The sequence below is a fragment of the Lolium perenne genome, chromosome 4 (assembly GCF_019359855.2).
Source record: "Lolium perenne isolate Kyuss_39 chromosome 4, Kyuss_2.0, whole genome shotgun sequence".
Classification (NCBI taxonomy): Eukaryota; Viridiplantae; Streptophyta; class Magnoliopsida; order Poales; family Poaceae; genus Lolium; species Lolium perenne.
In genome coordinates, this window is record NC_067247.2 from 311,690,517 (window position 1) to 311,761,420 (window position 70,904).

The 70,904-nt window shown below is 46.8% G+C and overlaps 5 protein-coding genes across 5 annotated transcripts; all 5 read left to right on the forward strand.

Annotated features, from left to right (window-relative positions):
• Positions 1-9,691: 9,691 nt before the first annotated feature.
• LOC127296121 (uncharacterized) lies at positions 9,692-13,446 on the forward strand. Its single transcript, XM_051326149.2, has 5 exons — positions 9,692-10,058; positions 10,605-10,651; positions 11,451-11,651; positions 12,495-12,596; positions 13,097-13,446. Exons 1-5 carry the CDS (start codon positions 9,842-9,844, stop codon positions 13,214-13,216), a joined length of 687 nt encoding a protein of 228 aa, XP_051182109.1. The 5' UTR covers positions 9,692-9,841; the 3' UTR covers positions 13,217-13,446.
• A 3,964-nt stretch (positions 13,447-17,410) lies between these two features.
• Positions 17,411-20,230, forward strand: LOC127296122 (uncharacterized). The gene is made up of 5 exons (XM_051326150.2): positions 17,411-17,513; positions 17,597-17,642; positions 19,522-19,625; positions 19,730-19,895; positions 19,982-20,230. The coding sequence occupies exons 2-5, from the start codon at positions 17,624-17,626 to the stop codon at positions 20,014-20,016; spliced, it is 324 nt and encodes a 107-aa protein (XP_051182110.1). The 5' UTR covers positions 17,411-17,513; positions 17,597-17,623; the 3' UTR covers positions 20,017-20,230.
• A 1,825-nt stretch (positions 20,231-22,055) lies between these two features.
• On the forward strand, positions 22,056-25,990 carry LOC127296123 (probable BOI-related E3 ubiquitin-protein ligase 3). Its single transcript, XM_051326151.2, has 4 exons — positions 22,056-22,237; positions 22,343-22,440; positions 22,527-22,822; positions 25,276-25,990. Exons 1-4 carry the CDS (start codon positions 22,146-22,148, stop codon positions 25,804-25,806), a joined length of 1,017 nt encoding a protein of 338 aa, XP_051182111.1. The 5' UTR covers positions 22,056-22,145; the 3' UTR covers positions 25,807-25,990.
• Positions 25,991-28,948: 2,958 nt separating this feature from the next.
• LOC127296124 (uncharacterized TPR repeat-containing protein At1g05150-like) lies at positions 28,949-31,899 on the forward strand. Its single transcript, XM_051326152.2, has one exon. The coding sequence runs from the start codon at positions 29,120-29,122 to the stop codon at positions 31,646-31,648; it is 2,529 nt and encodes an 842-aa protein (XP_051182112.1). The 5' UTR covers positions 28,949-29,119; the 3' UTR covers positions 31,649-31,899.
• A 2,699-nt stretch (positions 31,900-34,598) lies between these two features.
• Positions 34,599-37,322, forward strand: LOC127349033 (polygalacturonase QRT2-like). The gene has a single exon (XM_051374849.2). The coding sequence runs from the start codon at positions 35,788-35,790 to the stop codon at positions 37,144-37,146; it is 1,359 nt and encodes a 452-aa protein (XP_051230809.1). The 5' UTR covers positions 34,599-35,787; the 3' UTR covers positions 37,147-37,322.
• The last annotated feature ends 33,582 nt before the right edge of the window (positions 37,323-70,904 follow it).

Here is a 70,904-nt window from a genome sequence, read left to right on the forward strand (position 1 = left end):
TTTTATCATTGAACATTAAAAAGTAAAATGAAGAACAAGTGTTCATATGAAAAAGCGGAGCGTGTCTCTCTCCCACACAAGGATTGCTAGGATCCGAATTTATTCAAACAAAAACAAAATAAAAACACACAAACGCTCCAAGTAAAGCACATATGATGTGACCGAATAAAAATATAGTTTCAATAGAAGTGACCTGATAAGTTGATGAAGAAGGGGATGCCTTGGGCATCCCCAAGCTTAGACGCTTGAGTCTTCTTGAAATATGCAGGGATGAACCACGGGGGCATCCCCAAGCTTAGACTTTTCACTCTTCTTGATCATATATCATCCTCCTCTCTTGACCCTTGAAAACTTCCTTCACACCAAACTTCTCATAAACTTCATTAGAGGGGTTAGTACTCAAAAAAACTTTAATTCACCTTAGCCCTGTAGTGACACATTGCAAGAACTCAATAAAACATTAGCTATAGCTCTCCATGTCTACAAAGCCTTGCTTAAAGTCCACAAGAGACAATGCAAAAAACAGAGACAGAATCTGCCAAAACAGAACAGCCAGTAAAGACGAATTTTAAAGAGGTACTTCCGTTGCTCAAATCAGAAAACTCAAAACTAATGAAAGTTGCGTACATATCTGAGGAACACGCACGTAAATTGGTAGATTTTTCTGAGTTACCTACAGAGAATCTGACCCAAATTCGTGACAGATAGAAATCTGTTTCTGCGCAGAAATCCAAATCTAGTATCAACCTTCTATTAGAGGCTTCACTTGGCACAACATTGCAATAAAATACAGATAAGGAGAGGTTGCTACAGTAGTAACAACTTCCAAAACACAACAAAACAGTAGCAAAATAAACACATGGGTTATCTCCCAAGAAGTTCTTTCTTTATAGCCATTAAGATGGGCTCAGCAGTTTTAATGATGCACTCGCAAGAAATAAGAGTTGAAGCAAAAGAGAGCATCAAAAAGCAAATTCAAAACACATTTAAGCCTAACCCACTTCCTATGCATAGGAATCTTGTACACAAATAAATTCATGAAGAACTAAGTGACAAGCATAAGAAGATAAAACAAGAGTAACTTCAAAATTTTAAGCATATAGAGAGGTGTTTTAGTACTATGAAAATTTCTACAACCATATTTTCCTCTCTCATAATAATTTTCAGTAGCTTCATGAACAAACTCAACAATATAACTATCACATAAAGTATGTTTCTCATGATCCATAAACATATAATTTTTACCAAGCTCAAAAATAGTGGGATTAAAACTTTCAAACCCACTTTTATCAATAATATAACATGATGATTGATCAATCTCAAGAGATATGGGACTCATACATGAAGTCAAGAACTCTCCAATCCCATTTTTATTAGTAGTACAATTAATATTATCAAGTAACATAGGACCATCATCTAGAGCTTTGTCATAAACATTTGCCAAGCAAAATTCTTTAGTACCATGCACTTCGACATCAGGCACAAACAAAGCATTATCACAAGATTTATCAAAATAGCATGGATTATCATAGATAACAGTAGCATAATTATTCTCACAAGTTTTACTCATAGGTAATATTTCAAAAGAATCCACAGGAACATAACATTCAACCTCCTTTGGTAAGCATGGAGGACAATCAAATAGTGTAAGAGATAAAGAGTTACTCTCATTAGAAGGTTGGCATGGGTAGCTAATCCATTCTTCGTCCTTTTGTTCATCACTCTCCTCTTCTTTTTCATCCAATGAGCTTTCAGGTTCATCAATTTCCTCCTCTTTTTCATCCAATGAGCTTTCAGGTTCATCAATTTCTTCTTCCACAGGTTCCTGCAAATAGTGAGTGCATTCTTGTGCATTAATGAGTCTCTCTTTATAATCAATGATATAAGGATTATCACTGTAACTTTCATTGCAAAAATTAAGGATAGAAGAGACATAATCTTTAAGGTCCTTACAAACAACACAAGTTTCATAATTTTTAACCATGAAGGATTCTATCTCAGAGGATCCCATAAATAAGACAAATTGTTCTACCTCTTCGAACCCAAGATGAATATAGTTATTCCAATTATAGTTCTTAATTAAAACTTCTTCACTAAAGCCACATTGAAATTTCAGATGTTTAGGGTGTGTTTGTTAGCCCAACAGCATACAACACAGCCTTAAAATACCTACTTATTACTTCAATAGATATTCTAAAAATCGGTTGAAGAGCTCGAAACCTTGTGTTGTGGCCAACTAGCATGAGAAACATGGCTACTTGTTCCTCAATGGAAGTATGAATACTATCTTTCAATAATTCTCTCTCTCTAAACAAATTGCACAAGCGAAAAAAGGGGGCTCTTTTCATTCTAAGCTGATTTGAGCAATTTATGTCGGTAGAATGATAGATATATCTCAAGTTTGATTCCCTAGCTATATCCATATCAATCCTACGACCTAATAACATTGGAGTTTGGTTTCTAGCTCTCCTTGAGATAAAAATCATATAAGCTCCCAATGCAGCTGCAAGGCCGGCTGCTTGCACGATTAGTTGACATCGTTTTTTGCCAAATCATCCATCTAAAGAAACAAAAACAACTCATTTTCACATACTAGAATGAAACAAACAGCACATAGCATGTATTCATCATCATACAATTGCATACAACCTTACCCCTACTGTCCACAACATTAAAATCTGAACATATCAATGTAACCCACAGTTTTTTTTGCAAAGAAACAGAGGGAGAGAACTACCTCAGATGCCTCGGTTGGAGAAGGGGACGGGGTGGTGCCGGCGGTAGAAGAGAACGGCGTGGTGGCCGTGCAGATCGGGTCCTGGCGGTGCAGCGTTGCCGGCGTGGTGGCGGGCCGAACGACGCGGAGGATGGCTTGCTGCCGGCGGGACGGGCGGTGGTCGATCTGGTCCGGTGGGGCGGCTGGCCGTCGGCGGCGTCAACGAGGAGCGGCGGGGCTGCTGGCCGTCGGCGGCGTCAACGAGGAGCGGCGGGCGGCGGGGCTGCTGGCCGTCGGCGGCGTCAACGAGGAGCGGCGGGGCTGCTGGCCGTCGGCGGCGTCAACGAGGAGCGGCGGGCGGCGGGGCTGCTGGCCGGCGGGGCGTCGAACGAGGAGCGGCGGGGCGGCGGGGCTGCTGGCCGGCGGGGCGTCGAACGAGGAGCAGAGAGGCGGCTGCTGCTCACGGCCACGCCCTGGCCCCCATGCTTGCCGGCGGTTGGATTGCGGAAAGGAGGAGTGGCGGCTCGGGAATCGCAGGTGGGAGGAAAGGGGAGGAAAAGAACCAGGCGTGGGAGTTGCCCTAACGCGGGGCCGAGCAGGAGGTCTTTCGCGGACGCGCGCGACGCAATTTTTCGGGTCAACTCGGCCAGGCTCACATGCGAAGCTCGTTTTCTACTTCTCAACCAGGCCAGGCCCGGAGCCATTTTCCGTATGAAGTGGGCTTAGCGCTGTGAGTTCATCCGACCTAACAAACACGGTCTGTGGTGAGAAAAGTGGGACGAGGACAGATTTTCTGAGTTGGCTCAGGCTAACAAACACACCCTTAGTATCCTCTTTAGAGCAACAATTTATATCATGGCATTTAAGCAAAATTTTAGCAATTGTATTCAATTTTTCTATCATAGCACTCATTACTTTACCAGTTCTTGATTCTCTATAATTATTATAATATTCTATAAGCTCCAAGTAGGTTATGGATTCTCCCATAACAGCAGTTTTTAATTTTTAGGTTTTTCAAATTTTTATGGATTTTTGGGTATATGAGAAAAGTAAAACAAGACAAAAACAAACTAGACAAAAGTAAACTAAGCAAAATAATACTAAACAGAAATAAACTAAGCACAAATAAACTAGACAAAAGTAAACTAAGCAAAACAAAATAAAATAAAACAGAGAGAGAGGTAGAGTGTACTCCCCAGGTGAACTTATGAGTAGAGCTATGCCTCCCCGGCAACGGCGCCAGAAAGCGGTCTTGATAATCCACAAGTATAGGGGATCGCAACAGTCTTCGAGGGAAGTAAAACCCAAATTTATTGATTCGACAAAGGGGAGGTAAAGAATACTTATAAGCCTTAACAACTGAGTTGTCAATTCAGCTGCACCTGGAAAAGCACTAGTAACAAGGGTGATGTGAAAGTAGCAGTAATATGAGAGCAATAGTAATAGTAACACAGCAGCACCAACAGTAACACAGAGGCAATGGCACCAGAAAATAGTTGATAGTACTTCCAATGACATATAGAACGAGTATATGATGATGAGAGATGGACCGGGGTTCCCAGCGATCTACACTAGTGGTAACTCTCCAATAACAAGTGACAAGTGTTGGGTGAACAAATTACAGTTAGGCAATTGATAGGATTGAAATAGCATTAAGACAGAACATCAAGATTATTAATCATGTAGGCATGTTTTCCATATATAGTCGTACGTGCTCGCAATGAGAAACTTGCACAACATCTTTTGTCCTACCAGCCGGTGGCAGCCGGGCCTCAAGGGAATCTACTGGATATTAAGGTACTCCTTTTAATAGAGTACCGGAGCAAAGTATTAACACTCCGTGAAAACATGTGATCCTCACATCACTGCCATCCCCTCCGGTTGTCCCGATTTCTGTCACTTCGGGGCCTTTGGTTCCGGACAGCGACATGTGCATACAACTTGTAGATACAATCTAAGCAATAAGTATAGAGCTTAAATCTAAGATCATGCCACTCGGGCCCTAGTGACAAGCATTAAGCATAACAAGATTGCAGCAACAATAACTTCACAACCTTTATAGATAGACTAATCATAATGTATCATCCATCGGATCCCAACAAACACAACACCGATTACATCAGATGGATCTCAATCATGTAAGGCAGCTCATGAGATCATTGTATTGAAGTACATGGGATAGAGAATACCAACTAGCTACTGCTAGAACCCGTAGTCCATGGGGGAACTACTCACGAAGCATGATGGAGGCGGTGGCGTCGATGGAGATGGCTTCCGGGGGCACTTCCCCGTCCCGGCAGGGTGCCGGAACAGAGACTTCTGTCCCCCCGAATTGGAGTTTCGCGATGGCGGCGGCGCCCCTGGAGTCTTTCTGGAGTTTCGTCAATTGGTATCGAGGTTTTAGGTCGCGAGGGGTTAAATAGGCGAAGAGGCGGCGCAAAAGGGTTTCTGGGGGGGCACACAGTAGGGGGGCGCGCGCCCCCTTGGCCGCGCCGCCCTGTGGGGTGGGGCCCCCTGGCTCCCCTCCGACTCTCCTTCGCTGTTCTGGATGCTTCCGGGAAAAATAAGATGTTTGGCGTGATTTCGTCCAATTCCGAGAATATTGCCCGAACAGCCTTTCTGGAACCAAAAACAGCAGAAAACAGGAACTGGCACTGTGGCATCTTGTTAATAGGTTAGTTCCGGAAAATGCATGAAATCATTATAAAGTGCAAGCAAAACATGTAAGTATTGTCATAAAACAAGCACGGAACATCAGAAATTATGGATACGTTGGAGACGTATCAATGGGCTTAACAAATGCGGAATAAAACTAGCGTTTACTTTGTCAAGCCAAAGCCTATATACTATGGTTCACCTATGTGCACCAAAAACTTATGCTAAGCAATACAAGCAACTATGTGATAGCAAGATATATAACTTCAAGCACGATGGCTATCACAAAGTGAAGTGCATAAGTAAAGAGCTCGGGTATAGAGATAACCGAGGCACGCGGGAGACGATGATTTAACCCGAAGTTCACACTCTTGCGTGTGCTAATCTCCGTTGGAGAGGTGCGATGGCTTAGCTCTCCCGAACGGCACAAATGGCCTCACCTTGAGGTGTGGTTTCTCGATGCACACCAACACCTCAAAGGCCTTACCCCAAGATTCGGGAGTCACACCACACACCGAGCGCCACGAAGGCGCCTGACCTTATTCTCCGGTGACCCTCGCCACAAAGGCCTAGGTCACGGTTCCACTAAGGGATTTCCTTCGAGGCGGAAACCGGGCCTTACACAAAGCTTGGGGCACGCATCCACAACTTAATTGGAGACTCCCAAGAGATCGCCACAAAGGCCTAGAATCCGTCTAGGGTTCCAAGAACCCAAGAGTAACAACCTTCTTGCTTTCACTTCCACGAATCACCGTGGAGAAATCAAACCGATGCACCAAATACAATGGCAAGAACACCACAAAGATGCTCAAGTCCTTCTCTCTCAAATTTCAACAAAGCTACAAAAGCTATTGGGGGAATAAGAGAGGAAGAACAAAGGAATTCACAAAGAACACCAAGATAAAGATCTAGAGAGTTCTACTCACAAAGAGATGGATTTGATTGGTAGAAATGTAGATCTAGATTCCTCTTCCTTTTCCCTCAAAAGGATTCAAGAATCATTGGAGGAGTAGAGGGATATGGCAAGCTCTCAAGGTCAACAATGGTGGAGAGAAAAAGGAGGAAGAAGAAGTGGGGAGAAAGAGGAGGAAGAAGGCCTTAAATAGGGGTCTAAGATTTCTTCCCGTTGGGGCCAAAATCGCGACAGGCCGGCAGTGCCGGCCTTCTGCCACCGGCAGTGCCGGGGTGCTCCCGGCGGCAGTTCCGGCCCCCTATTTTTACCCAAACACCGATACGAAAACCTTAAGAACTTTTGCATCCGGACTCCGATTTCGATGATCTTAGGCTTGTTGAAATCACAACAATGAGCTCTACAAGAATATGCATAGAAACATCATAGGCCAGCAAAGTAGGATAGAAACAAATGAATAAAGGTTTTACCTATCTATAAAAGACAAACCGGTAAAACCTCCAATATGGAAAATGCAACAACTTGAGATAGGAGACTTGGATTTAAGTGAAACCAATTTTGTTGTAAAGAGGATGACAAGAGCTACCCCACAAAGAGTGAACAACTTAAGAACAAGTGGGGTAGGTTTTTCTATGTATTTTAGAGGGAAACCTCTCAATATGAGAAACCGAGAAAAACTCCAATATCAAAAATGTAACAAGTGATTCATGCGGAATCCGTTTTCGATGAACTAAATCTTGCTATGGAAATAACCACAAGCTCTAAATCACAAAATGGATAAGATTCAAATAACAACCAAGAAACATGATGCAAGGATGAAAAGGTTTGAGCTCTCCGAAGGATACGATCGAGTTACTCACTCGAGAGCCCTTTTGATAGTACGAAAACTAAACTATAAACCAGTCTCCAACTACACCATGAGACCGGTGAGAAAGAAACCCTATCAAGAGCAAACCTTAACCTTGCGCATTCGACTTGAGCTTGATGATGAAGGTCTTGACCGTACCAAGATGGAACGTCTTTCTTGATTGTGCTTGCTTGATGAAGTCATGCGAAATGCTCCCCCATACTCCACTATGGGAGAGCTTCTTCTTTGGCGCATCTTCACATATCCATGATCACATATGGATGGCAAGCTTCAAGCATATGATCTCTTCGAGTTGACTCATCTTGAACTTGAACTTGCACTTCATTTCTTCATTCTTCATCATGTTGATATCGTGAAGTAACTTGAGGGCTCACTTCATCTTTATCTTCAAGACATACTTGACACTTGTTATCCTTCATCAATTTCTTCTTATTGCAACCTTGAAGCCAACATATGGTTCAAGCATTGCCTATGGACAACTCCTACAAATATAACTCAATGCAAACATTAGTCCATAGGGAATATCATTAATTACCAAAATCACACATGGGGGCTCCATGCACTTTCAGATGTGACTTCACCACACGATTTTTATCTCGATAAAAAGAATTTTTATTAACTCAATAGTTTCTATCAAGATGATACAACTAGCAACATTACACACAGCCTACATAACAAACATGTACACAGCCCAAACAAAAGTTCGATACGGACTCTTAGCATGCGACACAATGAATAAGGCAATCTAAGACGACAGAGGACCAATACGTAGATTAAGCCGCCATCTGGGTTTGTTAAACACCTCTTTAGCTGCTCTCGCTTCATTTGAGAACATGTTGACAATACCGGGAGAGAAAATTTTGAAACATATATACTGCAAGGGAGTCCCACACAACCCTTTATTGAATGAATAAAGAAGCTATGTATGCAAAGAGAATTATAAAAATATCTATCCATGAAGATGAATATGTTGTAACTGAGGTCTTCACTCTATGCTTAAGCTAGCATGATTAGATAAAAAACAATGAAACTGCCTTCCAACTTTTCTTAATGCTAATATGCTAAAAGAGCACCAGAGATGTAGTTTAAAAAACATCGCCTGCTAATCGTAACAAAATATGGGCTTCCCCTGTAGATAGAGCCCTAGTTTTCTTTTGATTTGGGCAGAGCTCTCACAGAGATATTTCCACTTGAAATTTAATTGTTCCAAAAGTAAGCAAAAAACGTTTGAGTCCTCCACCTTTCCATATATTTTCATCCCGCTTTTCTTAATTTTTCTTACTTTCCGTTAGCAACTTTCCGATGTACTATGTTTGTGAATATGATGTTTTAGCTCATAGATCTAGATGCACCTATTGCAAAAAAATGCATTTCAAATATTAAAAAACCTAAAAATCCTAGCTATGGAAAAGACAAAAGAAATCTCGTGAAATTTTAGTACACCAAAATTTATCTTTTGCACGCATCACAAAAATATTATTTTTCTGTGAACTTTGTGTGCCGAATATACAATGTGCAGACGTATCTCTAATTTATTTTTAAAACTTTAGACATGTGATGAAATACATGAAACCTTTTCTAAGGGCATCTCTAGCACATGCTCCATCTAGCTGAACCGCATAACGCGGATGCAGTTAACTGCTTTGGGATTTTTCCTGCACAACATATCCCGAATATTAGTATGTTCCTTTTTAGGGTTTTCTGTATGTCGTATCCGTTCTGCCGAATAGACTCGGTACCGCAAAATAGGATTTGCTAGTTTATGTATATCTCAGACTTACATTAAATAAAATGTCAATACAATAATACAAATCAAATTTATTGTTGTTCTAACATCACGGTACAACGACATCCAATACAGAAGAGATGTCCCTAATAGGAACGTCGTAAAGTAGTCCCGCATTTCGATCCTATCGCTCGGTTGCATGGGATGCAAATGCGTCCGACGGTTGATCCTCGCCTCTTCCTCTTCCGGTTCTCTTCGTTGTGGAGGCTCTGCACCGCAATCAATAGCATGTTTTCAATCTTATCATCATTAGGTCCCCAATCAAAATTATCCGACGAAGACGAATCAAAATACGCATCCACATACGCTTCGGGCCAAACTGCACGGTTCGCTCCACGAACTCCAGAGTTCCGAGCTGCAGCACACAATTGAGTTTCGGCGATGAAGATAAGACTACTCATAGTAGGGTAACATAGGTGGTAACATCATATATCCCAAGATATTTTGGTGACATGGCATGACAATAAATAAATAAAAGTAAGATGATAACTAGCTATATTACCGTAACATCACACATCTCAAAGCAATATGAGTCTACAACAAAATTAATGACACATTACATGAAACTACATCTAAATTACTAGTACTGTAACTTAAACTAGTAGCAGAGAACGCTTGAATTTTAGCTACGGATCCGCCAGCCTATAGAGGGCGATGAGGATTTATTACAAAAAAAACTTCGAGGTTAAGTTTATTTTTGAACCGTATGTGCGCGAAGCTTCTTTTCGACGCGGTACCATTACGACGGTTAATTTCCGGTTTCGGCCTAGCTTTGTTTACCGACAAACAGAGGAGCGTCCTCTGTTATTCCCAACCAAATTGCGTGATCCGCATCTCAATTTCAAAAGATAAAAAGTTGTGTGTGATCCGACGGATTGATTGGCTGACGACTCCACCCCGGCGTCGATGGAGTACGAATTCTCCAGTCGTTCGGGCTCCGGATCCTACGTCTCCGGTGGCGCCGGCGGCGGTGGCTCGTCCCTCTACCCGCGCGTCAGCCAGCTCTCCCACGGCGCCGCTGCCGCACCGCAGCGGGCCGCGCCCTACCACCACGTCGCAGCATCTCCCTCATCGCCCGCCTCCCCGGCCCCCGCTCCCTCCTCCTCCTCGTCCTCCGCACCGTGTAATCCCCTCTTCCCTCACTCGGTACTGGTTGCTTGGTCGGTAGCAAGGAAACGCGTGCTTCGTTTTAGATCGAGTAGGCCACGCTACATCGTTTATTCCATCAATTCAGAGTGGTTTCATGCGTGTTAGGTCGGCAGATCTGTTGTTTGAGTCAACTATTAAGGAATAAGGAGGTCGTGATTGAGAGTGGAACTGAGCAATATAGACCTAAAACTGAGGTGGTTACACCTGACTTTTTCATTAGACTTTAACCCTATCATTGCTCATATAGCCCTCTCTGTGTGTGTGCTTAGATTTGCTTAGCTATTAGTTTTTCCGATTTGAATATTTACATGTGAACTTCCACACAAATGAGGTCCTGCCGAAAACTGAAAGTAATTGGGCAAAATCGGTTGGACTTTACACACGAGAAGCGAATGCCTGCTTATATTTATTTCTCTGTTGCCACCATGCCAGACTAACAAACTGTTCAATTTTGCGCCCTTTAGTACCTGTTGTTACGAACAGGTCATGATTACTAACAGTATTCATTGTTTTGCTGCAGTGGGCATAAAAGCTGCTATAAAGCCAGAATACCGGATAACCCCTCCTGTAAGTTATATGATCTACAGTATTACGCAATCACTACTCTCCTGTCTCTTACGCAAGAGCTGTACATCTCCTTTGGTGCCCAAAAAATTATATATTTACTGCAACACCATTTGAGTTCAATTTTCTTTCTGGATTGGTAATAGTGTTACTCCAACATAGTGAATACTACTGTAGGTTTTAGAAAAAAACTATTGTGTTATATGTAAGTGGTTGCCTTGAAGGCTTTAACTTCTGTGCATTGGCTGGACATAACCATAACATAATGAGTGACTAGTTTTCTATTGCCGGTCATTCTCCTTGGGATTGTGAAGAAGGAACGAAGAAAGTATGTTGCATCTCAGCAAGAGATGTTGGTTGATCAATCTTCATGTCTTTGTGTGCTCAATGAGAGCATGACAATAAATTTTAGAAATGATACTGTTTGCATCATTCCAGGAGTCACACTTAGCTGTCCAATTTGCACCATTCATGATCTTCTTAAGCATGGATAATAATTTTTTTTTTGAGGTTGAACAGTGGGTTTCCCCACTGCATATGAATAATAAATATTAACGATTTATCCCTTTGACCTGACCGACATGTCGTAGGCAGAAGCCAAGTTTTGTTAACTTTTGGGGGCATCTCAGGTCAGGTTTTCCTGACGTGCCATTGCTTAGATACATCTAGCCATCCTGTAAATTTTTATGGTTTATGCAATGGATCCATTCTTTACCTAAAAGGCATGCGCTGTTCTGTTAGTTACGCTTCCCACTTAGTGTTTGGAGAACTTTCCATCCTTTAACCAGTGCTATCTTTTCAGCCTCGGTTGGCACCACAGATGGTAGAAGTTCCCCGCAGCACCTTTAATTTCGATTTTGAGTACGAAAGAATGATTCTTGCCGAGGCAGAGAAGGAGAACCCCAACTGGGGCAAGTTTGTGGCTGAAAGGCAGACACCAGCAACACAACAACAACCACAGCCACCAGGAGGGCCAAGACACACAACTTCCACTACTTCTATGGTAAACAATATTTCCCACTTCTTCTCCCCCTCACCCTCCCTCCTCCTTTCTGCCTAAGGAGCCATACATTAATATGATGAATCATGTATTGTAACTAAAATGATCTTTGCAGTTTGTTCAAAGCTAGCAGCACCTTCCATTGGTTCTTTTAACGCCTTTTCCTGTCTAACAGTCTGTATTAGTCATGCAAATTTAGTAATTTACTTATAAGTTGCGTTGTGCTCGGAGTTTCCATCAGATCAGACTTGAAGCCCATTCGTCCTGTGCATCTAAAATACATTTTGCTTGAAGTTTCTATTAGCTCAGACTCCAAACCAGTCTTATCTATAAATTTTCTGTGAGGCATGCTATTATTAAGCCCAAAACCTTAAGTTATGTAGTCAAGTGCAGGCCATCCATTGCCAGTTAAATTTGACTGTTGCACTGACAATTGGTACCATGATTCTACAGCCATTTTTTTTTTGAAAGATTGGTTTATCTACTTGTTATAGTTCAGTTCAAGTGAAAGCCTTTCATGTGCAGTTACCTCTGATGAATTTGGATAGTATGTTTGGGTCTTTTAGATGTTCAAAACCCAGGGGAGAGACAGAGCAGCCATCACTTGTGTTTATTGTTACAAGTTCTCTTTCATCTGTCTTTCCTCTCGTATTTTATGTTTTACCCATTTGTATCTTCAGTAAAATCCTGCAGATGCAGGCATTTTATGATTCCGTTATAGGATCCTTGCCTCCTTTGCATCCTTCCACATGATAAATACTTGCCAGATGTTTATAGCAGATGCGTACCTATGAACAATAGAATATCTCTGAATGCTTATTTTCCTTCTGTTTTGCCCTTATGCAGGCTGCATCCGTAGATCCAGTTGTGGAGAAGTATATCTCCATGGGGCTTGGACGTCAAGCTGTGTCATTTGCCGTGTTAAATTATGGAGATAATCCAACAAAGGCATGCTCCTTTCCCCTTGTTCATCTTGTGCTTTAGCAAAACTATCTCTCATCAGCAGTAGTTACTGAAACCAATGCTCTGCTAGCTTAAAATGTTTGTCCAAGATCAATTGAATAGGTACATACAGCTGACTGCTCTTATGATTTGTAGTCAATTTGATGCACTTCTCCGTACCATGTACTATTCAATGGTAAAGCTATATGCACTTGCTGTTCTGTTGGCCTAACTTGTTGAAATAGTTGTCTCTGTGGGAAAGAAACTCCTTGTCTATTTAGAAAATATTGATTGTAGTCGGCCATTTTTTTAGAGTAAATTGTTGTCCATTCTGGGTAAAGCTGTAAACCACAAAGTTTAACATGTAAATAGTTCTACAGTAGTCGAATCCCTCAGGAGACTTTGTGTTATGCCGATTAATTCAGTAGTTGGACTTTTTCTCATGCCTTTCAATTTTCAGCAAAACTTGCAAGTAGTATAAACCTGGTACCTTGTGTCCTGTTCAGGTGAAGGAGTTTGTGAAATCCTACAACGCACTCCACGAGATGGGCTTCACCTCCCCGAAAGTCCCTGAGTTGCTGGCGATCCACGACAATGACCTCTACAAAGTTATCCAGCAATTGTAATTTGTAAAGCACATCATAGTCCACCACGAGTGGATACCTTTTGTCCCATTCCCATCCTATGCTGCTCAGAACCGTACCGCGTAGATGCAATATTTGCCATCGTTTGCCTTGGCTTGAGGTACTGACCAGTCCTGAATGGAGTTAAATCGTATACTTACGCGGTTACACTAGCAACCTGTTGTGCAATGTGAACTCTGAAGGCATGTACTCATGCAAGGTGCTTAGAGATATGCTTAGAAAATCAAATTGGTTTTTTTCCCAAGCAATAGAAAGATGCTTAACTTGGCACCTCTTATATGTAGAAAATGTTTAAGAAAAAAGTGGTTTATTTTTTATAAGCACCTCCCTAAGCACTCCCCATTGTATACGGCCTAATGGGCTTTTCTGTCTGCTTCGTATTCTTTAAAAAAAATTCAAGACACCTCCAAAATGAGTCGGGTTCATCAAAAGATAAAAGAGCTCTGTGTGCCGGAACACCAAAATACAAAGAAACATCATACAAAAACGGGACTTAGAGATGATGACAAAGGTGTCTTAGGAGCTACCAAAACGACATATGAGTTCGATGAGTGCAGCCGTAGACATACCAATTCATTGTTTTTACTCTGTTACTCATATTGTTGAGAAAAAGCAATCACCATTAGTTTTTTTCATGTGATGCGAAAGACCAACTTGCAAATTTCACCCTGAGAATATCATAACCCGATTCCCTACTATTTCCCCTTTTTAAGTAATACTAATTCGTCACAAGCTGCATCTAAAAAAAAAATCATCACAAGATGGGGACATATGTATATTTCTTCTAGCTGGAAAGGAAATAAGAAAGTTCTATTTTGAAATGCTTCCCGAGGCGTTCGATTGATGATACGAGGCTGAAGATGGCATCAGAAATCACGCCGGTCTTCTTACCTTCCATATTTCTCCTTGACGAAGGTGTTGAGTATTGTTTATATGTTTGCTGTAAGGTAAAATGTGCCATGCAGTTATGAACATAAATAAATTCTGAAATGTCATGTTCATAAATAGTGAGAGTGTGATGTATACCAAAATGGTGTAGGGGAACAACTATAGCTGAACCAGTTCACAATATTGCTGAATGGGATCACAATATTGCCAACAAGAAGGCCCTCCTCCATTGAGCTTGCTCAGTGGGCATCGAGCCCAAGTTAGGCGCAACATTGTGGAGAATAGGTCCAGGTCACTCGATTCGGCTTTGGTAATACTCCTGCGAGCTAGACTTGTGGTCCGTGAGCCTGAATTGGCGAAGACTGATGCGTCCAGCGTTGGGGTAAGAGGCTAGAGAACTAAGTTTTTTTTTATAATTTCGTTAAGGAAGTTTAGACATGCTGCGAGTGTGTATGGTTTTTGTTGTATGCACATGAGTGGCATGTAGCAACTGTGGCATCTGCTGAGAAAGGTTGAGTTTTATATTGGTAATATGCTTTCGCATTGTTATCGGCATGTTTTTGTATGTTCATGCATTTTGATTTTCATGTTGCATGTGTTGTGATGTGCTTTTGAATGTGCAACTGCACGAAGGATTTTTGACAAGATCATGAAAAGAATGTGGCAACCATGATGCATTTTTTTGTGCAAATGGTAATTGGTTGTCGCAATCAGAGATCCTAAGAATGTGTGATAGGTTGTGCTGATTTCCTTATACGTTTGCATAGGATCATGCATCAAACAATATGTATATACATATAAGAGAGGGTCATGGTTTTATACTCTACCTGAAAAAGACCCACTGCATAGTAGGTTTCATTAGTTTGAAGAGGAGGAACATGTTTGCCTGATCCATCAATTAGATAAAAATATATAGCAAATATTTGGTCTACTTGTAGCAATGCACGTGTATTTAGCTAGTAGATTAGAAGGCCGGGAGAGAACCGATCAAGTGAAACTATCGCCATGCATAAGATATTTTCCCCTTAGTTAACATACAACGAACTCCTTGAAAAATGCATCTCATTTTTCTACGGTGCAATCAATATGTGCTAAACATTAATGCATTTGAAATTCTTATATGACTATAACGTTTTTGTTTTAAAAATCCACCAAATGGACTCCAAAGGTTTGTCAAAGTGCACTGAGCATTGTTTTATGTGAGATTTATACATCTATACTACTAGTACAAATGCCCGTGCGTTGCCACGGGTCTCAAATTTCATTTCTCAATGCACATATATAATTCAAAACTCACTGTAAAAATTTAAAGCAAATCAAGGATATCATAATGTACTACATCATGATGATACCGAATGCAATAACAAGACAACATTGTTGTGCATCTGCATGGTTTCAAGTTCTAGGTCTTCTTGTTACTCTTCCACGGTAAGTTTCACATTTGTGTTCTAGGCCGTCATAACGCCAACTCAACAACCTCTCCTTTTGGATGCATTATTGTCTCACAAAACATGCATGGGTGCTTCAAACACAGATACAACTAAAGAAATAATTCTTTTCTGATTATTCTAAACAACACTTTGATATTCATAATTATCCGGAAACAAACTCTAGATCGTAGCCTTCTGTATCAAACATACAAAAGGGGTTTAGCAAATCTTCAATAATGGCTGAGATAAAAATAACTCTATCGATAAACCTATGGTGCGGATGCTAATTATTTTAGGCAGCAATTCCTCCTTGACCGGTTCCAGAAGAGGATGACCATGGAAACCAAGAAAAAAAAAGTGTGAATGGAGAAAATGGTCTTTCACCTTAACTCTACCGGTTAGAATTAACAATGGAACGCTCTTTTCATGCAGGTTATTATTTTTTATGTTCAACAGTAATTTATCATTTGATATGTTTTTAACAAAGATTAGCATCTGGTAATATGTTTCATCATGTAGCCAAGTGCAAATCAATTATTTATGTAGTTCATTATTTCACGAGTACTTGCCTGTCTTACTTTACCATTAATCTAGACATGCACAAAAAACTTGTTTGTGCCTTCTCCACGTATACACTTTTTTTTCAAGCATGGACTCTGAGGTGGGTGATGATACAGCAATGCACTCTGAAGTTAATGTAGCCTTCCATCATTTTTTTAATTCTTTTATTTCCTTGCATCCCTTAGGATCATGTGAACTTTATTTTATCCACCAAGTTATCTACACAATTTGTCTTGCATTTTATTTATACAACGTCTCACATATATTAGTTTTGTGTAGTTTAGCACTCGGTCAATTCTCATATATACACGAAAATGAAAATTCTAAATACTTTAACTTTTGATTCTATTTCAGGGTCCCATTCTTCAGTATATTCCTCATGATGGCAACATATGGGGTTTGTGGCAACAACATGAGCGATGTTGCCTTTATGGCTGCAGGTGAGTACAGATTGTTCCAGAACCAAGCACGACTGACAAGGTGACCTTGCTAGATGTCAAAGTCGTCGACAACAGTGATAAGGCTACTCATAGTGGGAGTAACTAAGAGCATCTCGGCCGGCGCGCCCTAAATAGGCGCCGGCAGGGGCGCCGTCACCTCCGTTTGGGGGACACCAGCACAACATCCTCTGTGAAGATTGACCGGGCCATACGGCCACATGCGGGGTCTCCGGCGGTGGAGAGTTGTCGCGCCATACGACCGTGGAGGTAGGGACGGTAGACGCGGACACGCGTTGGTGTTGCCCGCGCTGACACTGGAGGTGTCGTCATAGCTTGGATTCGATCAGTGCAAGGCTGGTACAAATAAATTTTGGACCACAGACAAGTTTAACAAAACAATTTACTCTAAACTTTTATACCAATGCATAACTTATTTTATTATACTGCAGTGTTAATAGCTTCCTCATTACACGGTTAACATAGTTAATCAAATATGAAATATTACGAATATTATTTATCATTTTTTAAATTATTACAAATACTTGTGCTAAACAAATGTATTTTACAAACAATGTTATTTCTACTCTACATTGACAAAATTGTATGGACCTTACTTTTTTTTCATCTACATTAATGTTTAAATATATTTATTAATAGTTTTTTAGGTATATCTATTGGATATGTCTCCTAAAAAATATCTCAATTGGGAGATTTCTAGTGAAAGGAAAGGTGGGAATACCGTGTGGCCAGGTGCCCATCTCCAGCCTCGTACCATCAATCGAACGGCTCAGAAAGCACAAAGTGACGTGGCTCTCCCCTGTCCGACACGGTATCTACTAGCACACAGACATGTGGCCCCGCAGCCCACCGAAATCTCCGGGTCCACGCAATAAACGTCGCAAGCCCCGCAACCCTCGAGACCATCGTTCGTCGGTCTCCCCTCCCGGAACGAAGACGAAGGTTCGTGAATCCCCTTCTCTCTTCGGCTTCCTTTTCTTATAGCTTTCCCCCGAGCCAAAATCCGATCCTAAATTCCATCGCAGAGGGCGGCAAGGTGATCGAGCGCAGTCATGGCTTACGTCGAGAGAGGTAATCCCCTCTTCCGATTCTCTAGATTTCTTGCAAGATCTGTTCATGATCCCTATCAGCCGTGGGAATTTTGATCTTTGAGTTCGTGCTCGTTAGTTCCCTCGCCTGCCCGATTCGTCAAATAGTTTAATCTAGATTATTCCCCATGATTTCAGTAATAGTTTTGGAATGTACTCGCGTTTTTTTTTCGGACGCCGACGAGTAGAGCAGTCTGGTATAGGTTGCACCGTTCTAGACAAGCGTCAGCAGCTAAACTGGAGACCTCAGCAGGCTGTGTTACATATTATCTTTGGTCAGTATGTATTTTCTTGCCTGCTGCAACGTTCTGAATGAGTGAGTTATAATCTTGTTGATTCCTTCTCACATATCGTGTCTGTTCTGAGACGAAAACCTTGCCGTAAAATTCAAAGATTGCACAAGGTTTTATGCTGAACAAGGGCTCTTACCAAACGAACAGTCCCACTGCAAATGTTGTTCTATGGAAGTTTTTTAAACAAGTTAAGGCGATTCATGAAGGGTTCCTCTCCTGTTCTAAACTTCTAATTAGTCTGTTATACTATACTATAAGCTCCCCTAAAGCAGGCATACCTGTAAAGAAAAGGCAAGGGACAATGGACATGTGTCATCAAGTCTTACATCCGTTGGTCATCAGTCTCCATTGGGATCGTGAGGCAGCACCACTAGTAGCCTTCCTATGTTCAATGTCACTTCGTCCTAAACCTGTCCTAGGATTTTCTCACGAGGGTCATATCACCGGCATGATTGTGTAGATAGTTAGCACACTGGGGGTGAGGCACTTGCAATTAGCTCATGCGCCTGCACATCCAAATCATCGCCAATTAGCTCATGCGACCGCAAATCCAAATCCTGTTTATGATGGTTGCCCAGGGAGAATTTTTTTAGGACGTGGACACGTTTGGCTTGATTGAGTCGCTGGGTTCGGCCACGTTTGGCTTGATTGAGTCGCTGGGTTCGGAAAAATCTGTCGACACGGCAATGGCACGAAGGCCACAACTATGATCTACGACACGTCTAGCTTGCCTACATCCTGACTTCGTACTGATTGTTTGTCCCATTTTGATTGAACCTTATAAAGTCTGTCTGTATCTGACTAGATACAGACCCCATAGAATGGTGCTTTATGAGCCAATGCATTGAGAGTGGCCTAATGTTGGTGATGCTATAACTTCATCAAGATTAGCATCATGAGCAAATTTTAGAGTTAAATGAGATTATTGTTCATTTTTCTCCAGGGTAAGATGATTATTAATTTGGTGCAACTTCAGATCTAAGCACATCTTGGTGATCCCAAGCTCATGTCTAGATTTCTCAATCATATTTTTATTTTCTCAAATATACTTGATTCCTTAGATTGCTTCTCAAAATTTATGAGGTAGGTCAATTCGCTGGTCCATGGAGACATGTCTTGTTACAGAAAAGCTGGAGGTGACATTTTGAGGACACTTGATCCCTTCTGATCGTTTCCCATGCCTCTTCCATAGTTTGGCACATCAATGTGTTGGATTTCGTTGTCAGAAATGAGTCCTATACTCCTATGGCTGCTGAAACATCAAATGGTTCTGATAGTTTAACCTTCTTATGATTGCCTAAATATATGAAGTTATTGGTAAAGGTTTTCCTTTCTTAATTGCATCAAGATCCTATGCTATGCTCCTGAGAGAATTCAAGGTTTACAGTTTACCCTGACTTCCATGATGGACATGCACAAAGTTACACCATTCACCCTTTTGTAGAAAGAACTTCATGGTTGTTGAACTTTCGTGGTTTCATTTCTGACATTTGTCTTTTTTCTATGAATATTATGTATGTAGGCTTTCGTCCAAGTAGATTGACCATCAATCTCATTTATTTCTTCCAGGTGTTGTGAAAAACAAGCGGACAATATGGCGACTAAGCATAATCCCTGACTTCTTTAAGGCTGTCGTGAACTTCATAAGAATGTTCATTCTCACTATGTTCTCTGTAAGTAACCAGAATTAAACTGCTCACATTATCTTGTTATTGCCACATTTGCCTTTTGTTCCATTAGTTAAAACGCAGTATAATTCTCACACCTTATATTTTAGGTCGAGAAGACAGACAGCTACAAGAAAGGATATGGTGGTGGTAAGAAGTGGGATGGTGGACCTGGTGGGGGAGGTCCTGGTGGCGGTCCATATGGGGGCGGTGGCGGCGGTGGAGGTGGCCCTCGTGGTCCTCGCACACTGTCTGACCTCCGCTCCAACGATCAGAGTAAGTCCTAACTTGAATTTCCAGAATGTCTAACCCAGTTCAGCATGGTGGATTTGAGATTTCTGAACCAACTTCATTAATTTCAGGTTCCCTCCCTGCTTGTGGGTCCTGCTGTGGATGACCATTTTAACACAAGGACAATTTAACGGCAGAAAATCTTTCCTTGCATATTTCAACAGCAGAGCAAAATCAACTTGATGTTGTGAAGAGTATTAGTATGTCCAGTATATATATTCTGTAGCTTGTTTCTGATGTTATTTGCATTCTGTATTCATCATCGCTTGCCTTGGCTTGCGGTACTGAACAGTACTGAATGGAGTTAAATCTTATACTCACACAGTTACACTGCTTGGCTGTTGGGCAATGTGAATTTATTACGCTGTTCTGTCTGCTTTGTAACCTTGTTGAGATTGAATTTTACTTCACTGTTCTTACTTGAGACTGGACGTACTATCGTTTCTGGATAATTTTTTACCATTTTGCGTGAAAAAATTGTACCTCGAGAATACCACTATCGTTGCTGGATAACTTCGGATAATTTCCTTTTGTGAATGCTGGTCAATTTCTTTGTTAAAGTACTACTCCCTCCGATCTATAACAAGTGTTCAGGGATTTAGTACAAAAGTTTGTATACCTTCGAGCTTCGATACTTATTTTGGATCAGAGGGAATAATACTATTGTATCACAAGAAGAGGGCATATGCATACTTCTGGCTGGAAATGAGACGGTGTTAGGCAAAAGTTGGACGCCATTCTTTACCTCGGAGCAAAACAATGCCTTGAATAAGGTTATTGTCAAGCATAAATAATTAAAGTTAGACCTTGGTTTTCACCCTCTAGGTTTAGATCCTAAATTCCTCCCGTGCTGTTGTCTCCACTTGCCAATTTTGCTGCTTCAAATCATAAATCACCAAGCTAGAATTTTTACACCTCTAGAACTCAAACTTTCACTGCCAGTCTAGTCTTCAGTTCTGAACATCCATGCCATTCTACGTGTCTGACTTCATCATGAATCTAAGGCATGTCGCATGATGGCAATAGACCACAAAACTTCACAACATCCCTCTGAAACCAAACAAGTAGAAATAAACATGGTTGCGCCCGACTGAAAGACCATCCACACCAGCAAACTTCAAGCATGTCGTCCATTTGGGAATTTGTTGGTGGAGTCTTTCGAAACTCAGTAGTCCACCCAAGATTAATGATGATAGGTGACATGCAATTCTTCATCACGAAGAGATAGGAATCCAAGAACCACCACCTTTATTCAAAGCCAACGTCAGCAAGTCCTCACGCCACCGGCCGACAGCAGAGAAGAAGACGAACGCAGAAAGCTAAACAGTGAACAGCCAGCCGTGCGGCTGGCAGACACCACGCAACACCATAGGCAACAACACTAGACCTAGATCGGGCCCAGATCAGCCCGCCCGGCCACCTAGCCACCATCAAAGGGTGCCACGTCGCATGTAGTCTCACTTAGTTCATGTGAAGATTTTTTTGTAAATTATGTATTTTTTTAAAACTATGCCATTTTATCCTACAGTTTCCATGTTATGATGTTATACTTTATCCTTGCTTTGTAAAATTTGGCACTATAATTATGATTTGGTTCAGCGGAATACCTTTGCTTTCCTGTTTGATCCAACCAACCATGGCGCCTCAGTCCTACTGTTATTTCATTTTCAAAGATATCTCATATGTTAGCCGATAGTGCTAGCCGTATATCATCTAATCTTAGAACATACATAGTGGGGAGTCGGGGATTCACCATGGAGACATCACACAACTCATGACATAGATTTAGACACAAATACTCTTAAGATGATTTAGCAAAACTGTTCTAACCACCTATCACGACCTCACATAGATCACACGAATGAATCAACAGAGTAAAATTTTCAGCTTTTGAAAAACACGGTGCACGTCATACTTTTATCTTTGAACCCTGAAATGCTTCTAAATTCTGTCTTCACCTCGAATATTCCGTCAGGAGAGTAGATTAGGGACAATGTATAGGGCTATTAAACAAAATTAACCTCAAATTCTAATGAAACACGATAAGTACACAACTACACAACTGACTAGTGGGCTCCACCGTTCATGACCCCACATGTTAGCTTCACATCAACTCTCAAGTAAGCCAAATCACAGTATTTGCCAGAACTACAGTAGAGAGCCCCCATTCCGTCTTGTCTCTCCTCCCTTTCCTTCGAGGCGACCTGCTTTCCCCTCTCGCGCACCTTCCTCGCCATGGCCTTCTTCTCCCACCACCATCTCCAGCAGCCCCACCCCGCGGCGGCGCCGCCGCCGCCGCAGCAGCATCCGGCGCCTCTTCCCTTCAGGTGCTCCATCTCAATTCCGTGTCCTGCCCTTTCTCCATTTTCCCCCGTATGGTAGTAAGAATCGCGCTAAAATCCCCTTTCTTAACGCCGTATTATTTCTGGCAGGAACGCGCTGCCAGTGCCGGTCGACGGACAGATCCCGGCGCCCTACGCCTTCTTCAACCCGCCGCCCGCCTTCCCGGATCAGGCCGGGCAGCCACAGCGTAAGAGCTTCCCTCCGCGAATCTCCTCTCAATTCTGCTGCGATAGACGCTGAATTTTTCTAGGTATCTTGCTCTGTTCCGCGTAGTGGTGGACCCGGTGGGGCTGACGGCCGCGGCGGGCATGGGGTGGAGGCAGCCCAGGGAGCAGGAGCTGCTGGGAGAGAACTCGCAGATGTCGTCCATCGATTTCCTCCAGACGGGCTCGGCGGTCTCGACCGGCCTGGCGCTCTCTCTGGAGGACCGCCGCCACGGAGGCGGCGGCAGCGGGGCTGGGAACTCCTCTGGCGATTCACCGCTGCTCCTGCTGCCGATGCTTGATGATGATCTCTCACGTGAGGTCCAGCGGCTCGATGCTGATATGGACCGATTCATCAGGGCCCAGGTCACGTGCTCTAGAACCTTTTTCCCTTTTGAGATTTTCTACTACCTCAGCAGTAGCTGCATTTGACCGTTTGGGTGCTTACATGATGAGGTCTTCACGATCTGTTGATAAAGGTTTGTTGGGTGGCATATAGTTTGTGCAGGCGAAGGGTGCAAAACTGCACATAGATAGTCTCTGATCACTTCACTTTCTCTAGTGTTAGATGTTTCTTCTTTTGTCATCAAGTCATGCGGTGGCTCTTGATGACTGCTAGGTGATAGCTCTCAGAGCGAATGAGCATACTGTGTCGCTTACATAAAACTTTGTCAATCATAAACTACAAAGATGAAGATTACATATGAAAAAATTGGGTATATATATCATTGGTACCGCCCATATCTTGTGATTCAATTAAGTACCACTAAAGTCTCAAACTCCTCTTCCTTCTGCTACTTCACTCGGTTCCATTACGCCCCCATTAACAGCAACGTACTTGACCACATGAGCCCCACCTGAACACTGGAATTCCTAATGAGATCTGTGGCACCCAACTATGGTGAGTGTGCGATATCTGTCCACGCATTTGGGTTGATCTCCAGGGCCTAGCAGACCCCAATACCCCAGTGAATCAGAAGTGTTCATCTTAATATATAATTGGACCAGACCGAGCAGATGGTGCAGACCAGTCTATAGGTGACCAGAGGAGGCAACAGAAGTCGTGCATCCAGGGCTCCACCTCAGAGGCGGCATCTGCTGCTGGTAGATCTTCGTAGGTGCTGCTGAGCTACTTGGTTGAAGCTTAGAAGCTCTTTTGACATTTCTTCTCTTGAAAAACTAAAAAAACAATTCCTGTTTCTCCCTTGCATATTTTTCTTGACATTCCTCGCTTCTCAATGTTAGAATGATCTTTCTGACAATGCCGACCTTTGTGGTTGTCACTTATTTCCTTCTGCCAGTAGGTCTAGGTGAATGCATTCACCGGCCATCGAAACATTTGATAAAGTAGGACTATAGACTACATGAATCCTGGGTGATTAAGCATGCAAATCCACTTATTTTCTGTTGCATTCTTATACCCACTTTTGCCATTTCAATGTCTTGGCCAGAGAGGAATGGTCAAAATGTTCTGTAGTCAGATTTGGTCTTGCAGATTTCGCCATTGCCTCTTATTAACCGCTTATTTTTAAGATCTATGCAAGTTTTATACTACTAACTTTTATTTGGTGGATACTGAAGCAATCCCCTCATTTTTATGCTCCCAATCTAGCACCCACTTTTCTTCATTGCCCGTGGACCAGATCAAACCAGATGTCTAGTAAATGTGTGGCCTTCTGATAGACAATAGACGTGGTCCAGGGATGAAGTGCTTGGATGTTGGCATGTAAATCCACGGGCCCAAAATTCACTGAATGGCAGCCCCACACCGCCGCCATAAGGAATGAGTCTATGCATGTGTAAACAGTTACTTGGGTTTCACATCCTCTTCCTCGCTTGCCCAAAAGGATCACCTGATAGTTACTGTGTTTGGATCCCCAAGGATCATATATACTAGTGCAATCCATAATAACTTTTCAGTGTGGGGCTAACCACCGCCAGTACGCACGTGTGAACTGAGCTGCTTGTAGTATTACAATTTACAAGTAATTTGACCAGACATAGTATGGTCTGCATGTTACTTTACTGTACACTCTGCTTGATCAAAGATTAAAACTGCATCACATGTCCATTTTGATGAAATTGCTGTTGGACCGATGTCTTTACTAGTCGTGTTGGCTCCCCTACTCTACTTTTTAATAGATGGGCAAATTTGAGTTATTTATTCTTGATTAGCTTCCTTTAACATTGGGCAATTATCCATTTACTAAACAAACTGTACATCATTTTCACCAGTATTCAGTTTTTTTTAGCTCACATAGAAAACAATGCAATTAAGTTAATTTGTGCAGTTATTTGCTGCTAATATGAACTTGGAGCTTGCTTATATTTTGCTACGACATGATATTTTTCATAATCAAAGTGGAAGAAAAGAGAGAAATAGTGTATGGGCCATACTGTATGCAAACAAACAAGAAGCTTTAGTTGCATGTGCTCAGTTGAGTTGAGATACCAACTTTCTATGGACAGTGACACGATCGATGACACAACAAAGTTGGTCATACCCTGTAAGTTAATTAAATAATACTTGTGTACGTTCATTCATCGCCTTGCAATAAGAAACCTACCCAACTCTTCAAAAAGGAAACAAGAGCCAATGAAGGAGTTAGTGGAACGTCAAAAGAAAAGATACACTTGACAAAGCAAGTATCACCACCGTTTAACAAGTATATTCAATCATGTTAACCAGAATTAAGTCCAATTAGGTTTGGGTCGAACCTCATGTATGATATTATCAGAACTTGTATTGTTAAAACGAAATTTTTGTATTCAACACTTGAAGATATTTTAGTTCTCTAACAAAAATATTTAACTGGCAGAATGAGCGCCTGAGGCAGTCTATATTGGAGAAAGTTCAGGCAAAGCAATTTGAAGCGCTGGCCTCTGTTGAAGACAAGATCCTCCGAAAAATACGGGATAAAGAGTCAGAAGTACAGAACATTAACAAAAGGAACTCTGAACTGGAGGACCAGATTAGACAAATGGCAGGTGAAGTTGGTGCGTGGCAGCAAAGGGCCAAGTACAATGAGAGCATGATCAGCGCACTCAAGTACAACCTGGAGCAGGTATGTGCCCATCAAAGCAAGGACTTCAAAGAAGGCTGCGGAGACAGTGAGGTAGATGATACTGCATCCTGTTGCAATGGTGGTGCCATCAATTTGCAACTGATGCCGAAGGAGAGTAACCACTCCAAGGATTCCACGGCATGCAGGGTCTGTAAATCAAGCGAAGCATGCATGCTGTTGCTGCCTTGCCGACATCTTTGCCTATGCAAAGAGTGCGAGAGCAAGCTGAGCTTCTGCCCCTTGTGCCAGTCCTCCAAGATACTTGGTATGGAGATATATATGTAATGTAGAATATAATTTGTGTACCACTTGAAGTATCTTTCGAGATACTGTTGTACTTAAGCCTCACTGTATTGTCAAACTGTAGCACCTATTGATCACTCTGAGATCTGACTTGATCTGAAAGACTACCATTTATGGTCGATTTACTGCAGCAAATTTCTATCTAGAAGTGCATTGTTTGGACTTAGGAGACTTGCTTAGTACTTATTTGTTGCCTTGGGCATAAGTTGTATTCCTCCGTCTGGAGCGAGTACCAAAAATTATGTGATGTCGCATGCTTCATTTTTACCTACCAAGTTTATGGGGACCGTCTTGTATAGCTGATTATGCTTATGATTACTTCTATGGGCTTGTTGCTACAAATCCAACAAAGAACAAAATAGAGCAATGCTACCAGCGTGGTGGAACTTTTCTTTTTCACAGTATTTTCGAGAGTGACTGGTGTGAAACTCGAACGCTATCATAATGATATATAGTTACAGACTTTTACCAAGTTGCATTTTCTTATAATTGCTTCTACATTCATGTACAATTTATCTATTCCAAAAGAAGGACAGCTGTTCTCCGGCTTTCTCTTTGAGTTATAACTTATCCAAGAGCTGTTACAACTCTTAAACTGCTCTCTAGAATAGTTGGTGAATGTTCTCATCAACATTCTAAACAGAACAGGTTTTGTTGTATTATTAGTTCTTCTGTTGTTGCAATGAGTACATTAATGCAGTTAGATATTGTCTTGATGTAGACCCTTTCTTCAATGGAAGTTGTGCCAGAATTGTAGCTTCTTTTAAATCTGCCCATTCTTTTAGGTAGAGCGAGCATGAAGGTGGTGCAACACATACTGATAGTTCAGCTGGATATTGCTTAGACCCGATCACCCGAACCCTTCCTCTATGGAGTAGCTTTTTCCTAATTTTTCTTATTCTTTCAGGTAGTGCGAGCATGAAGGTGCAACATGGAAGCAACCATAGTTTTTTTTTTGAAACATGGAAGCAACCATAGTTGGTTATTTGCTAAATCATAGTTCTGCACTTACGATTGGTTGCCGTACACGCCTAGCAAGCGTTGGGTCCATGCTTTACAACTAATAGACAATCTGGGTGTATCTTGGGGGCGGATTACGGCAATTATGATTGGTTGGTTAGCCAAAAGCCACAAACGCTTCTCTTTCAAGGCCAGCAAATCAATTGATCAGCTGGCACATGTTGGTACGATTATCTGATGGCTTCATAACAAGCACTAGGAAATGATAACCATACATTGGCCATGGTTTGATTTTAGGGCTCTTTGGTTCAAAGGAATTTTAAGATGGACTTTGGAGCATTCCAGTCCATGGTAGTTTTTCTGATATAGCTTGCTTGCTTTGTAGGATTGGAGACCATATGAATTTTTCATATAATCTATTTTACGTCCAATTCAATGGGAAGATTCCCGTTAGCTCTAACCCCATACTAAATTTTTCTTGGTTCGGAAGGGCGCTAGAACTTAATTCCAAGTTTCGCCTCTGCCTAGTGCCCGTCGTGCCTAAGTGCAAGCCTAGGCACACTTAACCCCCCATATAACACGATTAAACTCTAGGCCTAGGCGCGCCTAAAGCACACACTTAGGGCATGGCTTTTTTTTCAACCATGCTTAACCCTTAGAGAAATTCTCGTGTTTTTCCACCGGCGCAACAAACAACTTGTATTTTTGACCCATGTAGGGTTTAATGTGACATGTCATTCCAATCATATGTTTGTTGCGATTTTCTAAATTTTGTGAACCAAAAATGGCCTACTATCTCACGTTTTTACCTCTTCCACTATGTGTCCTAACCAAAGAAATTACGTCTTTTCTTGAGGATCCATATAAACAGAGAATTTAGCCGCATAATCAAATACCACTCAAAATTTTCTCGGTTCCAAATATATACTATGCACTTAGATTCTGGACGAGGTATAGATTTGCCACTTTCGCTAGTTGACCCTCAAGTGACTTTTGAAAAGAAAATATGGCCCAGTTCTTTTGACGGCTTAAAAAATAAGCTACCCACTCCAGTGACGGAGGTAGGAATCAAGAAATTTTGCTGTCGAGGGGTGCCGGTCAAGGAATCTATTAAAAAAAGAAATTCTTTCAAATTCAGAAATTAGTAAAGAATTTCTCCATTTTGAGGGGAGTCTAGGCCTTGCTTGTCCCCTGCCTCCGGTAGTGACCCTCTCCTCAGCTTCTTCCATAAGTTTATTATAGTCGGGGCTTTCAAACTAGTTATCAGATAACTAATTTGGAAGTCCCTTTAGGGAAACGATGTTTTGGCACATGGAAGCACACGCTCCCTTTATTTTGAAATGTATCATAGACATATTTTAAAAGGTCAGAAAATTGGAAACAAAAAATTCACATGTATATCTTCATGTGCTAGGCGCTCACAAGGGCATTTAATGAAAAATCGACTTGGTGTGTGGCGTGTGTAAAATAATAAAATTAGGTGCTAAAAATAAGGATTTCCGGAAGATAAATTTTCTCTTTTTTTTTTTATATAGATTACATTTTTTTCACGAAACTTGACGAACGTAGATATATTATGAAGATGTACATGTAGAATATTTTATCAAAAAAATTCAACATTTTATTTTGGTACATAATTTTGACATGAAGATGGCCAAAACAAATTGAGTCGTGCTCCCTCCATCCTAAAATGTAGGGAGGAGGTCTTTGATTTTTTGCTGGTCAATTATGTTGGTGGTGGTGGTGTTTCATTGACTCGTGCACATTGGGCCCGCCTATACCGGTGATCTTGGTCGGGAGGCCTTCCTGCAAAACAAAAAAGCAACGGCGGATGTCCGGTTGAAACCCTATTGAACGGTTTGCCGGAGTGCCGGACCACCGGCTCACAGCAACTACAAGAGCTCAACCACAAGACGCTCCTGCTGTACTGTACAGTAGTAGCGGCGGTACCACCAGCAGCAGCAGGCAGTCCAGAGTCCACTAGTGCAACTGCGAAGCGCAACGGTGCGAGACAGCGAGCGTGACGGCTGCCTCAACCCGGGCGGGCGGGCGGGCCCAACGTGCAACATGTGGCTCCAAATTGAGCAGTGCCGGCCGGACGGACGGGGCAGAGTGAACCCAGCGACGCGACGCGGGCGGAGCGCCCTATCCACGTGAACCAAACCCAGCCCCAGCCACGCCAGCCTGCCGCCACCTCCTCCTTCCCCTTCCCCTTTCCTTCCCTCGTCTCCTCCCTTTCTTCGCCCAGCGCCACACCACGCCACGCCCCAAATTCGCCGTCAATCGCCGCCTCCCCTTCCCCCATCCCGCCTCTCCGCGCCGCGGCTTCCCGGCGATGGCGCTGTCCGCGTCGGCGTCGGCGTCGGCGGGGAGGGGCGCGCGGGCCGAGAAGGTGCGAAGGATCTTCGACCGCTTCGACGCCAACGCAGACGGCGGCCTCGACCGCCAAGAGATGGCCAGCCTCGTCGTCGCCGTCAACCCGCGCGTCAAGTTCAGCGACGACCAGATCTCCGCCATCCTCGACGAGGTATTCCGCACCTACGCCCACTTCATCCTACCCGACAACAAGGGCCTCTCCCTCGCCGGCCTGCTCCGCACCTACGACGACGGCGCCGGCGACGTCGACCGCGACTTCCTCGCACTCTCCCTCCCCGCCCTCGACTCCTCCTCCCCCTCCGACATCGCCCTCGGCGACGACCCCGACGACGCCTCCTCCCCACACACCGCCACCGCCGCCTCCCTCCTCGACGACCACCTCAGGCCACTCGGCATCGCCGGCACGCCCCCCTCCTCCAGCTCCCGCGCCGCCGCCGCCGCCGCGCCAGCCTGGGCGACCTCCCCCAACCACGGCATCGCCTTCGACTCCTCCTGGTCTCTCCTAGACGACCTCGAGATCCTCGTCAAGCGCCTGCGCTCCAAGCAGCTACGCAAGACCCCCACCAACCTCTCCACCGACAACCTCGACTCCTTCTCCGAAACCGGCTGGTCTAGGGAGATCTCCGGCTCGGCCGACTCCTCCCTCCCACCCCCGCAGTGGGACGAGACGAGCCGCGACTACCTGACCTTCGTCAAGGAGCTCGCAGTCCTCCGAACCCGCGCCGACGCGTCCCGGTCCCGCGAGGAGGCCTTCGACAACCACATGGTCATCGGGCGGGCGCTCGCCGAGCACCGCCTCGCCCGCGACGCGCTCGCCAGCTTCCGCCGCGGCTGCGAGCTGCAGCCGACCGACGTGCGCCCGCACTTCCGCGCGGGGAACTGCCTCTACGCGCTCGGCCGCCACGCCGAGGCCAAGGAGGAGTTCCTGCTCGCGCTCGAGGCCGCCGAGGCCGGCAACGGCAGCTCCCTCTCCGCCGACGTGCTCCCGCAGATCCACGTCAACCTCGGCATCGCCATGGAGGCCGAGGGGATGGTGCTCGGCGCCTGCGAGCACTACCGGGAGGCCGCCATCCTGTGCCCGTCGCATGCCCGCGCGCTCAAGCTGCTTGGGAGCGCGCTCTTTGGTGTTGGGGAGTACCGCGCGGCCGAGAAGGCGCTCGAGGAGGCCATCTTCCTCAAGCCGGACTACGCCGATGCGCACTGTGATCTGGGGTCGGCATTGCACGCGGTGGGGGATGATGACCGTGCGGTGCAGGAGTTCCAGAAGGCGATTGATCTTAAACCTGGGCATGTTGACGCCTTGTACAATCTTGGCGGGTTGAACATGGATGCAGGCCGCTTCGTGCGGGCTGCGGAGATGTATACCCGTGTGCTGAGCATCCGGCCGAACCATTGGCGTGCGCAGCTGAACAAGGCGGTCGCGTTGCTTGGGCAGGGGGAGTCCGAGGAGGCCAAGAAGGCGCTCAAGGAGGCGTTTAAGATGACGCAGAGGGTCGAGGTGTACGACGCCATCTCGCATCTCAAGACGCTGCAGAAAAAGAAGCCAAAGGCAACCAAAGGGAAAAATGATGCCGCCCAGGGAGAGGAAGCCTTTGTTATCGTGGAACCATCCAAGTTCAAGAGGGTTGGAACCAAGACCACGTTGCGGCAGGACTTGGCCAGTGCCCTTGATATAAGGGCCTTTGAGAGGACGACAAAGCTTGGCCACTGTGATGCCGAGCTTCTGAGGAAAGAGATGAATGAGACCGATGTCCCCGTATCCTATTCGGGCACCGGCATCCCAGAGAAGTCTATCAGGAAAGCAGCTCTTGAGGTTATCCTGCGGAGGCTGCTATCTTTCCTCAAGCCAGATACCTTCCAGGGGGCTGTCAAGGCTATGAACGAAAGAATTCTCTCCGTGCTTGATGCATCTGGCTCTGGTCGTGTTGATCTTGGGATGTTCTTTGCTATCATCGCTCCAATCTGTTCTGGTCCTGTGGATCGGCGCAAGCGTGTCGTCTTCGATGCTCTCCTTTGGCGTCCTGCCAGCGAAGGCGGCAGGGGCCAGATTCGAAGAAGTGATGCCCTAAGTTACATTAAACTTCTTCGTGCCGTTTACGTACCTATCCATGGGGCCAGTGACATGCTTGAAATGCATGGGGAGTCCGATCCTACCATGGTATCGTACACGGAGTTCCTTGAAATGTTCAATGATCCTGATTGGGGATTTGGAATCCTCACTATATTGGTGAAGCTTGAAGATAGTGATCATGTTCGCCATGGAAGCCATACCTGCTCCATATGCCGGTATCCTATCATCGGCTCGCGGTTCAAGGAGACAAAGCACTCGTTTAGCTTGTGTAACCGATGCTACAGCGAAGGGAAGGTTCCATCAGCCTTCAAGCTGGACGAGTACAGGTTCAAAGAATACGGTAACGAATCTGAGGCTCTTATCGACAAGTGTATGTGCTTTAATCTACATTCTAAGAATTTGGAAGCTGATGCTTGATCATTGGAGTATTGCCTGACCTCTCGAGCATGAATCTGTGTATCCCCGTAGTAGTTGTGAAAATGCCTAGTTAGCTCTCCTGGCCCTCTTGTAAACTAAGGAGCTGTATTTTGGAGTTGTGTAAGCATGTTCCAATCCTAAACAGTTGGCTACTGTTTGAGTGTATGGGAGTAAGAGCATGTAAAACTCCAAATACACTCCTGTTATCATCTCAGTTCCAACGCAACCAAGGCTTGGAAGTATTTCTGTTCTGTATGTGTTCTAACTTAATCTAGTTTTAGTGGTTTTTGACCGGTCTGAAAAAAAGCTTCTGTCCTAACTCCTAATCTACCTGTGGTTCATATGTTGAACAAACGCTGGTCAGATAAAGGACTAAAGAGTTGTGGATTATCTTGCCTAGGCAGGTTGTTCCAGGGTGCAAATGTGTACAGCTCATGCTCAATGTTCTGGCCTTGGAAGTTATTTGCTCTGACTGCTTCCACTAAAGCGTGGTTGCTTCTTCTAATTGTATGTTGAGTAATGGATGTGTACTTCATTCAATGTTTCCTCCAGCTTGTTTCTGTATCCAAGCTGCTGAACTGTGGTTGTTGCTGGAGTGCTGAATAGCTTCACATGTATCTGCTTTCTTTCGTGGTACCACTTTTTTTTTTGCCATGTGGTACCAGTGTACCACCTCTTTTCAGAACGTGCAGGGTTCTTCGTCTCTATATTTTCTTCTCATCGAATTGTACCTGGTGTCTAACTGTGCACTCGGACAATAATAAGGAGCGTTCGGCTATCAGTAGGATACAATGCATAATATTTCGTGGGATTATGCAGGATGCAGCTTGCAACCCTAATATTACCATGAATCTTACTTATTGGGAGATATAATAGATTTTAGTTTATCTTTGTTAATAGGGGTCAACGTGGCTGCTCATTTATGTGCGGCAACAATATCTATGATTGAGCACGACATCAGACTCCCTTTGTTAGTTCCCTAAAGCATGATTAGTGGAAAGCTTCTGATTGGAAAAAGAAAACTGCTTCCCTAATTTTTTTTACACGGAACATTCGTATTTCATTAAGACACATGCTGATCACCGGTCACCAAACGGCGTTATATAAGAGCATCTCTATTTGTGTCCCCCAAAAATCGCCAGGCCGCGCACCACAAAGCCCCCTTCGCGGCTCAATACGATGTCTGCCACCCAAGCTCATCCTCTCCAAAGAGGACGATCCGGGCACATTTTTTCGGTCCTAGCCGCGCACCACAAAGCCCCTTCCATCTGGCGCGGCTCAAATGCTCAATACGATGTCTGGCGCCCCAAGCTCTTCCCCGCTCCAAAGGGGACGATTCGGGCGTGCCGGACAGAGCGAGAAGCGAGGCGGGGAGTGGCGGGCCTGACGCGTCATTGACACACGAACGACGCCTAACCGTCACCTACCTCGCGATGGAATTATTATTGGCGCGCAGCGACGATGCAGTTGCAGGCCTGGCTGGGTCTTGGGCCGGGCCGAGAAAAGCCCGGCAAGCAAAAATCAGGCCCAAGCCCGGCCCGACCAAATACCCATGAAACCCGTCGGGCCACGGGCCGGGCCGTAGTGTTAAATGTGTTTTTCGGGCTACCCAAGCCCGGCCCGGTCCGACCATCGGGCCAACATTATTGGGCCTAGGCCCGAGTTTTTTGGCCCGGGCTTCGGGCCGGGCCTCGGGCCGGGTTGCCCATGGCCAGGCATGGTTGCAGGGAAGGGGAACGGACGAAGTGGCAACCGCGTCGATCGACGCTCAAACCGCTGGAATGGAGTGTGAACTCCGCGGAAGAGCAACCGCAACCCTCTATGATATATGCGCTGCTATTCATCCCCGCTCAATAAGACCCCTACCTCTGCGCATTTGGATCTCCAACCGGCCAACACCCTTCATCTCTACGAGCAACCTCTCCTCTCTGACCATGAGCAAGCTCTCTTTGCCATCAGACTCTGATAGCGAGGGGAAGCCGCCGGGATGACACCATTGGTGGGAAAGAACTGCCATGCCTAGCAACTCTAGTACCCCGCCGACGGACAACTAGGAGGAGGAGGAGGGGGAGGCCGTCGCCGACGATGGCCATGAGGAGGAGGAGGAAGAGGATGGAGATGCCAGGTGGATACGGCTGGAGGCGGAGGAGGTGGTTGAGGAGGCGGCGGCGGCAAAGGAGGCAAGTGCAGGGCGAAGGCGCAGCTGGCGAGCATCGACGACGACGAAGACACAAAGGACTACTCGTCGGAGGGGGATACGAGCTCATCGGATGCGTTGAACGCTACTACCTCTTCGGAAGAGGTGACACGCAGGAAGCGCCTCCACGGGGATGATGATGCGAGACCATCAAAGAAGTAGTTTAAAATTTAGCTGGAGCATATTGTTTCACAGTTTTTATGTTTAATTTGTTTCAACATGTTGCACTACTTTCAAAATCTCGATTCTACATACAAAGTCCTTCTCTCTATTGAAATGAAAACGAAAAAACAAAAAAAAAACAAAAATAGTTATTTTAATGTTTGGAGGGCGCGTTTGGGGGCCGCGGCTGGGTAGCGAGAGATGCTCTAATTAGGGTAGCTGATTGTCCAGAGTTTGTGATCTCCGTGAGCTACCTACACCAAAGCTACTAATTCATGAGCCAACTTGGTACAAACCCTCGGCCATACATCAAATAAGACGTGATAAAACACATATGTAGGCAAGACTTTATGTCACTAGTAAGAACACCATCCAGGCCTAGATCATACTCATTCGACACTAAGGCACTCTTCAGATGCAGTTCGTCAGCTATGTCCACAGCCTTTGAGAGAGCCATAGCTTCAGCTTGGAAAGCATCCAACGCATATGCAAACGGGCCAGCAGCAGTAAAACACATGTCAGGTTCACTATCATGGGAAATAGCACCCCACCCGCCACTATGTAACACTCTTTTGAAGGATGCATCAGTATTAATCTTCACAATGTTTTCGGGTGGTGTCCTCCATCGACACACCTGGGTGCACACTTGCTCCTTTCCTTTGCAAACAAACGTTTGCACTCATCTGCATGTCTCCTAACCGCAAAATAAATTTGGTCAATGGTTTGGTAACGCTCACCGTGATTTTCCCTGTTTCGCTCAGACCGCCAGCTCCAAAGCAAGGCGACAAACTGAAGTTTCTCCATCTTCAGTACCAGCAGGATCTGCTCTAGCATTTCCACGGCTGAACAACAAGGCAATAGTTTCAGTCTCACATCTTCCAGTAGAAAAGCTCTCCATCTTTGCTTCGCAAATTTTCAAGATAGGAAAAGATGTCCTCAGTCTTCAAAATACTTTTTACGAACCGCACATCTGGCGTCCAGCTCTACACCTCCTCGTGCAATATTCATATACATTAGATGACTGTTATCAGCAAGTCTCCACAAAAAAATGGTGAACTTTTGGTTGACATTGTACCTTCCAGATTTTTCTGAAAACTTCATGCTTCAAAGGCCTACTTTCTCAACCTTGTCTCTCCAGTCTCACAGCCAAACGTTGCTCGAAATCAACATGCACTTTGTAGGCAGATTTAACTGAAAATAGGCATCTGTTGTCAAAGAGCCAGGCAACAAAATCTTCAGTACTTGGTCTGAGAGGGATGCTCGGTATAATCGGAATATCCACAGCTTGAAAATGCTGCATGATCAGTTGCTGGTTCCATGAGCCTGTAGCCTCATCACTTAGCTCCGACACCATCGCAAGCTCACAGTTTCCTTTGTGTGTAAATGGTTGACGTGTAGGTAAACGAATGTGACATTGCCATATACGGAGCATAACCGTACGTCTAGTCGATTTACAGCTGTTGGGACCAACTTTGTTCTAAATAGTATTCCACGACCGGCAAGTCCTTCGTATCCGAGTCTGTTTCCTAAAGGAAAATCCGCATCTGACTGCTGGATGTTGCTGATTATCCGAGTCTGACTGGATGTTGCTAATATCCGAGTCGGGAAGCTACCACGCTAGCTGGCCTACTATAAAGGTACAGGCACGTACCTGCCTTGTTCATCGTCAAACACCAGCCGTGAAAGCATACAGCAATCAAGCCCCAGAATCGATCATATCTCCTCGCGTAGCTCAAGCTGAGGTTAATTCAATCCAGTTGTTCCAGGCCGGCCGAACGAGATGAACATACGCGCACTTATACCTCGGGGCATGGCATCTCGCAAGGTCATCCTGGCAGTGCTTTTCCTGCTGTTATTGTTCATCTTCCCGGCAATTGCCTTTGCATTTACAGGCGGCATGCATACAGAGTCCGTGCACCGCAGACTGGGAGAGAGGAGCGTCAAGGCCGATACCCTAAGCCACAGACCTGTCCAGCGACATCGCAAACTTGGTCAAGAGACCAAGCCTCCTCAGGACGCCGAGTTCAACGTGGTTAGCTACGGAGCCGTTGGCGATGGCAAAACTGATGACACCCCGGCGTTTCAGAAAGCTTGGGCCGCGGCTTGCTCATCGTCTACGCCAGCAACCATGCTGGTTCCGAAGGAGAAGAACTTTCTCGTCAAGCAGACCACCTTCTCGGGGCAGTGCAAGTCAAGCGTCAGATTCAAGCTCGACGGAACGTTGGTAGCTCCTGGACGATCAAGTTGGCCGAAGGCGAACATGAACAAGTGGATCATGTTTAGCAACGTTGATAAGCTAACCGTGTCAGGCGAAGGGACCATGGACGGGAAAGGCAAAGTATGGTGGAAGAACTCATGCCGAGTCGACAAGAACCTCAAGTGCACAAAGGCCCCCACGGCGTTGTTGCTTAGCAAGTGCAATCACTTGAAGGTAGAAAATATCAGGCTCTTAAACAGCCAGCAAATGCATATGTCCGTCAAAGATTGCAAGGACGTAGTTCTGAAGCATATCACGATCGTTGCGCCCGGAGATAGCCCTAATACCGATGGCATCCATATTGCCCGCACGAAGGATATACAAGTCATGGATTGCAACATTAAAACCGGAGACGATTGCATATCCATCGAGACCGGAACTGAGAACTTGTATGCCTCAAAGATAACATGCGGCCCGGGTCATGGAATCAGCGTCGGAAGCTTAGGTGACAAAAATTCTGAAGCTCGTGTTTCCAACATAACTATCAACAAAGCACACCTCATTGGCACGACGAATGGTGCCCGCATAAAGTCGTGGCAAGGAGGAAAGGGATATGCCAAGAACATCACATTTGAGGATATCATCATGGAAAAGGTCAAGAATCCAATAATCATTGACCAAAACTATTGCGATATGATGCCTAAGGCATGCAAGAAACAAACTTCGGCGGTGGAGCTAAGTAATATTCAGTTCAAGAATATAAGAGGCACGAGTGGAACAAAAGAGGCTATCAAGCTAGACTGTAGTGACACCATCCCATGCCATGACCTTGTGCTGCAAGATGTGAAGCTTACGTTCAGCGGGCATGGCAAAGGTGCTACAAGTACATGCAAGAACGCGAAGTTAAAGAAATCGGACAATGTTATTCCAAAGACATGCTGAGACAACAAGACAGGGCTGATGTAGAGTTTGCTTTTTTGTACTCAATTATACGATTTTCCTTCATTTAGGTATTTGTTTGTCGCTTCGATTTTTCATATTTGTAAAGGTAGCCTCTTGTGTGGTCAGAAGACAGGATCTGAGATTTATGTTACTACTTCTATGTATAGCATACATGACCCGTGTGAGTTTCTTTTATTACAAAATTATTATTTACATGCTTCATTTAGCTGAGACCATAACCATCTATCGACTGCACGGTTTAAATTGGTTGGATTTCTATGCGTGTGGTCCATACTGTCATGTTTCTTCATCTATCTATAGTGCTGAGAGGACTAGTCTCATGCTCAAAACGATAGGTAGAGTAGTGCTTCAATTGAAAGCATTGCGTGTCCAAAAACGAAGTAGTGTGAGGACGATGAATCAAGGATGCATGAATGAACCAAAGTACATTTTAGCTAGATAAATACTTGGAATATTGACAAATGTCGGTTTTTTCAAATGTACCTTCTTCGACTACATGAAGTAAGAGCATTTGATTTTCAAATACAGGCCTGTCCTGTTACTATCTATGTTCCAAGGCCACCAGAGCTTGGAAGTACTTGTGTTCCGTTTGTGTTCTTCTAATCTAGTCATAGTGTTTTTTAACCGATCTGGAAGAAGCTTCTTTCCTAAGTACCTGTGCCTCATATGTTGAACAAACTGAGGCTGGTCAGATAAAGAACTAGGCAATCTGGGGAATCGTATTGTTTACGCAGGTTGTTCGCGAGTATGCAGATGTAGACCTTCATGCTCATTGTTCTGGCCTTCGAAGTTGTTTTTCCTGATTGCTTCCATTTAAGGTGGTTGCTTCTTTTAATTTTAGCTCGAATAATGGAGATGTACGGACATGGTGTTTTAGCTCATAGGTCTAAATGCACCTATTAAGAAAAATGTATTTTAAGTTTATTCTAAAATATTAAAAATTATGAAGAAAAATCCCCGATGTACATTTGGACATTCTATGTTCACTCACAAAAGTTTGTGAAAAAAAAGACATTTTTTGTGACCTACGTAAAAAAGATAAAAGCATTTCACGTAAAAAGCTATTTTGAATCATCGAAAATTGTCCTTTTTACACATCCCATGAAAAATGTCATTTCATTATGAAACTTAGTGTGTAAACATAGAATGTTAAGATGTACACCCAGAATTTTATTTTAGAATTTTTAGACATTTTAAAATATACTTTTTAGACAATGGGTGCATCTACACCTATGAGCCAAAGATGATTTCCCGAGATGTACTTCTTTCAATGTTTAGTCCAGCTTGTTTCACTTTTGTTTCTGTATTGCAAGCTACTGAACTGTGGTTGCTGCTAGAGTGCCGAATAGCTTATTGCACATGTATCTGCTCATCTTTCATTGTATTCTATTTTCTGAACGTGGATTTGGTATTTTTGCTCGCTGGAGATACTAATGCAGGTAAGGTATAGTCAGTATCACCGTAAATCAGTATAAGAAATAGGTTCGCTCAATGCAATTGAGCTTTAGTACTCCGTCACTTCTTTAATATAAGAGGTTACTACTGTAGCATATCACTCTGGATGAACACAAAGAAAAGAGAGGGAGACAAGATTTTGGTGCAGTGTAAGTTACTGTTTTTCTTCATCTTTCCTTCTATTTATTCTAGAGTACAACGAGGGTGAGGTGAGGTGATCGTGCCCCCCTACAAGGTCGTGCCATCCCATGATCTGGATCAAGTCGTGTGCCTCCTAAAATGCTGGATCAAGCTGCTACATCATGTGCTTATCCGGTTAACTAAAAACAGTAACTTGCTAAAACCCTGTTAACACTTATAACTGACGAAACTGACGGAAAGTGCAAAAACACCTAAAACAGCAAGCTATTCCAACAAACTCCCCCTAATCTAGTTGTTTGATTTGACATCAACCATGCCAATCTTCACACGTAGCTTCAGGAACTTGGTACGGCGAAGAGGCTTGGTGAGAATGTCAGCAAGTTGCTCACCGGTGCGGACGTAGTTGACGGAGATCTTGCTGGCCTCGATGCACTTGCAGATGAAGTGAAAACGAAACTCGATGTACTTGTTCCGATCATGAAATATAGGATTCTTGCACAACTGGATCGCCGATTTGTTGTCGATGAGAATCGTCGTGGTGATGTAGCTCTTTTTCATCGGGTCTTCCGTCAAACGCTGAAGCCACACCACCTTGGCATGCCGCTATCGTCGCATCGAGCACTCAGCCTCGCAGGAGCTGAGTGCCACAATTTTCTGCTTCTGCCACAACCTGACCTAGGGTTGTCCCGCAAAGTCTTCCGCCGGCGCCGGCACGTCCTCCGCGCCGCCACTCTAGGCCACGATGGCCTTGTCTTCCGAGTCTGCGACTCTCCCCACAACTCTGCCGAGCGCCACTTCTGCCCCGCCGCCGGCTCTTTCGGCAGTTTCCGACTCGTCGCCGCCGCAGATTCCTCCAAGTACTGCCATGGCCGCCGCGCCTCCTACAACGGCGCCCGCCGCCAGCGATGCAGCTCCGGCGATCGGATCATTTCCCCCAACAATCTACACCGACATGGCCTTGGTCGCCGCCTCTCTCGGTCAAGGCGCTGGCCAGGGACATGGGAACTTCCCAGCCTATCCAAGGTACTATTCGGCCGGATACCCTGGGTACCCGATGATGTGTCGTGGTATCGTCACGGCATATGCCATAGGATGGCTAAAGAGAGTGGTTCCTAGATGATCTCACGGCGGTATCCGGATGCGGGTATGGGGACGGGGACACGGTCGACGTACCCAGGTTCGAGGCCCTCCTGTGGAGGTAACACCTGTACTCCTGCTATGAGTGTATAAGATGATCATACAATACAATGGTGCTCCTTGAGCTGTATCCGGCTTGCCCTGGGAGGCTAAGGTAGACGATGGTCTCTCTCACAGGGCAACGCTAGGGCTAGAATGAAGTGAGAATGATCGATCCCCTGCACGAGAGGGGGTGGTGCGGCTTATACAGGCGCCGACACTTTACATAAAAGACCCTATAGTCTACTGTCCGGCTTGGCCGGCTCCGGCTTCCGCTCCTTCCCGAGGCGTTGACGTCAGTAGCCGTTGAGGCCTCATGGCCTGTCCCATCCGGCTGCCTGAGTCAGCGGTATGGAGAGGAAGCGTCTCTGTCGCCATCATGCCCTGTAGCCCGTACGGACCGACGTACGCCATGATGGCCTGTCCGGCGCGTGGCACTATTGCTCCACAGTGCCCCGCGCTTTACGGGAGATGAGGTCAGCGTGGACCTACGAACCCGGACCACCTACCCAGTTCCTTCTAGTGCAAGACTCGCCAGCCTCGAGTCGGTCTGGAGTATAAACCCCAGTCGGATATGGCTTGTAGAAGCCGGCCCAGCCACAGCGCAGGCGGCCGTAGCCAGGCCGACTAGGACTTAGAGCCAGCCGGCTTCCGGACCAGCCGGCCACGGCTCCAGCCGGCTGCTCCTCAGCCGGCCTTTGCCGCGAGCCGGCCAGTCGCCTGCCGGCTGCTCCGCGTCCATTGCCCTACCCGGGGTCTTCCCCCCGACATTAGCCCCCGAAGCTGGCAAGGTCCTGCGTTAAGAGGGACCTAGGCAGGTTTTCCTGGCTTTTAGATCTCTTGAATATGTTTGACGGCACTCGGAGGGGTCGACTGAGAATTTCCATTCAGCCGGCTGCGCCCTCATCCGGCTCGTCCTGTCCGGCTGCTTCTAGCAGGATGCTATTTTCGCTTATGCAGCTTTTGCTTTTTCACAAGTCTTCGCGACATCTCCGCCTTGCTAGGAGAGTTTGGGGCCGGATTGAATTTAATGTCCGGCTCCGGCTTGGGTGCGCCGGAGTCTCCGCCGCCTCGGGCCCTGCGCCCGACTTGACCGGTCTGACGTTTGGCTGCTGCTGCCGCTTCATCTGGTCGCATCACTGTCGCCTCCGGATCCGGTGCGGTCGTGGGGGACGTGGTGTGGTAGTTTCCGGTAACCGCTGCGGTCGTGGGGAGCGTTACTGCGCAGTTAATCCTGGGAACGTGGCCACGTCTGCCACTTGGAGGCCAACCGCCCGCGGCAGGCGGCTATAAATGCCGCGGGGGGGGGGGGCACCGAGGTGGCCACTGTGCCCTCTTCGTCCTCCTCGCGCTCCCACTCCCTGCCTCTTCTTCGCTCGAGCTCCTCGCTGCTCCGGCGGGATTTCTTCACCATCTCCCTGGCGAACTCCGGCGGGCAGCAGCCTCGGCATTTCTCCGCCGATCCGCCGCCGCCACTTCGTCAATCCGGCGCCACGGGGCCACGCGTGTCCACGGTACGCTCTCCGCCGCCGCCGTCGCCGCCGTCGCGTGGTTCTTCCTCGCCTTTTCGTCTTTCTTGGTCTTCTTCTTCCTCCTCCTCATCGATGGCCCAACCAAGTGGATCCTGGAGGGGCTCATACATGCGGGAGGATGACATTGAGCGTCTGGTGCGCCTCCGCCAGATTCCGCCGGCGGTGATCACGAGGGCGCCCGGCGAAGAGATAGAGCCCAGGCCGAACCCCGGCGAGTGCGTGGTCTTCGGCGCGCACTTCGACCGCGGGTTGGGCCTGCCGGCTTCAAACTTCTTCCGCGAATTCTTGGACTACTTCGGCTTGCAGCCTCACCACTTGCCGGCCAACGCCTGCGTCCTCCTCAGCTGCTATGTGGCTTTCATGGAGGGGTACGCCGGCTTGTGGCCGGATGTCGACTTTTGGAGCCGTCTCTTCTTCATCAAGGCGCAGACGACCGACGGCCATCTGCGGACATGCGGCGCCGCCTCGATCTACTCCCGCCCGGGTACGCCCTTCCCGAAGATCCCGACGGTGGACTCGGTGAAGAACTGGCAGATGTCGGTCTTCTACGTGCGGAACGAGAACCCGGCCTTTGACCGGATCAACCTGCCAGAGTACAACCCGGCGCCGCCAGTCGGCCGGATCAACTGGGGCTACAACGCCCGGACAACGGACCCGGATGCGGAGGTGAACCAGCTGTGGGACTTCCTAGGGGCCTGCGTCAGTGGGGGCCGGCTGAGCGCCGAGGACCTCCTCTGCACCTACGCCGAGCGCCGGGTGCTGCCGCTCCAGCTGCGCACCCACAAGATCGGGCACATGTCCGGCCGGTTCGATCCGACCCGGACGTCCAAGGTGGAGCTCTCCAAGGCCCAGGTGGCTTGCCGGGTGAACAACATCACCAAGGCCAACCTGCCGGACAACTGGAACTGGGGGCTGGTGCCCTTCAGCCGGGAGATGCTGCCCGAACTGGTAAGTTTTGTGTTTTGGCCGACTTCCGGCTTGCGGCTGCATGGCCGACTTTGCTTTCTGCCGGCTTCCGGCTTGCAGCTTACTCATTCTTTGCTTTGTCTTCTAGCTTTTCGACCGCCAGGGCCTTGAGGACGGCGACCTGGCGCAGAAGGTCTGGACGCCGGATCATGCTGATCCGGCTGACCAAGCCGGCGATCAAGCCGGCGACGACGAGCTGCCGCAGGTGCCTGACCAAGGCGGCCAAGGGGAGCACAACCCGCCCCCTTCGCCAGAGCAGCAGGAGGAGGACGAGCCAGCGACGTACGCCACAGGGCCAATCCCTGCGGTGCCCCTGCGCATGAGGCCGCCTGGCGCCTCGGCGTCTTCGGCGCCCAAGGGGAAGAAGCGGGTCAGCGACCGCTCCACCGCCGCCTTGGAGGCGAAGGTGAAGAAGCAACGCCGGCTGGGGCCTAAGAAGGTTCTAGAGCAGGCCGGGTGAGTTTTTCTTCTCCGCTGTTTGATTCCTTTTCTTTCCTTTCTCTCTATATTTATCTTTTCTTATTTGTCCGACTAGGGCTCCCATCAAGTTTACCCAGGGCGGCGGCTCTCGGCAGGCTCCCCGCGTCGTGTCGCCGCTTCCGCGACAAAGGAGGGAGCCGACACCGCAGCCTTCGGCGCGTGCGCCCATGCCGCCCCTCGTCGTCGTGCCGCCTGCGGCTACGCCGCCTTCCGCGGGGGCATCTTCTTCATCTGTGCCTCTTGCTACGGCGCCTGGCCGCGGCGCCCAGGGTGAGCCGGCGCGCCGGCCAACTCTGGATGACATGTTTCCGTGCCGCGCTCGCTTTCTGGACCCAGCGGCTGAAGCCGGCAGGGGCATGCCGCCTGCGATCGGAGCCGGAGCCGGCGGGGCTGCGCCGCCTGAGACTGGGATCGGCGGTGCCGCGCCCAGCGTGGTGGTGTTGGAGGAGAGCCCGGAGGGAGCGCCTCAGGCGCCGGAGACGGCGGCTCCCACCGGGCCGACTGTTTCGACCGCGCCGCCTCCATCTTCGGAGCCGTCGAGGGAGGAGCCGGCTGGGAAGGAGCCGGCCAGGGACGAGCCGGCGCGCTCGAGAGACACCGGCTCGCGAGCGCTGGTGAGGATTGAGGGCCCGTCGGCGCCGCCTAAGGCCTACACGTGGCCAAGGGCGCCCGGCTTCTGAATGTTGCGTCCGCCTCCGACTCCAGCCTTGGCTCGGCTGGCACCATGGAGAAGGCGTGGCACAACGCGGATGCCTGCGAGGTGACCAGCCGGGAGGGGAATCCAGGCGTGGCGCCGATGAAGATGTTCTTCTCCGGCTTCCGCGCCAACCTCAAGGCCAGGGCCGCTGAGACCGCCGCCAACCTCGCCAAGCTGGAGGAAGCTGACAAGGTAGGTGCTTTATCTTTTTTGCAATTGTTATTATCCTGGTAGCCCTCCGAGGCATGGGCCGACTTCCTGGAGGCGGTCCGGGTTTCGCCTAGATATCTGATTCTGCTTTTTCTCAGACGGTTACGGAGCGGCGTACCGTCTTGTACAACTAGGTCGTGACCCGCTACCACAAGGCCAAGATTGAGCGGGCCGGCTTGGCTCATGAGCTGGAGGCCGCCAAGGGTAGGGTTTTTCTTCCTTTTGACTTGATTTCTTTTTCATTGATTTTACTCGGCTAACGATTTTTCCGGCCGACTTGCAGTTGAAGCCGCCAAGGTTCCGCAACTGGAAGAGGACCTTCGGGCCGCCCGCGCCCAATGCGCCGAGAGCGAGGAGGCGGGCCGGGCTACTGCTGCCAAGCTCAAGGTGGCTGAGGGGGAGCTGGCGCGGCTGCGCCGGCTTGAGGACAATCACCTCAAGGAGCTCGCCGCCCTCAAGGCGGCTGAGGAGGAGAAGGTGGAGGGCCTGAGCAAGCGGCTGGAGGAGGTGGACCAGCAGCGGCTTGCGCTTCGCCAAGAGGTGGGTGGATGAGATTGGCCGACTCGACCGCGGCTTGGCGGGTGAGTCCTTGTATTTTTCTCTTTCCTTCCCCTTTGTCGGCTTTCGGCTGTCGGCTGCCGGCTTAGGTTGGCAGCCGGCAGCAGAAACTCTGATTTTTCGATATCTCCATCTTCGGGCTGGGGGCAGATGGTTCTTGCCGGCTGCCGCCAGGCTTACTTTAGAGCTTCGGAATCTCCATCTTCGGGCTGGGGGCAGTCGGCTCATGCCGGCTGCCGCCAGTCTTACTTTGGGACTTCGAAATCTCCAACTTCGGGCTGGGGGCAGTCGGTTCTTGCCGGCTGCCGCCAGGCCTACTTTAGAGCATCAGAATCTCCATCTTCGGGCTGGGGACAGTCGGCTCATGCCGGCTGCCGCCAGCCTTACTTTAGGACTTCGAAAATTTGCATTTTTCAGCTTTTTTTTTTGGCTTTGATAGATTTCTGACATACTTCTTCTTTGCAGCGGCCTTCCCAGAGGCGCAGGAGGCGGCGCTAGCAGCCGCTGGTGCTGCGCGCGACGCCCGGAGGCGGGAAACCGACGAGGGAAGCGCCGAGTACTTCACCATGAAGGATTACATGGCGTCCATGGCCGCCCGCGTCGAGCCCATCACGAAGCTTGGATGGGAGCTCCGGAAGGCAGCGGAGGAGCTGATCCGGCTGCTGTGGCCGACGGAAACGCTGCCGCAGGATCTCTCTAACCTCATCACCTGGCTGGAGAAGGCGCCTGACCGCTTCCTCGACTGGAAGGAGTCCGCCGCGCGCGCTGGAGCCGACATGGCGTTGTCCTTCGTGCTCTCTTGGTACAGCGAGGTCGACCTCGAGCAGCTTGAGTGCCGGCGGGCCGGCGTGGAGGACGCGCTCCCAGCCGAGAACAAAACTACCCGGCTTGCCCAAGCCTGCGCCATTGCTGACTTCGTCGACAAGGGCATCTTCATCGAGGATCCAAACCCGCCGTTTGAGGACGAGGGCGAGGAGACAGAAGACGAGGAGGCGGAGGACGTGCCTGAGGACGACCCGGCAGCCGGCTCCGCTGATGCTCCCCCGGCTGGTCCTGATCCAGCCGGTCCTTAGATGTAGACCTGTCTTAGGCGTTGCTTTTGCAAAACAATCCGTTAAATCCCCGGAATGCCGGGTGCATATGTATGAATATTATTATCCTTTTATTATGTCACACTTTAATGTGTTTGTTAATCATTTGTGTACCGGCTTGCTTTCTTTCGACTTAGTTCGCTTTTTCCCATCCGCCCCACTCTTTGGCTTTGCTCTTGCCAATCGTACGTCCGACTTGCGATCCGTCGCCGGATCAAGAGCGGGCCGCTGGGTGAGGCCGATAGTATTTCAGTCGAACGAGCCGAGTTCGGCAATCCGGCACTTTTATGAAAAGTTGCAAGTCAATTCGCTTTCACTCTTTCCCTTAGCCGTCTTTCGCGTGTCGGCTCCCTAGGCCTTACTCCCGCCAGCCGGACAGCCGGGTTGCGGTCTGTAGCTGGATCGGAAGCTGGCTATCGGAAACCGGACCACGTTACTTAGCCGGCCGCATGAGAGGGTGTTAGCCAATTGGCGAAACAAAGTAGAGTATGCGAAAAACTTGTCGGAAACGACGCTCTTGGCGCTTGCTTTTTCATAGCATACAAAAGGAGTACAAGGGATACATACATTCTTGCTCTCAAGTATAAAATGGGCGGAGCAAGTTGACATTCCAGGGACGTTTAGTCTCCTCGTCAGCCTTGTCCGGCTTGTTCTTTCTAGCCTCTTGGGCATCTATGAGATAGTAGGAATCATTGCCTACCGCCTTGCTCACGATGAAGGGACCCTCCCATGGGGATGATAGTTTATGCTGTCCGGCTGTCCGTTGGATCAGCCGGAGCACTAGGTCTCCTTCTCGGAATGCTAAGGGCTGGACCTTCCGGCTGTGATAGCGTCGGAGGCTTTGCTGGTAAATGGTAGATCTGGACGCGGCCAGCAGTCGGGCCTCTTCGACCAGGTCGACTCCATCTTCGCGAGCTTCTTTAGCTTCAGCTTCTGTGTAGAGCTTGATCCTTGGCGCGTCGTGCTCAATATCAGTCGGTAGGACGGCTTCGGCCCCGTATACGAGGAAAAATGGTGTGTAGCCGACTGAGCGTTTTGGCGTTGTGCGTAGGCTCCACAGTACATTGGGCAGCTCTTCAATCCAGCAGCCGGCTGCTCGCTCGAGCAGCTCCACCAGCCGGGGCCGGATGCCTTCTAGGATCAAGCCGTTGGCCTTCTCCACTTGTCCGTTAGACTCCGGATGCGCCACAGAGGCTAGGTCCATCCGGATCCCCATTTCCTCGCAATAGCGAGAGAAGATGCCTTGGGAGAAGTTGCTGCCGTTGTCAGTGATGATGCTGTGGGGGTAGCCGTATCTCACGATGATTTCCTTGAGGAATGTGACGGCTGTGGAGCCGTCCAGCTTCTTTATTGGCTTGGCTTCAATCCACTTGGTGAATTTATCAATCATCACCAAGAGATGTGTCATGCCGCCTCGCGCCGTTCTGAACGGGCCCACCATATCCAAGCCCCATATGGAAAATGGCCATGTGATGGGGATGGTCTTCAAGGCGGAAGCCGGCGAGTGCCTCTTCTTTGCGAAGCGTTGGCAGCCGTTGCACTTCTTCACCAATTCTTCTGCGTCCTTGAGCGCAGTCGGCCAGTAAAAACCGTGCCGGAAAGCTTTGGCCACTATGGCTCTGGAGGAGGCGTGATGGCCGCACTCTCCTTGATGGATTTCCCGTAGGAGTTCAATCCCTTCAGCCGGCTCGACGCACTGCTGGAACACCCCACTTACGCTGCGTTTGTACAGCTGGTGGTTGATGATGGTATAGGCCTTGGCCCTTCTCTCAATCTGCCTAGCCTGGACTCTGTCATCAGGCAACACACCGTCGGTGAGGTAGGAGAGGAAATCTTGTGCCCATGAAGGTACGCATCTTATCTCGAATACGCTAACCAACAAGGCCTCCTGCGTGGGAGCTTCCGGATTCGATTGCATGGTCGCCGGGTTCGGCTTGGAAGCCGGTGGGTTCGGCTTGCTAGCCCCCGAGTTTGGCGATGAAGCCCCCGGGTTGGACTGAGAAGTCCCCGGGTTCGGCATGGAAGCCGGCGGGTTTGGCTTTGAAGCCCCCGACTTGGGCGATGAAGCCCCCGGGTTCGACTGAGCAGCCCCCGGGTCAGCCGGCACGAATATTGAATCCGAGTCCGGTGACGGTGTGATGGACGGCTTCTTGAGAACCGCCAGGGCAACGCCCGGCAGAATAGCTTGCCGGGTTGAGCCAATCTTGGATAGGGCGTCAGCCGCCTCGTTGTTTGCTCGTGGCACATGGTGGAATTCGCAGCCGTCGAAGAAGCCGGATAGCTGCTGGACGTGGAAGCGGTACGAGGCCATGTTGGCGTCCTTCGCGTCCCAGTCGCCAGATGCTTGCTGTATAACCAAGTCGGAGTCGCCGAAGCAGAGTATGCGACACACGCCTATCTCCTTGGCCAGCTTCAGCCCATGGATGAGCGCTTCATACTCCGCCACATTATTGGATGCGGCGAAGTGGATCTGCAGGACGTAGTCCAGCCGGTCTCCCTTAGGAGAGGTGATGACGATGCCGGCTCCCAAGCCGTTGCGCATCTTCGAGCTGTCGAAGTGTAGCTTCCAATGTGTGGAATCAGGCACAGGCGGCAGGTATTGCATCTCGGCCCAGTCGACGAAGAAGTCCGCTAGGATCTGCGACTTGATGGCCGTGCGTGGCTCGTAGAGGATGGTGTGGGCGGCTAGCTCCAGAGCCCACTTGGCAACCCGGCCATTGGCGTCCTTGCTGCCGATGATTTCCGCCAAGGGTGCCGTGGCAACCACCTTGATGGGGTGCTCCTGGAAGTAGTGCTTGAGCTTCTTGGCCGCCATGTACACGCCGTAGGTGACTTTCTGGTAGTGGGGGTAGTTCTGCTTCGACTGGGAAAGCACCTCGCTAAGGTAGTAGACTGGGCGCTGAACCAGCTGCTCCTTGTCGGGTTCTTTGCGCTCCACCACCAGGACGACGCTAACCACTCGGTTGGTGGCCGTGATATACAACAACATCGGCTCCATCGAAATCGGCGATGCGAGGATGGGTGCGGTTGAGAGCACGCGCTTCAAGTCACGGAAGGCTTCATCCGCCTGCGGTGACCAGACGAAGTTGTCTGACTTCTTCAGCAACTGGTACAGGGGCAGTGCCTTCTCCCCCAGCCGGCTGACGAAGCGGCTCAAGGAGGCCAGGCAACCAGTGAACTTCTGGATGTCCTTGAGGCACTGCGGCAGTTCCATCTTCTCTAGGGCACTGATCTTCTCCGGGTTGGCTTCGATCCCTCACTGAGAGACGAGGTAGCCAAGGAGTTGGCCGGATGGCACGCCGAACGTGCACTTGGCCGGGTTGAGCTTCATCCGGAATCTTCGCAGATTGGTGAAGGTTTCTCTCAGGTCATCAAGGAGGGTAGTCGTCTCCTTGGTATTTACAACGACGTCATCCACATATGCGTGAACGTTTCTGCCGATTTGATCCTGCAAGCATTTTTGCATGCACCTTTGGTAGGTGGCGCCTGCATTTTTCAAGCCGAACGGCATAGTCGTGTAGCAATAAGCCCCATACGGGGTAATGAACGAAGTCTTTATTTGATCATCCGGATTCAAAGGAATCTGGTGGTAGCCTGAATAGGCATCTAGAAAAGACAACAGTTCACAGCCGGCAGTCGAGTCTATGACTTGATCTATGCGCGGCAGGGGGAAGGGGTCCTTCGGGCACGCCTTGTTCAGGCTGGTGTAGTCGATACACATGCGCCAGGAGCCGTTCTTCTTCAGGACCAGGACCGGGTTCGCCAACCAGTCTGGATGCAGCACTTCCATGATGAAGCCGGCTGCCAGCAGCCGGACGATTTATTCACCGATGGCCTTCCTTCTTTCTTCGGCAAAGCGCCTGAGAGGCTGCTTCACCGGCTTGGCTTCAGGTCGGACGTGGAGGTGGTGCTCAGCCAACTCCCTCGGCGCACCCGGCATGTCTCTTGGAGTCCATGCGAAGATGTCCCGATTCTCACGGAGGAAGCTGGTGAGCTCGATTTCCTATTTCTTGTTCAAGCCGGCACTGATGGTGACGTACTTGTCCGGCTGTGCCGGGTCCAGCAGGATCTTCTTGGTGTTGTTGGCCGGCTGGAAGTGAGTCGTCCCAGCCGGGTTGCCTGCAGCCGGCATGTCAGTCTGCGTGGCCTTGGCCAAGGCGACAGCATCGTGGATGAGCTGCTTCTCGGTGGCGATGACCAGCGTCTGGGCCATCTTGGAGCTCTGCGTGGCGTAGTCCATGGAGCGGCGATAGTCGCCGGCTATGGTGATGACCCCTTTAGGGCCAGGCAGCTTCATCTTCAGGTACCCATAATGGGGCACCGCCATGAACTTGGTCAGGGCCGGCCTGCCCAGGAGCGCGTGGTAGGGACTGACGAGGTCCACCACCTCGAACTCGATTTTCTCGGTGCGGAAGTGATCCGGCTTCCCGAACATCACCTCCAGCGTAATACAGCCTATCGGCTCGCAGCAGTGGCCTGGCACGATGCCATGGAAGACGGTGGGGGTGTGACGCAACTCGGCTTCTTGGATGCCTAGCTTGCGGGCGGTGTCACGGTAAAGGATGTTGATGTTGCTGCCCCCATCGATGAGGACGCGCGAGAAGCGCACGCTGCGCCGGGTCGTGCCAATGGTGGGGTCGAGGACCATGGCGTAGCTGCCCGGCTTCGGAAGGACAGCCGGTGTGTCGCGGCGATCAAAGGTGATGGCCTGCTCTGACCAGTTTAGGTACTGGGGGACCGGCGGTATGACCGCGTTGACCTCGAGGGAACGGCTCTGCTGGCTCGTCTTGTCCTCGGGCTCGGAGGTGAAGATGATGTAGGTAGCATCTTCGGCCAGATATCGGCCATGGTGCACTTGGTTAGCCTCGTGGTGCTCGAGGTTGGCGTTCTCTGCGCCATCTTGGCCACTAGGCCCGCCGGCTGGAGGGGGCGGGGGTGGAGGCGGGAGGGGTTTGCCGCTGGTCAGCCGCTTCATGAAGTGGCAGTCGCGGGTGGTGTGGTTGGAGGGGTTCTTGCCGCTGTGGTACTTGCACGGCGAGTCGAGCATCTGCTCAAACGTGTACTTCATCTTCCATTGCCGGTCTTGCTTCTGGCGCCGGCTGCCGCCAGCCGCGTTGTCCGACACGGCTGCCACATGGGCGGAACCGTACCGGCGGTCCGGCTGGTCGCTGTGCCGCTTGCCGCGGTAGTTGTCCCGCCGGCTGCCATGAGAGGCGCCTTCTGCCGGCTTGTGCTCGGCCGACTTGTGGTGGTCCCGCCTGGAGGGAGCCGGCGATGCCTCAGCCGACGCCTTGCTGGCTTCTTCAGCCAGCGCGTACTTGTCGGCGATGGCCATGAGGGAGGCCATGGTCTTGGGCTCGCTGCGGCGCAGCTTGTGCCACAGCATGGTGTTGGGCCGGCAGCCGCCCATGAAGAAGCTGATGGCCTGGATCTCGTGCACACCCTCGCAGGAGTTGCGCGTTTTGCACCAGCGCGTTAGATACGTGCGATCCGTCTCATCCGGGCCCTGCTTGCACATCTCTAGCTGCTAGGGGCGACCCGGCCGGTGGTAGGTGCCGGTGAAGTTGCTGATGAAGGCTTCTTCAAAATCGAGCCAGCCGTTGATGCTGCCGGCTGGCAGGTTGTTGAGCCAGGTGCGGGCGGAGCCGACTAGCATCAGGGGGAGTATCGCACCGCCCAGCGCTTGTTGCCCCTGGAGATGCCGACTGCGGTGAAGTAGTCCAGCAGCCAGTCCTCCGGCTTGGCGGTGCCGTCGTACTTGGGGGTGTCGCGCGGGAGCTGGAAGCCGTCCATCATGGGCTCGTTGGCGATGCGGGGCCCGAAGCACTTGGGGCAAGCCAGCCCCTCTTCTTCCGCGATGCGGAATTCGACCAGCCGGTCGAGGCGGTCTCTGGCATCGGTGGGCTCGACGCGGGGGCCCAGCCGGGAACGTGCCGGCTGGTGGGTGCCGGTTGGCTCTGGAGCCGGCCGGTGCTGGCGCCTTGGCGCCGCCTGCTCGGAGTCGTGCTCCTGGTTCCGGCTAGGTGGTGGCCGGCTGCGGCCGCTGTGGCCGCTGTCCAGCCGGCTTGTCCGGCTTGAACCTGCGTGGGTGGCGCGGGAGTCTTTGCGCCGGCTTGGCGCTGGCGAGGAGGACTCGGCCGTGTCCCTGTGGGGGTCCTTGTTGTTGCCTGCAGCAGCGCAGATGGGAGGAGCTTTGGGAGCACCATACCTGGGGTCCTTTGTCTGCTCGGCTGCATCCCGGCACAGGTCAGCTACGCGCTGCGTTTGGAGGCGCAGCTCTTCTCCCTCGAGGAGGCCCAGCTCCTTTGCAGCGGCTTCGGCTGCGAGGATGTTCTTGTCGGGGGTGTTGTAGACGGGTAGCTCCAGGTATGGAGCCGGTGCTTCCGCGCCGTCGCGCTCGATCTCGGCGCCTAGGCCGCCTCCTCGCCGGCGGATCATGCCGGCTCGGCTGGGGTTGTTGCCGCCTGGCGTGAAGCCGTGGGCGTGCTCGTACTCGCGCTGGGTGATTTCCAGCTGGCGTTTGGCAGAGGCCAGCTCGTCAGCCTGCTTGAGGAGGAGCTGGCGATGCGCCTCCAGGTCCGCCTCGACGGTGGTGGCGTCGCCGCCTGCGGTGAGCGGAGAGCTCACCTTTGCGCGGACTTCGTCCAGCCGGGATGGTGGCTGGGGCGCCTTTGGGCCCGAGCCGGATGCGTGGGGGTCGACGTTGCGCTCCAAGTTGGGGCCGCGAACGCGAGTGGACTTGGTGGGGAGCTCCTCGCCAGCCATCATGACTTGCACGACGGCGGGGCTGGCGGGAATGCTGCCGGCGCCGGCTCCGGGAGGAGGGCTTGCGCAGCGCAGCACCTGCCGCGGGTAGCGCGGCGGTGCGACGGTGGCGACGTAGACGTCGTGGCCGCCGAAGGAGATGACGCTGCCGCCGGCTGGGAAGGGCCGGTCGGCGAAGCAGCCAGCGTTGTCGGCCGACGCGATCGAGGGAGCCGAATCTCCAGATCAAGCCTGAAGCGACTCGCTCGCCGGTGGTGATGGTGAGGCCCGTCCGGATGAAGACACCGGCCGAGGACGCTGAAGGCCCCACGGTGGGCGCCAAATGTCGTGGTATCGTCACGGCATATGCCATAGGATGGCTAAAGAGAGTGGTTCCTAGATGATCTCACGGCGGTATCCTGATGCGGGTATGGGGACGGGGACACGGTCGACGTACCCAGGTTCGAGGCCTCCTGTGGAGGTAACACCTCTACTCCTGCTATGAGTGTATAAGATGATCATACAATACAATGGTGCTCCTTGAGCTGTATCCGGCTTGCCCTGGGAGGCTAAGGTATACGATGGTCTCTCTCACAGGGCAGCGCTAGGGCTAGAATGAAGTGAGAATGATCGATCCCCTGCACGAGAGGGGGTGGTGCGGCTTATATAGGCGCCGGCACTTTACATAAAAGACCCTATAGTCTACTGGCCGGCTTGGCCGGCTCCGGCTTCCGCTCCTTCCCAAGGCGTTGACGTCAGTAGCCGTTGAGGCCTCATGGCCTGTCCCATCCGGTTGCCTGAGTCAGCGGTATGGAGAGGAAGCGTCTCTGTCGCCATCATGCCCTGTAGCCCATACGGACCGACGTACGCCATGATGGCCTGTCCGGCGCGTGGCACTATTGCTCCATAGTGCCCCATGCTTTACGGGAGATGAGGTCAGCGTGGACCTGCGAACCCGGACCACCTACCCAGTTCCTTCTAGTGCAAGACTCGCCAGCCTCGAGTCGGTCTGGAGTATAAACCCCAGTCGGATATGGCTTGTAGAAGCCGGCCCAGCCACAGCGCAGGCGGCCGTAGCCAGGCCGACTAGGACTTAGAGCCAGCCGGCTTCCGGACCAGCCGGCTGCTCCTCAGCCGGCCTTTGCCGCGAGCCGGCCAGTCGCCTGTCGGCTGCTCCGCGTCCATTGCCCTACCCGGGGTCTTCCCCCCGACATGATGAACTATCCTTCTCCGCCCATGGCGCCACCCTCTCTAGGGTTTGGCACGCCGGTGCCCACGACAGCGCTAGCGCTGCCCTATGGCTCTACTCCACCACCGCCGCCGGGCCCTGCTGCACCGCCCATGCAAGTGCCTTCGTTCCAGCAAGGTTTCCACCATCAACTGTTCCCAGCACATGGCCTGCCACCGGTTGTTACCATCGCCTCGTCGATCACCATTAGATTGACAAGCGAGAATTACCTAATCTGGCGTGCACAAGTCGGTCCGCTTCTTCGCAGTCATATGCTCATGGGATATGTTGATGGCTACCTTCCGTGCCCTAGTCCTCATGTTGTTGTTCCTCATGCCGGTGCCATGCATCATGCGCCCAATCCGGCTTATCAACACTGGACTCAGCAGGACCAAGCTATTCTCTCTGGTTTTGTCTCCTTGATGACTGAAGGCATCCTCGGCATGATCATGTTTTAGGGTACCTCTCGCGAGGCTTGGGAGACCCTAAGTGGAGCCTTCGCCTCCACCTCCATTGCTTGTTCCTCTGCGATTCGACATGAGATGGATTTTTGAAGAAAGGATACAAGATCGTCAATGCTTATTTTCATCAGATGAAGGCCCTCTCAGATTCCCTCACCATCATTGGCGAGCCCCTGCGCGATGCGGAGTTTGTCTCATATATACTTGCTGGACTTGATGAAGAGTATGATGCACTTTACCAAGTGGTGACGAATCGTACCACTCCTATACCAATTTGCGACTTGTTCTCGCAACTTCAGGCTACCGAACAACGCAAATTGGCTCAACGTCGCTCTAGTGGCTCCTCGCATTACCCTGCTGCACACCTTGCTGTAGCCCCTGCACCCGCAGCTGCCTATGGGGTCGGTCGTGGTGGACCCCGGCCTTCCACACCACCCTTTCCATCCGCCAAGACCACACCTGCAGCCACCATGCCCAAGCAGAATGGTGGGCATGCACCTGTTGTCTGTCAGTTATGCGGGATTCCGCGGCAAGTGGCCTCTCGGTGTTACAAGAGGTTCAGCCGTGATTTTCTGGGACTTGGCAACGATGGTAGTAATACAGAGAAGCAACTTGCTATGGCGATGTCTGCCTCTCATCGCTCTCAGGGTGCTTCTCAGTCCGTAGACCTGGCGTGGTATGCGGCTCCGGTGTCACTCACCACATTACTAGTGAGCTGAACAATCTTACTCCGCGCGAGCCCTACCACGACACTAATCAGGTCCATACAGCTTGTCAACACCCGGATTTTTAAGTCCTGATGCCTATTATGTCATACATCGCAATCCCAGGAAATTGTTGTTGCGAGGCATAATAGTTAAGTATCACAGTCATCATTCATTACAAACCATAATGTCTTACAAATTGGAATCACCTGATCCATATTACACGAATAGTTGACCTAATGATCAACGAACAAACACAAGTTCATAGCGGAAGCGTAAGATACAAGGACTCTCTAGTCCACAGGCCAACGCTTGACGTTAGAAGCTCCTAGTTGTGGTAGACGTTCTGCTGATCGTCATCCTCGTACTGCTGCTCGGCTTCATATTCTGGCCATTTGAATAGCCAGGGACAAAGCCGTGAGTACTTTACGTACTCGCAATCTAATACTAATGTAAGCACTAACATTACTAAAGAGAGTGTTCTAAGCTCTAAGGTTATTTGCATAAAGCCAATTTTAGTTGAATAATCATTTTAGTAAACAAAACTCCTCATGTGCTAACTAACTCAAGTGGGAACATTAGTGTCATTCCCACAACTCTGTTGTGATTCAAATTTAAAGTCACCGTTCAAGTTCAAGTTCAAATTCACCAGTCACATAGATATAAAGTCTGATGACGGAAACAGTATGGCCTTTCCAATTGTCCATATCCGCGGACGCGGCTATTCGAATAGTTCTACACTCTGCAGAGGTTGCACACTTGTGCCACAACATTTGATTACATCCGTCAGGGATAAAACCCCGAATAATCGTAACTCAGTACGCGGATCATCAACCGTTAACCTTTCACTTACACACCCTAGTATAGGCACCTCTCCCCATGAGCTTGGCCTCCCGGTGAAAACCAACTGTTAACCCGGGAACTGCACAGGTCTTGGCCGTACAATTCACCTCAATTCACATCATTTCTCAACAACGGAGGCAGCCTCAAGCATAACCCCTATGACGTGTGTTCAGAGGGAACCCATACTAAGACACATAAATTTCCAGCTAAGCCTTACCCATAATCAGGTATTGTGGGGGTACTCAAAAATTGGAATGGTATCGCATCCAACTCAATCATCAGTTTTAGTCATTTCACCAAGTCAAATTCATGTTATATTCACCTTCAAAATCTTTCAATGGAAATGACTCATCATTCCAAGGTTTTCAACTTCATCATTTCATAAACACATGTTCCCATCTAGAGTAGTCATTTTTAGTTTAGCACTAGCATCTAGGTATGAGGGGTGCTAAATACTCTGCTTTGCTTCTAGGCTAACTTTGATACTCGTGTACTAATCCAGTACTATCCAAGTGAATCATAAATCAAAAGTACTTTGATAAAACAAAAGTAAATAAAACTTGTAAGGTAAAACTGGGAAATAGGATCATAAACATTAAGTAATTGGGTAATGCCTTGCTCATGGTGAGCTTTGCACTTTGCAAGAGTATTATCTTGCCTTGGTTGGGAAATTGGTCAAAGTGGTCTTCTTCTCCTTGGAAGTAGACCTCCTCCTCCTCTTGATACTCCTCGGTACTAGCGTCTAAAATACGAATACGGGGTACACAATCATCATACCAAACTAAGTTACTAAACTAGGCACACTCATGATCTACACACTTTAAACTAGCATCACACATCACTATTTAGTTGGTGGGTGTGTTCTTCTTATTATTTAAGAAAAATAATTTCCTCTCATACTAATCTTAAATGTTACTTTTAATTATTCAGAGAAATAATTTCCTCTCATTATCTTATTAAGATTTAATTTCTCTTATGCATAATATGTGACCTAGGTTGACCCAAGTCAACCTCTACACACTTACCATTTTGAGAAAATGATTTAAATGAGGTGAGCACCTCATACCTTTTAATTCTAACATGGTAAAGATTTAATATCACCATCAACTCCTATGATACCTAATTGACCAGAGTCTCTACCTCATTCGGAATTGGTGGTAACAAGATTTAAATGAGAGAAACACTCCCATAAGATTTCTTAATAGTTTTGGACAATATCTTTAACTAGAAATAGCCATAAAGTCATTTAATTCAACTAGGCCATGATCATTCAAAGTAAGCATGGCATATTTTTGTAGAAACAATTAGTATAAGTGAAATGTGAATTATAGGAGTTGGAATTAACTGAAAAGCATTTATGGTTGATTTTTAAGAATTATTCTAAGGCAAAAAAGTCCCTGCTTGTTTATTTTGTCACTTTAATTCTACAACAGATCTAGGGTTCAAACCAGTGGCATTGTGTAGATAATTTCATAAGGTTTCCAAATATATAAAATTTGCAAAATTTGGCCAAGTAGATTTCTCCCTATTAAATTTCAAAGTTTACCTCAGATTGGGTTATTTCTCTATTTTTCAAATGGGATTTGAATTCGTGGGCTGGCGGGAGATTTAACGGGCTAGGCAAAGAGAGAAGGAGATGGGCCGGCCCAGCTTCGCAGTGGGCCAGCTGACAAGGTGGGATCCACCTGTCAGTGGGGTTTCTCCAGCGAAACGGTACGCGAAAGGAGGGCCGTGCGATTAGAAGAAGATCGCACGGTCGAGGAGCGTCGTCGTCGACGACGAGAGGGGAACTCACTGGCGGCGGAGGTAGGGGGTCGGAGCGGCCGTCGGAGCTCCGGCGATCGTCGACGATGTGCGCAGGGACCGTGTCGTTGATGAGGAGGCACCTGGAAGCAGCGGCGTCGCCTGAGGTGGCCTCCTTCGCCGGCTTGCTCCGTGTACTGGCGGCAGCGGCGAGCTTGCGATTGGAAGTCTCCGGTGGCTAATTGATGAAATTGAGGTGGCGAGGAGTCCTGTGAGGATGAGAGGAAGAGGTTGGCGTGCTCAGATCAGTGGGAGAGGTCCTCCTTTTATAGGAGCGGGAGGTGGCCGCGTCGCTCAGCTAGGGTCGCCGTCGTCGTCGTCGTTCCAGGGCGGCGAAGAGGCAAGGGATGGGCGCATCGTGTTACTGGTGTCCTGGCGAGGCTGACGCGCTTGATGGCAGTGAAAACGAGGCTCTGAGGCGAAGGTGAGCTTGACGGGAGCGTGCGTCACCGTGGCGGAAGCTTGTCGTCGTGGTCGTCGCGCCTGGCGTTCCCGCGGGCCAGTGAGCGTGTCCAGGCGGTCCAGTGAGTCGTCGTGCGTCGACTGGCGCTGAGAGGAGGGGTCGAGGTGGCGCAGGGACGTGGGCGTCAGCGCGCTCTGGCGCGTCCAGGGTGAACGCCATGCGCGCTCTGGCGCGGCATGGGCGAGTTCTGGGCGCCACTGGGCGCTCGTGTTCTGGCTTCTCCAGTGCATGGCATCGTCGAGTCAGTGGCTGGGCAACATCATGTGAGTGAGAGGGAGGGGATTGACAAGGTGGTGCATGCTGGAATTGACCAGAGGGAGAGAGAGCATGAGAGAGGCATGCCATGCCACGGCATGGCAAGATTTTGTCATGTTGGACTTGCTCCAGTGCTTGGCAAGTGGGTGAGAGGATGCAGGGAGGTGAGAGGAAGCTCCAGTGCTGCAGAGGAGCTCAGGCTTGGACTTGGTCCTCTCCACAATTCGGTATGGGCAACAATTTAAACCCTGCATACATGGTGTTTGATAGAATGCCCGCAAGAAATTGATTTTTGAATTTTGAAATTCTTTTTGGTGGGTTGTAATCATATATTAAATGTAGTAGAATGGTGGTGGTTTGGTTCAATTTGGAGTTGGTTTGCAAAATCTCAAATTGCATATGATCTTAGTTTTGTTTCAATGTCTCATCTTGGCTTGATTGTCATTTGAATTCTAGACAGAGTTTTAGGTGGGTGCCTTGAGCAAAGTTGTAGTCCTTGATGAGATCTTGGAAGAGGTACAAAGAGTTGGCCAAGTGTAGAAATAGAAAATTGAAAACCAGGGGCTCAAAGTGGGTATCTTGCTGAAATTGTCTCACATGACCATAATCACATGTGATCACAAATTTGATTCAAATTTGATTTGAATTGAGTTTGATTGCTTCCAAAGGTGTTAATAAGTGTTTAGTATCCATTTACAACTAATGGTGCAAACCAAAATGGTCTAGATTAAAGATTTGTAAAAATGGCATAGGCCATATGTGTGTGTGAATTTGATTTTTAGAATTTCTTTTCTATTTTATTTTTATTTGACTATGGATGATCAAGTGATTATTGTTAGGGTTTTAGAGTGAGAGTAAACACATAAGCAAGCATCATGGCAAAAGCACACTCAAATAAATTGATAAGGTGAGCTATATGCATAGTCCTATATGATGAGAAAAAGTTTTTGTTTGCTCTGATTTTTGGATTCTTGAACTCTCTCTCTTGTTCCTTTTTATTGAAACTTGGGATGTTACACAGCTAATGGAACATGTATGCACATTCATAATGTTGGTCAAGCTATTTTATGCACTCCGTCTTCTAGGTCTCTAGCTCTAAATAATGTCCTTCATGTTCCTAAAGCCACTCGAAATTTGTTATCTACGAGTAAGCTTTCCCATGATAATAATGTGTTCATTGAACTTCATCCTCATAATCTTTTTGTAAAGGACCTGGACACAAGAGCACCCATCCTTAGAGGTCGTTGCAGTGGAGGTCTCTATGAGATTAAAGCACCTGTCATCAAGCAAGCCCTTTCTAGTGTCAAGGTGTCGCGTGATATATGGCATCATCGTCTAGGACATCCAGCTTTACAAGTAGTTGAACATGTTCTTTGTAATCATGAGTTACCATCTACACATGATTCAAATAAAATTGAGTGTTTGTGATACATGTCAGCAAGGGAAGAGCCATCAGTTGCCCTTTTCTTTGTCTACTCGTGTAACACGGTTTCCATTAGAGATTATTTATTCTGATGTGTGGGGTCCTGCCCAAACTCAAACATAAATCTGATGTCTATGATGTGTTTCTCCAGTTTCAAAAACATGTTGAACGTCTATTAAATCGCAAGATTATTCATGTACAAATTGATTGGGGTGGTGAGTATGAGAAACTTCATCCTTTCCTTCACAACTTGGGTATCTTACATCGTGTCTCTTGTCCTCACACACACCAACAAAACGGCACTGCTGAGTGTAGGTACCGTCACATTGTTGAAACCAGTCTTACTTTATTAGCACATGCATTTGTTCTTTTGTGTTATTGGAATGATGCATTCGCTATTGCTTTCCCTTTTCCAAATTGTTGTACAATATCATTGTACAAAACCCATGCCTTGTTTTCCACATCGTCATTTTTTCCTCCATCTATATACAACTTTCTTGTCATTTCTGCCTTTTGGTTTCATTAATAAATGATATACATCTGAAACCCAACCTAACGTATAAATAATGAATATTTATCGGTAATGCTCAGGAAGAAAGAAGGGGTCATCTTTTTTATTCCACCCTCATGTACCCTTCTTTGCATTTTTTCTCATAACAGGCTTCCGAGTCGCACCATTGTGATGAAAACACCTCTTCAGAGATTTCTTAATGAAACACCTGGCTATACCTTTTTTAAGGTGTTTGGGTGCGCTTGCTGGCCACACCTTTGACCCTATAATAATCATAAGCTTGATTTTCGTTCGAAGAAGTGTGTGTATTTAGGCTGTAGTTATCTTCACAAGGGATACAAATGTCTCCATGTTCCGTCTATTCGTGTCTACATATCTAGGGATGTTATTTTTGATGAGAACGTTTTTCCCATTTCCAACATGCCAAACTTTCATTATCTACCACCTGTTTCGGAGTCCTCTTTACTTTGATCTGACCACTTTATGGATGCTGCACATGCCTTGCCCTTGCTTGCTGACCATGGTACAGGTATCGGACGCGGGAGTCGCCTTGACGTTTTTACTCCAGCGTCATCACATGATCACATCGATCTAGGCTGCATGGAGCTGCGTCGGGCTGCGTGCAGCCATGCACAGCGGCTCCTCCCAGCGAGTTTGGCCCTGCCTCGGGCTCGCGTCAGCCGAGCCTGGCTCCGCCCCGGGCTTCTGCCCCGTCCTGCCAGGAGAGGAGCGCGCGTCCACGCTGCATGGGCAGCAGACCGCCTCGGGCTTCCGCCCCGTCACGCCCGGAGAGGAGCGCGCGTCCGCGCTGCATGGGCAGCAGCATGCACAGCTGCGTGCATGCGTGACCCCCGTCGTGTCAGCGCCTGCCTACCCCGCGCCTGACGCTGAATCTTCTCATGCACGAGGATCGCCTGCAGCACATGTGACTGCTGTTTTGCATGTACATGTGTCCACTGGTTCCTCTGCTGCTACGGATGGGTCACTGCCTCAGGTGATACAGACAACCTCTCAACCAATGACAACTCCTATTTGCTTCAAAGCAACTCCTGTCTCCACATCAGCCGACTCAACAATGCATGTGGTCACGCCACTGACTCCTCCTCCACCGACTGGACCTATGACACGTCGGCGTCATGGCATTCATCAGCCTAAAAAGCGCACTGATGGTACATTTTCCTGGACTTGTGTGCTTGTAGCTCATGCGGCATTGAAGCATACTCATGAGCCACGAGATTACAAAGAAGCTCTTCGCACTTCTCATTGGCGTGATGCTATGGAGACTGAGTTTTCTACTCTTCAGGCTAATCAGACATGGCACCTGGTTCCTCATGTTTTTGGTGTGAACTTAATTGATTCTTGATGGGTGTTCAAGGTGAAACTTCATGCAGATGGTTCCATTGAGCGGTACAAGGCACGTCTTGTTGCAAAAGGGTACAAACATCATTATGATCTGGATTATGATGAGACTTTCAGTCCGATGGTCAAGCCAGCTACCATTCGTCTGTTGCTTGCCATGGCTCTCTCTCACAAATGGCACCTTTGTCAGCTTCATATTCAGAATGCTTTTCTTAATGGTTTTCTGGATGAAGAGGTATATATGCGCCAACCACCAGGTTTTGTTGATCCTGATAACCCTGATCACTATTGCAAGCTGATACATTGCAAACGTATCTATAATTTTTTATGCTCCATGCTTGTTTTACACCAATTTCTATATGTTTTGTTTAAATTCGTTGCACTTTTATGCATTTCCTGGAACTAACCTATTGACAAGATGCCACAGTGTCAGTTCCCTGTTTTCTGCTGTTTTGTATTTCAAAAAGTTGCACAGGAAATATTCTCGAAATTGGACGAAACGAAAGCCAAAGTTCCTATTTTTTCCGACCCGAAGACGGAGTAAACAGCAGATACGGAGGAGGGCACCGAGGTGGCCACACCACCCCTAGGCGCGGTCCCACCTCTGGCCGCGCCTAGGCGTGGTGTGGGCACCTCGGGCGCCCACCGACCTCGCCCTTTTGCCTATAAATTGCCTCCCGATGCGAAAACCCTAAATCAACCAGCCTCCGTCCACGAAAATTTCTGTAGCTTCGCCGCCATCGAAGACAAGTTTCGGGGGACAGAAGTCTCTGTTCCGGGACCCTGCCAGGACGGGTAATTTCCCCAGAGCCATCTCCATCGACTCACTGCCATCTTCATCGTTGTTGCTGACTCCCATGATGAGGAGGGGGTAGTTCTCCCCCGAGGATGAGGACTTTACCGGTATCTATGTGGTCTATTTCTCTCTCCCATGGTATGATCTTTATGTGATCATGAGCTTTGCAATCTAGTTGAATAAGTAGATGTTATTCTTCAACTATTATGCTACTCAAGTGGTTTTATTATGTGATCTCCGGAGACACATTGTCTGACGGTGTGAAGGTGATAGTGTGCATACCGTGTGTGTCTCTTAAGCTTAATTTACAGAAATACTTATAAATTGTGGTGTCTTGTTAGTACTATCTTTGTATGCGCAAAGTGATAGCGTGGGGGTCCATAGATTGGGAAAGCGAACTTTAAGGATTGCTTATGCAACCCTATGCGGTGAATTTGTGTTTGTTATCCAACCGGAGAGTGGTTCAGAGTAGCGTAGTGAAGAGATAATATTTATGTATTCAATTATGATATCATTGTTGAGAGTGTCCACTAGTGAAAGTATGATCCCTAGGCCTTGTTTCTAAGCATTGAAACACCTTTTACAACCAGTTCTGCTACATGTTTGCTTGCTGCCATTTTTATTTCAGATATCAATTACCACTCATAATCATCCATATTACTTGTATTTCACCATCTCTTCGCCGAACTAGTGCACCTATACACCTGACAAGTGTATTGGGTGTGTTGGTGACACAAGAGACTTGTTGTATCGTAATTGTAGGGTTGCTTGAGAAGGATATCTTTGACCTCTACCTCCCTGAGTTTGATAAACCTTGGGTGATCCATTTAAGGAAAACTTGCTACTGTTCTACAAACCTCTGCAATTGGAGGCCCAACACCGTCTACAAGAATATAAGCGTGTGCAGACATCAAGCTCTTTTCTGGCGTCGTTGCCGGGGAGGTAAGGTAAAAGGTACTCACATCCTCTGGCTACTAAGCTATTTAGTTGCTGGTGAGTGCTCGAAGTTATTTCCTTTAGATTCTGCAATTATATCATTTTGTTTCTTGTTTTTATTTTCACTAGTTAGGCTTAATGGAAAACAACAACAAAAATTAGACAACTTTATAGTATTTATCTTTAGTTAGGACATGAGGTGTTTGAAGAGAAAATTAAAAACCTATGAAACTTTATTTGCATGCTAATAGCAATGTTATTAGTATGAATTCTTTGAACACCATTATTGCTAATGCTATGGAAAAGTCTAACCTTGCGGAAGCTAGTTTTTATGAAAATGATCTTTTTAGTTCCCCATCTTTAGAGGAGGAAATTTGCTATGATGATACTATGCCTCCAATATATGATGATTACAATGATGATTATGTTATTTTCAGTCCACCTACTATTGAGGTGAAAATTAATTATGATTACAATATGCCTCCTATATTTGATGATTATGATGATGAGAATAATAATGATAGCTATTTTGTTGAATTTTCTCCCACTATTATTAATAAGAATGACTATGCTTATGTGGGGAGTAATAATTATTTTATGCATGTGGCTCATGATAAGAATGTTTTATGTGATAATTATATTGTTAATTTTATTCATGATGCTACTGAAAGTTATTATGAGAGAGGGAAACATGGTTTTATTTATCTCAACAATATTAAGTTTCACCTCTTTATGTTGAAAATTTTGAAGTTGCACTTGTTTTGCTTTCCTATGCTTGTTGCTTTGTGCTTCCATGACTTGTTTCTTTACAAGATTATTTTTCATAGGAAGTGGGTTAGACTTAAATTTGTTTTGTATTTGCTTCTTGATGCTCTCTTTTACTTCAATTCATATTTCTTATGTGAGCATCTTCTCCAACTATTATGCCTAGCTGAAAGGCATTAAGGAAAATCACTCTTGGGAGATAACCCATGATTATTTCTGTAATTTTTCTTTTGTTGAGTCTTGGAAGTTATTACCTCTGTAATAATCTCTCTTTATCCATTTTATTTCGTTTTTGTGCCAAGAATAGCCTCTAATAGGAAGAAATTAAGATTTGGGGAAGTTGCTATCCTAAAACAGATTTTGTGCTATCACAAAAAAATGTATTCCCAGTCATAACGTCATTTTGAGCTGATAATTTTTGAGCATATGCCCCAGGTTATTATCTAACTTTCGTTCGTTTTGCTCTTTTTGATTTGAGTAACAGAGGATTTTCGAAAAAATCGATCTTTACCTGCTGTTCTGTTTTGACAGATTTAATTTTGGTACTATTTGCATTTGCCTACTTATTTTTTATTCTTTTTTAGTTCTTTTGAGAGAAAGAGGTATTAAAAGAATTTGCTACGATCGCTAATGTTTTAATGGATGTGACTTGTGTTAGAACTGAACCAAAGTGGATTTTTTATTTTAATTGCGCTAATGTTGCTAATGAAAATTGTGTGAAGTTTTGTATGAAGGAAGTTTTCAAGTGTAGGGAGAGAAGAATGATGTGAGGAGATGAAGTATGGACAAAAGCTCAATCTTGGGGATGTCTATGTCACCCCAAGAAATATCCAACAGGTACGAGCGTCAAAGCTTGGGCATCCCTTTCTTCAACAACAAAGTATGAGGTCATGTTTCAAGACGCTATATTTTTATTGCTTCATATGCTATGTGTTGTTCTTGGAGCGTCTTTATTTTTGTTTTTAGTTTTCTTTTGTTTTGTTTTCTGTAGCATATGGTTGCATCCCAGCATATTTGTTTTGGAAAATGACACACTCTATTTTAATTGCATAGAACACTCTAGTTTTTACTCTTATTGTTCTGCGAGTGTTCTCTTTTGCTAGTACTGCGTTTAGCTCTTGTTTTTCACTCGTATTTTGTTCAGAGCTTGTTAGTTTTATTTATTTAGGTATGATTAGCTCTCTGGTCTTTGTTGATTATTATCTATAAGAGTTGTTTCAAATAAATTGATTGGTGTTGGAGACGAGTAAAATATTTCATGCTTATAGTGATGCAAAAGGTGTAGGATAACGTTGCATAGAAAACAAAAAATTTCCTACCGCGAACACGCAATCCAAGCCAAGATGCAATCTAGAAGACGGTAGCAACGAGAGGGTATCGAGTCTCACCCTTGAAGAGATTCCAAAGCCTACAAGATGAGGCTCTTGTTGCTGCGGTAGACGTTCACTTGCCGCTTGCAAAAGCGCGTAGAAGATCTTGATCACGATCGCTTCCGGCGCCACGAACGGGCAGCACCTCCGTACTCGGTCACACGTTCGGTTGTTGATGAAGACGACGTCCACCTCCCCGTTCTAGCGGGCAGCGGAAGTAGTAGCTCCTCTTGAATCCGACAGCACGACGGCGTGGTGTCGGTGGTGGTGGAGAAATCCGGCGGAGCTTCGCTTAAGCGTGCGGGATGTGGTGGAGGAGAGAGACCGCTAGGGTTTGGGGAGAGAAAGGGGGTTGGGCGCCGGCCCTCTAAGGGGTGCGGCCAAGGCTGAGCCAAAGAGTGGCTGCCCCCCTCCCTCTCCTCCTCATTATATAGGTGGAAGCACCAAGAGTTCTAGTCCAAGTCTTCGAATAAGACCCCAACACTAAAACCTCCCATATGTGGGAAACCTACTCAAGGAGGGAGTCCTACCCAAGGTGGGACTCCCACCTTTCCTTGAGGTGGGTTGGCCGGCCACCCTAGGGGAGTCCATCTTGGACTCCTCCCCTTTAGGGTTGGCTGGTCATGCAAGGTGGAGTCCCTCCGGGACTCTACTTTCCATGGTGATTTCTTCCGGACTTTTCTAGAACCTTCTAGAACCTGCCATAAATGCACCGGATCATTTCCAAATTTGGAATATGACTTCCTATATATGAATCTTATTCTCCGGACCATTCCGGAACTCCTCGTGATGTCTGGGATCTCATCCGGGACTCCGAACAAATATTCGAACTCCATTCCATATTCAAGTTCTACCATTTCAACATCCAACTTTAAGTGTGTCACCCTACGGTTCGTGAACTATGCGGACATGGTTGAGTACTCACTCCGACCAATAACCAATAGCGGGATCTGGAGATCCATAATGGCTCCCACATATTCAACGATGACTTTAGTGATCGAATGAACCATTCACATACGATACCAATTCCCTTTGTCACACGATATTTTACTTGTCCGAGGTTTGATCTTCGGTATCACTCTTATACCTTGTTCAACCTCGTCTCCTGACAAGTACTCTTTACTCGTACCGTGGTATGTGGTCTCTTATGAACTTATTCATATGCTTGCAAGACATTAGACGACATTCCACCGAGAGGGCCCAGAGTAGATCTATCCGTCATCGGGATGGACAAATCCCACTGTTGATCCATATGCCTCAACTCATACTTTCCGGATACTTAATCCCACCTTTATAACCACCCATTTACGCAGTGGCGTTTGATGTAATCAAAGTACCTTTCCGGTATAAGTGATTTACATGATCTCATGGTCATAAGGACTAAGTAACTATGTATCGAAAGCTTATAGCAAATAACTTATTAATGACGAGATCTTATGCTACGCTTAATTGGGTGTGTCCATTACATCATTCATATAATGATATAACCTTGTTATTAATAACATCCAATGTTCATGATTATGAAACTAATCATCCATTAATCAACAAGCTAGTTTAAGAGGCATACTAGGGACTTCTTTGTTGTCTACATATCACACATGTATTAATGTTTCGGTTAATACAATTATAGCATGATATATAAACATTTATCATAAACATAAAGATATAAATAATAATCACTTTATTATTGCCTCTAGGGCATATCTCCTTCAGTCTCCCACTTGCACTAGAGTCAATAATCTAGTTTACATTTGTAAAGATATAACACCTTGGCCTTCTGGTGCTTTATCATGTTTTGCTCACAGGAGAGGTTTTAGTCAACGGATCTGACATGCTCAGAACCGTATGTATTTTGTAATTCATTTGCGTCTCAACGCATCACTCATTTCCAAATGAGTCGGTATTAAATATGTTTGGTCTTCTGGTGGAACCTTAATTTCGCGGTCTGAAATATGTCACTAATATTGTCACACACAATATAGCTTCAAAGTTCTGATTCTGTCGGAAATACACCAAGTTCTCAAAGAACCTCTTGACTTAACATCCTTTGTCATTGTCAAAACAATGACATACTCTGCCTTCTTTTGTAGATTCCGTCACAATATTTAGAACTCTTCTAAATCTAGCATAGACAACTTCTAGCTCATTGTGCTACCTTTTAAACAACACTTAGTCTAATTTGAGATTGAAATTATATTTTATATGTGACAAAACCAATATCGGTGTAACACCTTACAGCGATTTGTTTGTCATTTCTTCATACAAAAAAAAATATATATCCTTAGTTCTTCTAAAGTACTCAAGGATATTCTTACTGTCGTCCCATGATCATCTTATGAATCATTCCGGTATATGCTCATAACATTTTAGAGCACAAGATATCTGATTTTGTACATATTATTCATGATCTAAAATCACTCATGTGTTTTTACTCATCGAGTGTCAGATACACTCAAGTCTTGTTAAACCTTCACATGACAAGAACATTTTCTTAATATTTCTATATTGAACTATTTCAATATCCATTCTATGTACTTTGACTTAAACTTATTATGTGTTTCAATCTATCTTCATAGATCTTGACACTAAATATGTTTTAGTCCATATCCTTTCATTGAAGTTAATTTTCAATGAAACATTTTAATCAAGTATATAATTACATTATTTATAACCAACTATATGTCATCTACATAAAGTATTATAAATATGTCTCAGCGCTCCCACTTAATTTCTTGCAAATGCAAGCCTCTTCATCATTTCTGATGAAATCAAAAACTCTTTGACTATTTCATCTGGTGAAGATTCCATCTCCGTAATACTCACTTCATCCAATTGAAGTTCGTATACCTATCTAGTATTCTACGGACTAGCAAAACAATTGGTTGTATCTTGTATACATACTTCTGTTAAGTACTGTATTTTGCCATCCTACTAGTATATCTCATAAAAGAAATATGTAGTGATTACTAGAATAATCCACATAGACTATAAGCATTGCTACGAAAGATCTAATCTTATCGTAATCAACTCTTTGAACTTTGTCGTAAACAATTTTTCGACAAGTCGAGCTTCTTTAAGGATATTTCATCCAAGTCTATAGATCCATTTACTTTCAAAAAATATTCATCTATTATGGATTTCATGGCGTATGGCCATTTTAACGGAGTCAGGGCCCATCATAACTTCTTTGTTTGTAGTTGGTTTATCATTGTTCAAAATCAATCCTTTGTCCACAAATCATTTATTTGATCACAAAGTAAACCATACCTACAAGGTCCAATATGTACTTCGATCTCCATGGCTAAAACACTTTGTAGTCATGGGAGCCGTGATCGTCGTGGCCACTTCCGAAACCAATTCCGATGCTGTGCTACTCTGATCATTATGCTCAGGTTCATAAACCTTATCAAGTTCAATTGTCCTCCCACTCAAATACTTCGCTAGAAACAATTTCTTGGAAATAAGAAACATTGACAAACACTTTTGTCTTTGTCTACATAGTGGGAAGAATTCCCAATCAATTCTCTGGGATAACCAACAAAGACATTCATCCGATTTTGGTTGTAAACTTATTTACTTATGCTATGCATACCAAAATTTTAAGAAAAGACTATTAGGATTCATACCCATACCATAACTCGTATGGTGTCATTTCAACGGATCATGATGATGCTCTATTAAGTGTAAAAGCGGTAGTCACTAAAGCATAATCCACAAAATATAATGGCATCAATATTTTATCTCATCATTGATCCAACAAGGTTTGGATACGTCTTTTGGATACTTCATCATCACTATGATACTCCAAGAAACGTGAGTTGTAGAACAACTTCATAACTCTCTTAGATGTTCGCTAAAACTCGTAATTCAAATATTTCCACCATGATCCAATCATAGATATTTGACTTTTCTATTACGATGATTTCCACTTCATGCTGAATTTATTTGAATCTATTCAAATGTTTCAAACTTCTTCCTTATCGAATATATCCACATATATATACTCAATTCATTGTTTGAAGTTTTCATGAAGTAGAAGAATCTCCCGCACACAACTATGCCTAGTGAACCACATACATCATCATGTATTTTTCACTAAGTTTGTTGCCCGTTCAACTCTTGGCCTATGAACGGTATTTTAATCATTCTCTTTAGAAAAGATTTGCAAGCGCCAAATGATTCAAAAATCAAATGACTCCAAAAATCCATTTGCATGGAGTTCCTTCATGCGTTCCTTTCAAACATGACCTAAATGGCGGTTCCACAAATAAGTGGAATTCAAATCATTTGCCTTATGGCATTTTAGCGTCAGTGTTATGTATGTGTGTTTCACCATTAAGATTTATAATAACTTATCCATCGTACATGGAGTAATGTCATAATTTGAACAACTCATTGTTTTTAATTGACCAGAGCAAAATAACAATTTATTAAGCTCTTTATTATAAATTCTAAGGGCTAGATAGAATGCCAACGATGAACATAATAACACTTTATTTTTGTTTCTGACGTGCATTCCTATCATATTCCTTGTCAGTCACTTAGGCCATTGTATTCTTGTATTGCGTTGTTTTGTATGACACTTCATACCAACTAATATGGTACTAATACCCAAGAATTTCATTGTGTGACCTAACTAGGAATATAACCATAACATGTATATCATTTATATACACACGAGCTAGACCTTCTAGTCTTTTCTTTTCTTTTTGCCAAAATATCTTTTGCAGTTTCTCTTTTAGCTTTCCTCATTATTCAAAAAACACTTCAACATCAATAACTTCTAGGTTTGTTGGTCTAATACCAATAACCTTGAGGTTCTTATTTTGAAGTTGATCATCATATGACAAGTGTTCTAGATTCCACTATTAGTAACTTTGTAATATGATGAACAATTTCACTCATAATTTTATCCATCAATTCATGACAACTTTCTGAGACCATGTCTGTACATGCTAGGCTCATAAAGTTTAACCTTAGTATTCGCATGTGCAAATCTGGCTTGCACCCGTTGTAAGCACACGTAGAATCTATAAAACCCGATCATCACGTGATGCTTCGAAACGACGAGTCTTAGCAACGGTGCATACTAAGGATGATAACTTCATGGATATGCGAATATCATTAGTGCCCCAATAGTTGGAGGATTGTGACGTCTGGCGTCTTCAACCTTCATACATTCCCATAAAACTTATGAGTTTATGTAGTCTCACCAAATTATATTCTATCATCTTGCAATAAGGTCTTAGATATCACATATATCTCATACCTTGATTATTTCTGAAAACTAAATTTTCAGCTCCTTACTTTTCAAACAAATTTGAACTTCAAGTTTTACGGAGACAAGATAATTTTAGGTACTAATTGAAACCATAACTCTTTGAATCAACAATGTGAGGTTTACTAAAAGTTTGCAATAGGACTTAATTAATTCTTGATTCTTTAACAATACGGTACCAAACCGTAAAGTTTCTTGTCAGATTTTAACAGTATTTCTATCTCAATTACAAGACTAGTGCATAGTAGTAAACGGATGCCAATACTACAAAATTAATTCAAAATACTACTCAAACTATGTTTATGATAATTAGTTCATGTTTTAATCTAATTACTAATGAACTCCCACTTAATACAACATCCCTCATAGTTGTTAAGTGGTACACGATCCAAATTCACTACACCAAAAAACGATCATCACGTGAGATGATGTAGCTTCAATGGTGAACATCAACATGTTGATCATATCATCCATATGACCCGTGTTCAACCT

What these genes read in the sequence shown, in the direction of transcription:
- LOC127296121 (XM_051326149.2), top strand. Translation starts at nt 9,842, where the DNA reads ATGGAGTACGAATTCTCCAGTCGTTCGGGCTCCGGATCCTACGTCTCC. An exon ending in AATACCGGATAACCCCTCCT is followed by an intron (nt 10,652 to 11,450) that starts GTAAGTTATATG and finishes CTATCTTTTCAG; the next exon opens with CCTCGGTTGGCACCACAGAT. An exon ending in ATGGAGATAATCCAACAAAG is followed by an intron (nt 12,597 to 13,096) that starts GCATGCTCCTTT and finishes TGTCCTGTTCAG; the next exon opens with GTGAAGGAGTTTGTGAAATC.
- LOC127296122 (XM_051326150.2), top strand. An exon ending in TCATTCTCACTATGTTCTCT is followed by an intron (nt 19,626 to 19,729) that starts GTAAGTAACCAG and finishes CTTATATTTTAG; the next exon opens with GTCGAGAAGACAGACAGCTA. An exon ending in CCTCCGCTCCAACGATCAGA is followed by an intron (nt 19,896 to 19,981) that starts GTAAGTCCTAAC and finishes CATTAATTTCAG; the next exon opens with GTTCCCTCCCTGCTTGTGGG.
- LOC127296123 (XM_051326151.2), top strand. Translation starts at nt 22,146, where the DNA reads ATGGCCTTCTTCTCCCACCACCATCTCCAGCAGCCCCACCCCGCGGCG. An exon ending in CCGGCGCCTCTTCCCTTCAG is followed by an intron (nt 22,238 to 22,342) that starts GTGCTCCATCTC and finishes TATTTCTGGCAG; the next exon opens with GAACGCGCTGCCAGTGCCGG. An exon ending in TCAGGCCGGGCAGCCACAGC is followed by an intron (nt 22,441 to 22,526) that starts GTAAGAGCTTCC and finishes TGTTCCGCGTAG; the next exon opens with TGGTGGACCCGGTGGGGCTG.
- LOC127296124 (XM_051326152.2), top strand. Translation starts at nt 29,120, where the DNA reads ATGGCGCTGTCCGCGTCGGCGTCGGCGTCGGCGGGGAGGGGCGCGCGG.
- LOC127349033 (XM_051374849.2), top strand. Translation starts at nt 35,788, where the DNA reads ATGAACATACGCGCACTTATACCTCGGGGCATGGCATCTCGCAAGGTC.